The 60948-nt window shown below is 39.2% G+C and overlaps 2 protein-coding genes across 3 annotated transcripts; one reads left to right on the forward strand and one right to left on the reverse strand.

Annotated features, from left to right (window-relative positions):
* The first annotated feature begins 22706 nt into the window (after positions 1–22706).
* On the forward strand, positions 22707–28695 carry kcnj13 (potassium inwardly rectifying channel subfamily J member 13). Its single transcript, XM_067593763.1, has 2 exons — positions 22707–23245; positions 25285–28695. The coding sequence occupies exons 1-2, from the start codon at positions 22729–22731 to the stop codon at positions 25857–25859; spliced, it is 1092 nt and encodes a 363-aa protein (XP_067449864.1). The 5' UTR covers positions 22707–22728; the 3' UTR covers positions 25860–28695.
* Positions 28696–29002: 307 nt separating this feature from the next.
* Positions 29003–60722, reverse strand: efhd1 (EF-hand domain family, member D1). 2 transcript variants are annotated; one of them, XM_067593760.1, is made up of 4 exons: positions 60266–60722; positions 42510–42657; positions 38606–38740; positions 29003–35098 (listed from the first exon to the last, which is right to left on the reverse strand). In XM_067593760.1, the coding sequence occupies exons 1-4, from the start codon at positions 60547–60549 to the stop codon at positions 34964–34966; spliced, it is 702 nt and encodes a 233-aa protein (XP_067449861.1). In that variant the 5' UTR covers positions 60550–60722; the 3' UTR covers positions 29003–34963. The 2 variants fall into 2 exon arrangements, with proteins under 2 accessions (XP_067449861.1, XP_067449863.1); XM_067593762.1 differs by lacking the exon at positions 60266–60722 and adding an exon at positions 42986–43084.
* Positions 60723–60948: the final 226 nt, after the last annotated feature.

Consider the following 60948-nt stretch of genomic DNA (forward strand, 5'->3'; position numbering starts at 1 on the left):
ATTGTTTTATAAGGCACTGAATGGTTTAGGTACATAATACATTTCTGGTCTGTTGCTACATTACTAACCATCCATACCTCTCAGGTCATCTAGGACAGGTCTGCTTTCTGTCCCCTGGGTCAAAACGTAAGATGGAGAAGCAGTATTCAGTTTTTATACTCCACATATCTGGAACAAACTCCCAGAAAATCTGAGGTCTGCTTCAACTCTCAGTTCTTTTAAATCAAAGCTGAAGACTTTTCTGTTTGCTGCTGCCTTTTATTAAATAAAATTTGAGGCTTTTCATATCTTGCACTGCATTGTAATTTTTATTCTCCTGTTTTATCACTTATTCTATTTTAACTCATTTTATTTTACATGTAATTCTTAAATTGTATTCACTTATTTCAGCAATTAGCACACCCACCGAGTGCACCTTTCAACATCATGGACAGCGCCTCAGCCAACGAAAAATTATGTTTTGTCTCCCAAAGTCCACCTAGGTATTTGTCAATATGCACAAGCGCAGGCTGTCGGCTAAATGGCCAACTGTGACACATTCTCTGCCGGCTTTTTTTTTCTAGTCTATGAATAACTTTATAGGCTAAAACATAAAAATAATTTTAACTTACATCTTCAGAACGCTATGCCACAGTAGTAACATACTTAACATAGTTAGAGTTTTCTATCTTTTATATTGGCATTTCTGCCGGTTGCAACCAAAAACATACTCTTGCACAGTGTGCAAAATCAGCATTTTTGTTGCCCGGTACTTTACAAAGGAAGGAGTAAGCCTCCTGGAGCTCTTTAGAAAAGACCAACTCTCTCTTCGGCATGATAGCTGAGCATCAGCATGATTACTGTTAGTGTCATAGGCTAGCAAACATCATAGGCTAGCAACAACCTTGACAATGACACATTAATCATTACAGTTAAATCAGTGTTGAATTCAGACACATTATTTATGTTTCTATTTTGAGTTAGGTAATAATGAGGACAGAACATGATATCATACTCAGTGCTGAAAACAAGTATAATGTTATAGTAATTATTTTAATTGTGGTGAAAACCGGGACAAGACACCGGGACACATTCTAAAAGTATATGTTCATATACTTTTAGAATTTGCGTGCGCACGTGCCTGCAGTAGTGCCACTTGAAACAGCCCTACCTCAAGCATGTATATATGTTCGCAGTAGGGCTTGGGAATATTTTTTGATCTGATGGCACTGTTACTGTAACTTATGAGTCACAAAAAGTAACTTGTTTTGTGGAATGTAGGCAATCTGGTATGCTTAGGTGTGGAGTCATGGCTTGGGTTGAGCAAGGGAAGAAAAAAAAATCCCTCTTTAAGGACACCTACAGTACTTAATCAAAAAAGGCAGCATACAGCAAACCAAAAATTAACTACAAGCCTGTCCCCAACCTCATAAGCTACACTGTACAGACTGGAGATGTTTACTTTGTGAATAAAATATGATTTGTGTTGCAGATGAGCATAGAAAAAGGATATGGTTACTGTAGCTTAGTGGCTCAGGGTCCAATGGGATATGGTGAAAATGGAAAAAGCCACATTCTGACACCCCACAAGATTAATATCATATGCCAAAAACATATTGACTCGGGGCATTTGTTATAAATATGAACAATCTTATCTGTACTGCACTATGGTGATATTATTTCTATGCATACTCCATCATCTACACTTCACCCTTTAGATGTTCTGCACAGCACTCATAAGAGCAATGAATGTGCCTAAACTGCAGACCAGATAGATATAGATATGAATCCTCTAACTAAAGGAGGTGAGAGGAGTCATCACACATGGATATATACATACTTGTGTATTAAATAGTGGTGTATAGAAGTGTATAGTTTTTGCATTTTTACTTAGGCCTAAATACTTTTAATGCCTCCAGTTAATTTCTTACTTCTGCTACTGTCATGATACAACATACATACAAGTTAGTAGATTGTTGTTTAATTACTGTAAAAATAATACACATGTAGGATCAGCACAATAATCATTAAGATAATATGATACTTTTTTTCATAAGTTATCAGCTTCATGTAATAATGTAAAAATAAAATACTCGAAAGCTTGAAGTACTCAAAATACTCAATACATTTAGAGGTCTGGGCCTGATTATAACGAGGAAACACAACACTCAAATTTCCCAGCACTAACAAAGTGGCCCTCTGAAGTGGAGTCAGGTGCATTCCTTACATGCTGCATTCAGATCCGATCAATAAAGAACAGAAATACCATTTGAAAGTAGCATTCACTCAGTATTGTGTTGATGAAATTATGAAAACAGGAGAACCACTTTGAGAAAAAAAAGGTTTGAATATACTTTTGGAGGAAAACTATTTGTCTAAGGGAAAAAAGTCAAACTTTAAAATTGTTACGTCCCGCTCTGCTTCCTAGGTTATGTTTCATTACTTTTTGTCATCCATTTATCATTTTCTGTTTTATTTTGTAATACTCACCTCTCCTCTTGTTTCACATACTTCACTTCCTGCTCTTGTGTGATTGTCTTCCCTGCCCTGATTAGTTTCACCTGTTACTCATCATCCCTCCTTCCCAAGTGCATTTAGTCTGTATGTTCACCTTTCTCTGCGCCAGTTCATCTTAGTACCTCTGTGTCTAGTATTCCAGCCTTCTAGCGGGTTACTTACTTGGTATTTTTTATCCCTGCTCTGTTCTTCCCATGGATGTATAAAGAGTTAATTTCTGTGAAAGTTGCTCAGAGCGCACTAGCGGCTCTTCTAGACTGTCGAAATGTGATTGGACCGAACAGATCAAATTCTGATAGTGAGACGAGTCATTTCGCGGGGGTTATGATGCTAAAAAAATATTATCCACTGATTTACAGACATCTCTTTCACAATGTAAGTCTATGGGGGAAAGTCATTTTGGGCCCAATAGCATCACATGATGTAATTAACTAAATACACACGTGTAATTACATGGTTTGTCCGCTATGTCAAATTGGCTTCAGAGCCTGGCGCTGTTCCTAGGGGCTTGGTTCCTCCCTGGCCCCTGCCTTTGCCTTGTCCCTGTCAGATTTGTTCACCTTATCCTGACTGATTTCCTGTGTACCAAGTTTCGCAAGTGAAGACAGAGTCATGCTATTTAGTCCTATTGCCTGGTTCTGCTCCAGTCATTACATAAAAGTCAAAATAAAGCCTGAGAAAAAATAATCTTACACAATCTTTGCATCAACATGAGCGATGTTCTGGAAGGGATAAGACATAAAGAATAAATTACAGAATCATAAAATATTAAAAATATTCATGAGTATTCCTTGCAAGTCATCAACATCAGGGATCAAACAGGGGCAATATGAGTCAGTCAAAATATCTGAAGCCAGTTGTGCCTCCAAGTCATTTAGAATTACTTCAAATGCATCCAGTGAGACCAGCTACCAAAGATTCAGGTAATTTTGGTACTGATTCCAAGCAGTGGGAGCAGCATACTTAAACAGGTCTTTTTCCAGTTCAGTACAGGCTTTAGGGACAGATAGTAGGAATAAGTCCTGGGAGCAAAGACAATAACTTCCCATACTTTTCTGAAGGATATAGATCTGTAGGTAAGATGGCCTTATAAATAAGAATGTACCAGTGGTTAAGTCTACGGGTAGACAAGGGAGACCGTTCAACCTGAGCAGACAAAGAACAATGGGCAAATAGGCATTGCGAAGATGCATGCATGTTTATAACATTGCCATAGTCCCGCACAAACATAAAGGTGGCAGCAACAAGTTTTCTTTTGGCCTTGCAGGAAAAGCAAGACTTATATCTAAAATGAAAACCCCATTTCAACTTCAAGTCGTTCACCAATTGCTGAATGTGTCGCTTAAGACAGAGAATCATCTGTTACAATTCCTGGATATTTATATTGAGGTTCAATGGCTATTGATTTAAACAATATTACACTTGAGGATGTGCTTTACCATCAATGTTGGCACGACAGCCATGCGGACAGGAACTCGGCGCTTGCGTAAGCATCACTGAAGCATCACTCAAGTGTAATATTGTGATTATACAACAAGTACCAACAAAATAAAAGATATAAACAAAATGTATTCATATTGTGAGGCAGATTGTTCTAAAAATAATAAACTTCTTGCTTGTGTTGTCGCCGTTTCCATGGAAATACATGGGGTATGACTAATACCTGGAAAACAATCACTCACGTCAGTAGACTCCCATGTAATGAAACCTAGTTTACTACTCCAGCAAGTAGGCCGACCCTTAGTAACCTAGCAACAGAAACGATTTCTAGTCCCTGTTGAGTCAGCCAGTCAACTTCAGCTAATGCTTTCTGGAGATCAAGCATTTCCCAAACTGAATACCTCACATGTAAACACAGAACTGCTTTACTAGCTCAATCTCGTTGTAACTAAGATATCCACTGAGAATTTTTTTTTCCATGGACAGATTTAGCTACTACATCCGCAAACTTCAGACATTTTTAAGCTAGTACCACTGTGTCACCGACTCACCGGCACAGCTGATGGAGGATGCCAGAGTGGTAGCTCAGATAGACTGTCAACTGAAGGGAAAATGGCTAAGTTTTGCTGTGTATGGCAATGCCGGGTAACGATAAAGAATGGAAAAGGGTTTGGGTTTTTCAATGTGTGTGCATGTGTAACTTGTCTCACAGTCTCAGAGTTCAGTCCACTCGGTAAAGGGTCCATTTTGTTTTCCCCACAACCCCTAATCAGTTCAGTTCAATCCAGTTTCACAAACATAAAAGACAGATAATTCAAAACTCTGCTCCGGGTTTTTCACCGCAAATCCCCCCACAAAACAAAACAAACCAAAGACGCTAGTGTGACCTGCCCAACTGGAGGCTAAGGCACTGCTAACCACACCTAACCCAGCCCCCCCCCAAGACCACCTACTCTATACAGGTCAACACACAGATAAGCGTAAAGAAAATTAAACAGAGACGTGGCTTCAAGTACAATTGTCAAAATTTATTTTAAAAGATCAATTTAAAAAAAAAAAAAAAAAAAAAAGAGTAATGTTGTAATACAACCAGAGACTAATTAATTAATATAATAAACAGGATAATATCTGCCAAGTAGGTATTTAAGAATTTAAAATACCTAACACACCCTCACGTGTCATGCTATTTCTGAGTGAATAAAAAATATTCTAATTACTCCTCACTCTAAAAGAAAAAAAAAAAAAAGAACATATGATTAACAAGCCTGGCTGACTGGTACAGGATAGCCTCTTCTTCCCATGACTATTTCACCATGATTTTGCACAGCACTGCAAACACACACACACACACACACACACAGAGCAAACTAACATCCCTTAGTGCCGCCGTGTAATATTTATCTGCATGCAGGTGCACAGCAAACCATATGGCTAGAGCCCCCCCACAGTACAGCCCGGATACCTAAGGCTATATAAGGGAGCGCAGAGACAGCATTAATACACTAAACAAGATCATACAGGCGCAGTGGGTTCGTCTCACAACACAAGTCAACCAATACCACAAATCAATTAAAAATATACTGAACCAAAGGAGGCAAAAACAACACTAAATACCACTAAGCAAAAGAAACAAAGAAAAAAAATGAAAAACAAAAAGGCAAAACAAACTATAGGCAAAACAGTAGCAAACTATCCAAAAAAAAAAAAAAAAAAGGAAAGAAAATATTTTTGTCCGCTAACCATTTCTTCACCACTTTTGCTGTGTGTTTTGGGTCGTTGTTGTGCTGAAATGGCCACTGGTGCCCAAGGCCAAGTTTCTCTGCAGACTGCCTGGTGTTGTTGTTGAGAATCTTGATGTATTGCTCTTTTTTCATGGTGCTGTTTACTGTGATTAGGTTCCCTGGTCCATTGGCTGAAAAACACCTCCAAAGCATTAGGTTCCCAGCACCATGTTTGACAGTGGGAATGGTGTTCTTAGGGTTGAAGGCGTCTCCTTTTTTACGCCAAATGAAGGATACATCATAGTGGCCAAACAATTCAATTTTTGTTTCATCTGACCATAAAACAGAAGACCAGAAGTCTTCTTCTTTGTCCAGATGAGCATTTGCAAAGTCCTAGCGTGCTTTTGTGTGCCTTATCTGGAGAAGTGGCGTCCTCCTTGGTCTGCGTCCATGAAACCCAGCAGTGTGCAGGGTCTGTTGGACTGCCTGCCTTGAGATGTTGCCACCAGCAGAGCACATATTCACCAGGATGGCCTTGGTGGTGATCCTTGTTGATTATTTTTCATGTCTCTCACTATCCTCCTGGCCAGCACAGGTGTCATTTTTGGCTTCTGACCATGTCCTCTGAGATTTTCCACAGTAAGGAATGTCTTGTATTTTTCAATAAACATTTAGATATGGCCTTATAGCCCTTTCCTGACTTGTGAGCAGCCACAATGTGCAGCCGCAGGTCCTCAGTCAGCTCCTTTATCTTAGCCATGACTGTCCACAAACCAACTGCAGAGAGTTGCTGTTTTTCACCTGTTGAGTTAATTAAAACAGCTGTTCCCAATGAATATGTATATCATCTTATTATCTTTTGGAAGAAGCCTATGTCATTTCCGGTCAAAAAAAAAAAACTTGCTGGTTGAATAAAAGTAACTTTAAGTCAAAATTTGCCAAGGGTATGAATAATTTCGGGCCTGATTGTATGCTTAATTGTTTCATCCTACCTCTACCATAGTAACCCCGGCAAATTATGGCACAGCTCAAATGCTCCTCCGCACTGGACCCCTAAATCACAAAGAACTCGTCATTTTTGATAAGACTCAATACAACACTACACGGGCAAACAACAACTATTAGCACCTACCTCTACAGGTGAAATCTACTGTCTCTCACGGATCTGGATGTTCAAAAGCTGGGGTTGCCTGCACCTGGTATTTACAATTGTTGCCATTAATACCGTGAAGAAAGCCTGGCAGTTTAACTTGCAAATTACTATACATACCTCGAACAGGTAGACAGAACTCCCTGTCTGCCGGCTGACCACCGTGTAGGGGAAACTATAGCAATCTGCCATACACTACGGGAAAACACTTTTCTCTGTGTGTATGTCCTATGAGTATTTATAGTGTGCCCGGATGGCAATTGAATGGAATCTGATTGCACTGTTGGCATTTCCCTTATATGGAAAGTGACATGCTAACAAAAAAGGAAGTGACATAAGTGGCTGTGACCAGCCAAGTAACAGTGACTATGCGGGGCTAGGCAGGTAAAAGTGAGGTGAGGGAGAGACTAACCCTTCTACACTAGCAAAGCAACACAGTACATAAAATAAATCCTGCAGAAATGTCAGATAAGTTGGAAGACTGTGTTTAACTGTATATCTTCAAATATTACAGTTACGGCTGAAAATGACAACAGAAAAAAACAAGTTTGCCAAGTTCACATATCTTCACAATACAAATCAACCACCAGTTGTCTACCCAGAAGTGACTGTTGCTGTTAGCGCAACATCACGGTCTGCAGTTCTAATGAATGGTGGAGTAATATTTTTAGTGATGAGGCTTTTTTCATTTGAGCACAGCAAGGTGTGCTGTCATGCTGATTTGAGCATGTTCTAAATGTCTAGTTGACCAATCAGATCGCCCAGTCGGAACTACGTGTTGTATAATTTGCATTTGAAAACATCATGAGTTTGTTTTGTCAGCATTTTAAAAAAGTTTTAAGAATATGTTGTAAAGTATTAAAAGCAAGTTGTTGCTGACAAAGAGCCTGGTATGGTGTAAACGCAGAGTGATAAGCATAAAAGTGGACAATTCCATTGGATTTGATTGAGACTGTTGATATACAGATGGGTGACAAATTAAAGGAAAAACTGGTACAGGTCTGAATGCTTGACCCCTACAGTGAGGAGATCTGGTGGCTCTGTTATGCTGTTGAGGGCATTTTGCTGGTATGATTCAGGTCCACTTGTCCCCTTAGTGGGAGGGGTCACTGCAAATAAATACAAAGTTGTTCTGAGTGATCACCTTTATCCTATGATGAAACATTTCTATCCTGATGGCAGTGGTCTCTTCCAGGATGGCAATGCCTCCAAAAGGCATGAGGGGTCACTGAATGGTTTGAGTGTGAAAATTATGTGAATCATATGCTATGGCCTTCACAGTCACCAGATCTAAACCCAATTGAACACGTATGGGAGATTGTGGACAGACATGTTAAACAGCACTCTCCACCACCATCATCAAAACACCAAATGAGGGAATATCTTTTGGAAGAATGGTGTTCATCCCTCCAGAAGAGGGATTTGTAGAATCAATGCCAAGGTGCTCTGAAGCACGGGGCAGCACATGGTGGCCCAACACCTTGCTAAGACACTTGATGTTGGTTTTTCCTTTAATTTGTCCCGTCTGTATATACAGTGCTGCTTGAAAGTTTGTGAGCCCTTTAGAATTTTCTGTATTTCTGCATAAATATGACCTAAAACGTGATCAGATATTTACACAAGTCCTAAAACTAGATAAAGCGAACCCAATTAAACAAATGAGACAATAAAATTAACTTTTTCATTTATTCATTGAGGAAAATTATCCATTCTTACATATTTGTGGGAGGCAAAAGTATGTGAACCCTTGCTTTCAGTAACTGGTGTGACCTCCTTTTGCAGCAATAACCTCAACCAAACGTTCCTGGTAACTGTTTACCAGCCCTGCACATCAGTTTGGAGGAATTTTAGCCCACTCCTCCTTACAGAACAGTCTCAACTCAGGGATTTTGGTGGGCTTCTTTGCATGAACTGCCTGCTTCAGGTCCTTCCACAGCATCTCTATAGAATTAAGGTCAGGGCTTTGACTCGGCCATTCCAAAACATTATCTTTCTTCTGCTCTAACCATTCTTTGGTAGAGCGACTTGTGTGTTTAGGGTCGTTGTCTTACTGCATGACCTACTTTCTGTTGAGCTTCAGTTCACAGACGGATACCTTGACATTTTCCTATAGAATGTGCTGGTACAGCTCAGTACTTCAATGATTGCAAGCTGTCCTGGTTCAGAGGCAGTAAAGCAGCCCAAACCATGATACTACCACCACTATGTTTCACAGATGGGTTAAGGTTCTTATGCTGGAATGCAATGTTTGCTCATCGCCGAACATAATGCTTCTCATTCAAGCCAAAAAGTTTGATTGTGATGCGATTCAAAACGTTTTTCCAATCACCTTCTGGCTTATCCACATGGTCTTGAGCAAACTGTCTTTTTGGAGAGAAGTGGCTTTTTTCCTTGCAACTCTGCCGTGCACACCATTGATGTTCATTGTTCTCCTGATGGTGAACTCATGAACATTGACTGTAGCCACTGCAAGAGCGGCCTTTAGTTTCCTAGACGTTACCCTGGGGTCCCTTGCGGCCTCCTGGAGTAGTACACTTCTGCTCTTGGTGTAATTTTTGTTGTTTGACCACTCTTGGGGGTAACAATGCTGTTGGATGTCTTCAATTTGTTCATGATCTGCCTGACAGTTGACTGGTGGAGTCCAAACTCCTTAGAAATGGTTTTGTAACCCTTTCCAGCTTTTTGAGCATCAACAGCTCTTCTTCTAAGGTGCTCAGAAATATCCTTTGTTTGAGCCATGACCCACTTCCCTTCCACAAAACTGAGTTGTGAAGCCAGACTTTGATAGTGAAGACCCAGATTTCTCTTCTTTAAATAAGGCAGGGCCTCCCAAACTCACACCTGATTGTCATCTCATTGATTGAAACACCCAAGTCTAACTTCCCCCTTCAAATAAATTGATAATCCTAGAGGTTCACAGACTTTTGCCATACACAACTATGTAACATTGGATAATTTTCTTCAATAATTAAACAAAAAAGTGTAAGGTTTTTGTCTCATTTCTTTAACTGATGTCTCTTTATCTAGTTTTAGGACTTGAATGGAAAACTGATCATGTTTTAGGTCATATTTATGCAGAAATAGAGCAAATTCTAAAGGGTTCACAAACTTTTAAGCAGCATTGTATAATGAATAGGAGTGGTCCCAGGACCAATCACTGGGGCACACCCTTGGATACACTAAGGGAGCTAGAAGTGATACCTTCTGCTTGCACGCACTGAAATCTGTCTGATAGATCATTTTCAAACCAACAGACAATTTGTTCTGACAGTCCTACACTGATATGTCCTTGCTTCAATATTGCATGATCCACAGTGTCAAGAGCCTAATGAAAAGGGCTATACAGTGATGCATGTTGTCTAAGGATTCAATAAAATCTTTAACTACTTTTAAGCCCACTGTGCAGCTGTGCTGTGTTTTTTCCTAAAACCTGATTAAAAATCAGATTAGATATTATTTGCAGAAAATGGAAAATGACTATTATTTTAGGACACTCAGGTCACAATTTAATGTTAAAAAGGAAATGGAAACTGAAAAAGGAAATTGGATATTGAAATAACAAATTGGGAAATTAAAATGTGTTTTGGAAAGAGAAAATAGACAAGAGACATGCACATGCTAGATATTAATCAATCAATCAATTTTTATTTAAATAGAGCCAAATCACAACAAAAGTCATCTCAGGACACTTTTACATAGAGCAGATCCAGACCATACTCTTTGATTGACAGACCCAACAATTCCCCCATGAGCAAGCACTTGGCGACAGCGGTAAGGAAAAACTCCCCTTTAACAGATAGAAACCTCAAGGAGAACCTGGCTCTTGGTGGGTGACCATCTGCTTTGACCAGTTGGGTTGAGAGAGAGAAAGAAAGAGGGGAGAGGGAGGGGGAGCAGAGTAAAGATATAGATGACATCTGTAGCGCAAGTGTTTCCTGTTGGCATACATTAGCTATGGAGTTTAAAACCAAGCTAACTTAGTCTGAGCTACATTAAAGATGCAACAAGATATACTGGACCATTGAAGCAAAACAAAAAAACACTTGAGCTTCAATTAAGTGCTCATAACTAGCTACTAACAACATGATCCTTTGTTTGACAGATTACCCGTTGAAGGGGAGTTTTTCCTTACCGCTGTCGCCAAGTGCTTGCTCATGGGGAAATTGTTGGGTCTCTGTAAATTAAAGAGTACGGTCTGGATCTGCTCTATGTGAAAAGTGTCCTGAGATGACTTTTGTTGTGATTTGGCGCAATTTACAAGAGAAACTGCAAGGGGGAGTCTAGTCTTAGCCGACTAACAGGGGTAAAGTATGTGGAAGCTATTTCAGAATGTGAGAGGTGGGTAAACTGCATTTATATGTATGTGTATATATATTAGGGTTGTGCCCAATTACAAATACATTATTCAGCAAAGCACAAATAGTGGGTTTTTTTATGAATATTTATTTCACATAAATATTTTAAAAATTGTTTGTCTTCGAGAAGAAAAAAACCCATGTCAAATACCAGCACGCAGGTCAGTTACATTTCTATCTCAGTCTCTCTCCTCTGTGCCGCTGTTCCGTCTATCAGCAGGTCTCCACGAGGGAGTCACATCCACCTGCTATATGATGCACATTTCCTAATTTGGACTTTACTCCCGGAGTTGAGGGTGTTCCCCAGAGATAAAGCTGAGCTACTGACACACGCAAAGTGCTCCCAAGGGACTCTCCATAACCTTTTGTCTGCCTTCTCCTTTCCACAAAGTTAAATGAAGTGCAAAGCAATAATCACCTTTGAAGTTCTTGCCTACACGTTACACAGTGGGCTCTCTGTGTTATGGGTATATAAATAGGTAGAGGTGTGTCTGCACTGAGGTGATCAGTAAAGTTTTAGCTCAGTAGTCAGTGCAGTCATCTATTATCTGGGAGACTCCAGTTCAAGACCCGGTGTGGGTACCATCTTCGTAAAGTAGTTTATTCAAGAACACTTATTGTAACACTTTAATTTTCTAAAAAGCGTAACCCCCCCCCCCCCCCCCCCCCCCCCCCCCAAAAAAAAACAGGATTTTTAAGCCTCTTTCCACTTTTATTCGAATACAAATACAAATACAAATAATTCTGCTGCCTCAACAAATATAGATACAAATACAATACTGGGCTCTCCGCACATCCCTAATATATATATATATATATATACACACATATATACATATATATAATATGTTGTGTTTTTAGCTTGTTCCCCTGCCCTGAGATGTCCAAAAATATTGCTTAATCCAGCTTTAATATTTTGCTCTAAAAACTTTAGTCTTGCTCCACTGAATATGTGTGACATAATGTCTCTGTAGATGCGTGTCTGAGAAGGAAAGAGACAGAAAAAGAAAGGCAGTCTTGTGCTCTCACATGTGCATAAAACTCTTTCAGCCCTCTAATTTGCCCCCAAAGAGAAAAACTACATAAGAGAGAGAAAAGAGCATAGTGAGCGAGTGAGAGGGAGAGAGTAGAACAATGGAAAAGTGAAGGGTGACACATTTCCCAGCAGTAGGTGAATGACCCATCTCTCACTCTTCAGACTAATGAGAGAGAATGAAGGAAAAGCTACAGCAGCTACAAAAACGTCAAGTGAATGCCTCACATTTCTGATGTTGTCATCTTCCACCTCCATGGTCAGACTGCTGCAGGACAACAGAGGGGGAGACAGTCACAGTACTGTCCCACACAACAATGATCCACTCTATCAAACTGTCTGGCTGCTGTCTGATTCTTCATGGTTATCATGATCACCATACACTTCTTTTAAGGAGCAACGGTGTACAAATATATTAAAAATCTAAAGCCTGTAGCAGCAACATTGTTCTTTAGAGTATAAACATATTCATGATTTCATTATTCTCAGAGTCTAATAATGTAAAGTTAGTCCTGAGGGTGGCACTAGAGGAGGGTCATGGGGTCATTAGAATCAAAGGAGTTTATTTCCTTGGTAACATGAGCCTATTTGTTAAATGATGAGATATTGTGCATGCAAAGATGACATTATGGCCTTATGCACTTGAAGAAGGCTCATGGTGTTCTTAAATGGAAAGGATTTGTGCTCTGGGGAACACTGACATGCTCAATAAATCTCATGTCAATCTGTCATTTAGAGTTTTTTATTTAGTGGAATTTTTGATTGGCAGAGCTACAGGAAAAGTCAGGAGGTCACAACTTGGGTCGTATTTTCAGTTTTGTCCATCATTTCTATCAGTTATGTTGACATTGTACTCACCAAAGTAATAGCTGAGATGTGGGATAACAACAACCAAGAGTCTGTCCCAACACCCACACGCAATCTACAGTGCCTACAGTACCTGCGTGACCAGCTAACTGAAACTGCAGTAACAGTAACAACTATAACTGCCACAGTACCCGATAAACTGCAAGCATCTTGAGGGTTATCAGAACTCAATGGAACATGATTGGTCTAAATATATATATATATATATATATATATATATATATATATATATATTATGTTGACAATGTGATATATGTGATATTAGTCTTGTCATTCTCATCAAGTAGCATAGATTTTCTTTATTAAGATTACCTTGTGTGGCCTCTGGAGGCTCTGTCATAACTTCAAAGTGTTTGGACATGAATAATAGGTTACTAGTCAGGTTGGATTTAACGTGTCATACACTTTAGTTTCTTTATGTTTGTTGATTATTGTCTCTGCTAAAACCAGATTATAGCTGTATTAACATCAATAACTGGATGGTGGTGAATTGTGGGAAACACAGGTCTGAATATTGCTCCGAAGCTGTATTTGGAGAAGTGTGTGTTAAAGGCATACTACAGCCATTTAGTATTTCAGTTCCATAAAGCTGGTGGTCTCACAAGAGACAGATTAAAAATAGAAGGTCAAAATTAAAGCAGCAGAGGCTGCGATGTCCTGACTTTTAGTCTTTAATATAGTCAAGCTCCAAAAACACTGGATCCTACATTTCCCATAATGCAACTCAATTGGAACATGACCATTGGTTCCCTGTCTGCGTTGGTCCTCTGTCCATAACAAGCCATTGTTGTTGTTTTTTTTTTACCTGAAAAGGGTCTGCAGGTGATAAATCTTGTGGATAGACTGTAAAAGTAAAGTGAAGAAGACAACTTCCTGTCACCTCTAATTGTCACCATGACAACTCACTATAGATGATTTACTTTGTCTGATGAATATATGATCATAAAAACAGTGATTTAATCATCACGGGGTCTAGTCCTATCTACCATGTTCCCAGATCTCAGCTGATACAATGTTTTATTACTGATGATAATGATGACCAAAAACACAGGAATAAGACCCTATTTGTGATAAAACTGGAGTTATCCTTAAAGAATCATCTAGAAAATCCACGAATATCCACAATAGATTTCCTGTCAATCATGCTATAGACCAAATTGTAAGACAGAGTGACAGACCAACCAACACTGCTGTCCTACTGCTCAAGGGTCAGAATACAGTGTTGACATTTAACCTTCAGTCATATGGCTCTATTATTGTGTAGTCACCAGCAAAGAAGCTCTCTGTGAATCTTTAGTTAATATGTTAACTATTGTAAGGTCACACAGTAATGGAATAACAGTGTCAATTGTTGAGGTAGGTGTGAAAATGAAAACCAGTACCACCTATTTTCAACCATGTTGCATTGCTAAGCATTGCTCAAAAAAGTGTATTTGTAATTCCAGTGGAGATGCCAAGTTTCCAAAGACACCATATTAGGCTCATCTTGAGGAAAATGTGTATGAAATTATCCATTAATATCTCCAAAATTACCATTTAATGTTCATGCAATAGGGAATAAGATGTTTGATGTGTAATTATTTTACATGACAGGTCACCTCAGAAAACATGCATAATATAAAGAATAATAAAGAAAAAAATTGAGGGACAAAACATTTGGATGCATGCAAATACATATATGTATGCACACATTTACACACACAAGTTACGGATGCACCACCTTATCAGCAAATCCAGTTTCTCCCAGCAGCAGCTGCGGGACACCAACCAGCAACAAGCAGCTCTTTGAATGAACTGTGACAAGGTGTTGTTCTTTTCCCCCCTCCCTCTGTCTTCTGTCTTCCGGGAACACTAATAGGCTCCATGCAGAGTAATGTGACCAATTGAATCATCCTCGGCCTGGAGCTGGAAGCTGCAGATCGGAGGAGCAGAGAGCGCCGCGCTCAGTCCGGCTCCCACACTGAGAAAACCTCTCTGGGGTGACACTTTATCAGTTTCTGCTTTGGACTCCTCTGGGATTTTACACACCGTCCTCCCAAAGGAACTAGTGGCATTTTTTCCATTTGCCTCGGCCCTTTTGCTCCTTTGGCAGACCTCAGACCAGATTGTAGGTGAAAAGGTCAGAGGGCCCCTCTTTAGCCCTGACTGCAGTTATAGGTGAGTAAAAACTCCAGCGTGATGCTGGACACAGCTGAGGCACTCATACAAGGACAATGAGTGAGCGATCAGCTGTGATTTGATCATTTTGGTGACCTGTTACAGCAATGAAGGATGTAAGTCAAAGTAACTTGTTGACACCATATGAAACAGGATTTATAAGATGACATTAGTTCTACGCACTTTATAAACTTTGTTAATTACATTAAACACAGAAAAGAAATTATTTCTTAACTGTTTTAAGCAAAATAATGTTATCAGCTAAAACCTTTTCCTGCAGCACAGAGGTGGTAAACTGACTGTGGTTGATCCTAGTTGTAGATAACTAGCATGGACACAAGGGCATCTGAAAGTCAAGTCAACCAACTATTTTTATGTTTACCATTACAATGCCACAGATAATCAAACATATTAGTTTTTGTATTTCACACATCGTTTTTGTGGGCGAAAGTGGCGTAAACAGGGAATGGATAAACTTTACAGCCACAGATTGAATATTGCATTAACCCTTCTGCACCCCTCCAAGTTGGTGATAAAGAGACATGTCCACTAACTTCTTCACTTAGCTTGTACATTAGCATAGGTTAGAGACAGGGAAAATGGCTGACTAGGCACCGTCACGCGTAGCCGTCATTACTAGGAGATGATTACAGTAAAGTCTAAATATTCCACCAGCCTCAGGGACTTCACTCTCCTCAATGGAGTTACACAAAGTGCTGTTTGTTTGCATCGTCATACATCTGAACAACTCACAGGAAGGAGAAAGCTGTTAATTTAACTTAAGTTAATTACCATAACTGAATTATACTCTAGGTTGAAGTTATGGATTCAAAGTTTTGCTTAAATAAAAGTAAGGAATTTGCTAAAATGTACACTTGTAAAAGTTAAGAACAGTAAAGGCAATAATTTCCTCCAAGCATCCCATGATCAAGACTTGTACAAGATAAGTACAATAATTGAGATTTTCTGCCATTGTAATGATTTATAAACTTCATGATATGGGTTGAAAAAACAACTTTCTAAAAACTCGTTAACGTTCACTGCATTTGCATTAACTCTGCAGACTCTTACTTCTAGTTCGTATACCAAAACAGGATGCAACAGATGTTTTGCATCAAAGGTGTGTGATAGTGTCTGTTTCTGACCACAGGACTTAAAATAAATCTTTAAGGTGAGGCACCAAACACATGCTGCAGACTGATATGCCTTCTTGTCACTACCCCGTCTCCTAAAAATGTATTACTAATTTTCATGAGCAAATTCATTTTGAAGGAAACATAATGCTCCCCAAATTACACTAAATGAGTAAACAAATATTTTTTCTGGACAGATCGGCAAAGTCGCATTCATCTTTAAATTTATATTCCAAATTATGTCATATTTGGCATATAATTTTTATTTTCTTTATTGTTAAACTAAATAGGTTGATACAATTTCATCTGTTTCCCTACAACATACTTGTGGCAGCTAAAGCTGGATTAAGGTTTTAACGAGCCAACTCAAAGCACTTGGATACGGTTATGGAAAGATGTGGAAAGAAGTGGTCTTGGTTAAACACTGAAGTCAACTCAGACTTGAAGCATGAAATAAATTTACTTAAACAAAGGTGATTTTAGTGGCATAAAGCTAACCACACACAGGACATGAACCCGGGGTTAAAGTGCTGTGTCATCAGTTTGTGACATCAAAGCAACTGATAGTGAAACTATTCTTATGCAGTGAAAATGTACATATATCTAACTACTCCTCAGCAGTGGTGGAAAGTAACTAAGTACATTTACTCAAGTACTGTACTTAAGTACAATTTTGAGGTACTTGTACTTTACTAGTATTTCCATGTGATGCTACTTTATACTTCCACTCCACTTCATTTCAGAGGGAAATATTGTACTTTCTACTCCACTACATTTATTTGACAGCTTTAGTTACTTTTCAGATGAAGGTTTGACACAATGGATAATATAACAAGCTTTTAAAATACAACACATAGTTAAAGATGAAACCAGTGGTTTCCAACCTTTTTGGCTTTTGACATCTTACAAAAAGCAGTGTGTAGTCGGGGTCACATTTCAGATGTCTATGAGTTGTTAACAGCTTCACCAGACAGTGACTTTTCCCTCTGAACGTCTCACATGGTTTCATTTCAATAAATGTTCAAATGATCCAATATTTCACCAAAAATCAAAGATTAGAGAAAAAGTCCAAAACCTTTCCTCTCCCATTAATCATCTCACGACGCCTCAGATTTATCTGGTGACCCTTTGGAGGGGCCCAACCCCTAGGTTGGGAACCACTGGACTAAACTAGCTGACTATATATAAAGTAGTTCAAATTAGCATCACTTCTAGCAGCTACAACAATAACATGCTACTTACACACTGATGCTTCAGTATTAACAATCTAATGATGTCATATATAATAATATATCAGTCAGAGGGACCAAACCACTACTTTTACTGCAATACTTTAACTACATCAAGCTCATAATACTTATGTACTTTTACTGTGGTAGGATATTTAATGCAGGACTTCTACTTGTAATGGAGTATTTTTACGTTGCTGTATTGGTACTTTTACTTAAGTAAAGAATCTGAATACTTCTTCAACCACTGCTCCTCAGTATGACTTAAACTGAGTTGTCTTAAGCTCACTTTGTGCCTTGTACTATATTAGAACAATTAATGAACTTTACCCTAAAAATACAGTACCAGTCAAAAGTTTGGACACATCTTCCAGTTCCCTTGAATGAGAAAGTGTGTTCAAACTTTCAACTGGTACTGTATTTCATTATTATAATCACAATTTTAACCCATACAAATATTTAAAGAAAGACTGTGTTACTTTTTAAAGAACAAATAGGTCATTCTTTCTCTTACAAATGAAAAATGATAGAGTCTTACTTTGGTCTGGTGTGACCAGTGGATTATGGTGGCTTAGTGTTAGCTAATGTTAGTAAACTTACAAACCCATAGAGAATTTTCACTTGATTCTGCAGTTCCCCTCAATTCTCCCCTGTGAGTTTTATAGCTTCTCTCAGTTGATTGTTTTGGTTTTCTGGATGCAACTTTACTGTTTTGATTCACTCTCAGCTGTTTTCTGTGAGACCTCAAAAAAAGAGCTAAAAAGGTGGAGAGGAGGAGAGTAAATAATGGACTAACATTCATCAGGTGGACACAATAAACACAACTGCAAAAGGAATGCTAATGTTGCTCTGTATCTGCTGGATGTTTAAAGCAACACATTTGCTATATTAACTTAAAAGCTGATACTGTATCAGTGTTGTGTTTACAGCTTGTTTACACTGAGCCAAACATGTAGATAGAGAGAGACCAATGCGTTTACTGTACTTTTTATTTTAAAAATAAATCTTAAATTTGAATTAACTTAACTTACTAATTTAAAATGTAATTTCATTTTCAAATAGACTAATGTTAGTGCCCTACAGTTTTACATTTTTACTCTGGAATTGAATGTATAAAACTTACAAAGGACCTTATTAGAAACCAAGGGAAAAAAAGGGGGAAAAAAGTATGGGTACCTTAATGATTAGTGTTTTTAAAATGACTGAATATCTGAAAAAATGAAAAAACATGTGCAGGCATATGTTACATTTGAATATTGTCCATTTTAATCCGCACATGTGTAACTTTCCAACAATCCCAAGAAGCACTGATTTTCATGTATTTATTAGATGCTCTAATGGCCGGTGAGGTCACTGGCTGATGCAGTGACAGCTCTGACAGACTGAGCACTGAGAGTCAGTATAATGAAGTCTTAGCCAGCACATGGCTCTCATGTGACAACCTTGCTGACTGTTATCAGGCTGGTGTTTCCCCCAGCCTCATTACAAAGACAAATGTCTTACTAAAATCAACTACACATTCACCCTACACACTCCTTTTTGACCTGCTATTATTTCACCCTATATCAAGCATAAGTCCTGGGTTGGATGCTGTTTGTTTCAAAGATGAGCAGAAAATGTTTTCTGATGTCTCAAGACTTATTACACTGTTCATATTTTATGAACTAAACTGACTACGGACTTGTCAACTTTTTAGTCACTGACAAACCAAGTAACTTTTACACTTGTCCTCTGAAGTTTAAAGTAGCTAGAAAAATGCTCTAGAAAACAATCAAGTGTTCAAATATACTTCATTTTTTGTTATTAATGTTTTATGTTAACAATGCTGTTGTATGAATTTATCAAACTTTATTAACATTATTCCTCATGACCTCACACTAGATTTATTGTTTTGTTTCAGTTTTAAGTGTCTCGCTCTCCCAGTTTGTTGTATTTGAAAGCTATGCAAAGTTCAAATCAAATGCATGAAAAGAATTTGCAAGTGCACATTACATACATGCATAAAATGATGTTAAATGTATATTGTAATTGGTGAACAAGACAAGTTGAGAGCCATGCAGTGCAGTAAGTTTAAAGCTCCCCGCAGATGAAAGACGCATTCCTACTCTGCATGTCGCTGTGTTCCTCAGACAGATACCCAGCTGGGACCTGCTCTAATCTCCTGGCAACAATATTGACATAGAAATAGAAACTCTGGAGAGGACAGGAGTCTAGCTGTCCGCCTGTCAGGACTGCCTTCACATACATCTGGTGGTCAGAGTTCCTCTACACACATGTGCAGTTTAAATTAGATACGATGGTGAAGCTGTAGACACAGCTTAACCTTGGAATTTAAAGAAACAGTCACGCATTTTGGCAAGTTTGATTTTTATTTAACTATTCTGAGAGTTAGATGACAAGATGCCTTGTTTTTCCAGGATATCTTATCCTACCTTAGATCAAACACTGTAAACAAACTGCTAGCTGAGCTCCATCAAAAATAAAACAAGTCTAAAAGTGATGCTAAAAATAGTTTGTCATTTTGTTGCAACTGTAATAGCCTAATTGTTAATAAAATTAAACAGTTTTATTTCCTTGGGAAAGAATGTGCTCAGGACAGTTTATAGCAGTTTATATCTTCCTAAAAGACCAGTAGGCTCATTATGTGAAAGATGTGTAAGTTTAGATTTTTACAAAGTCAAAGAAAAGATCATGGACTGTCCAAAGGTGAAAGGAAGGGTTCTTCCTGGGAAGCATAATTGTGTACAGTAAATAACATGGCAATCTGTCCATTAGATATTATTTTTCTGATTTACCAGTTGATATCTTGGCCTGACAGTGGCGTTAGAGGAAAGGTATGGGGTTAGGGTTGACAGTTTTAGGGTTAGAGTTGAAACAAGTTTATTTATTTAAAGGTGAAGTGTGTAGGACTTAGTGGCTACTGTAGAAACATGCAACATGGTGGCCTCTGTGGAAGAGAGCCTTTCACTATGGGATTTGAGTCAACCATGGATTTGAGTCATGCATGTGCAAGCGGATCCCCCATCTTGGACAGCTAGGTATGGCAACACCACTTGGACAAACCACATATTGTCACTACAGGATTTGAGTCTGTCACTACACAATATGTGTGTCAACCGTGGACTTTACCCACATTTTTCACAGCATATGAGTTATTACATAAAAATGTTTGGTTCATGTAGGGACAGAGTAATTCCCTCAGTAACCATCTCCATTACATTTCAAAAAGGGACATTTTGAGCATATTTGAGTTTATTGGCCATTCTGTATAGTTGTGGTAATGTAGGCAATAGCTTATATTTTTTTTCCTTTCAGGGCCAAAGAATTACATCTTGACCATGAACCAAACATTTTTATCAAAATAAACAATATAAAAAAACACACAGGATCTAAGTAAAAAGAAAAAAGTCCCAAATTGTATCAAATTAATGTCAAAGATGGAAGAAACAAAAGACAGAGCTCAGACAAACACATTCAGGTACATAACTGAATGAGTACAGTTTTGCATTTTGCCAAGAATTTAAATATGAATCAAATATTTTTTATGTAATAACTCATATGCTGTGAAAAATGCACGTAAAATCCACCGTTGACATTCAGTTCATGTAGTGACAGACTCAAATCTTGTAGTGACAATATGTGGTTTGTCCAAGATGGTGGATCCGCTTGCGCATGCATGACTCAAATCCACGGTTGACTCAAATCCTGTAGCGAAAGGTCTTCTTCCATAGAGCCCACCATGTTGCACTGCCATAGTTCTACAGTAGCCTAGATTGGACAAACCAAACATTAGCTGTAGAGAGGGCCTTTTGCGCATGTGCAATTCAAATCCACGGTTGACTCAAATCCTATAGTGACACGACCTGCTCCCTATGTAGATATAAAGGGCTCATTCTGAGGTAATGACAACACAGCAATTCCTATTTTCAGGTGATTATACACTAATTAAAATATACTTATGAATATTATATTATATTTCTGCCAAGTCCATTCCACTCGATGCCACTAAATTCTACACACTGCACCTTTTGTTTGCCAAGTTTGCCAAAGAGCAAAGAGCTTGTGAGGGGAACAGTGACCTGACAGAGGAATTATTTTGCAGTGGTATTTTTCCATTTCACTTTTATCCAAAGCATTTTCCAATTTGCCTCTGATTCACACACAAGTGGCAGCAAGCTACCATTCAAAGCACTTACCAACCATCAGTAGCAGCTTAGGGTTCACTTTCTTGCTTGAGGACACTTCAAATTGTGAAATTCTGGGGGATTGAACTGCCAACCCTGTGATCAACCCATTCTACCTGCACAGCCACCACATACTTTACAGCCATTTGGCAGAAAGTCCAAGAGGTCACCAAAATAAATAGATATAATTGGCATATTAACACAGTCATTATCAAATATCATTACCAAATGAAATGGCAAAATCTATGTAAATCTTTTTGATTTACCTAGACTAAAAGTGTTGGATGGACAGACCAACCAACCATCTGGCAGCCACAAGTGGGGCAAAAATAAGCCTTCCAACAATTTCATTTACAACAAGTTGTCTTGTTTAGTTAAGTGGATAGTTTACTCCAGGGGAACAATGTTGATCTTATAAAGAAAAATCAATGTGTATAATAGACCAGAGTTAGCCAAAAAAAAGCTAATTTAAGGTAGAAACCAAATTTTGGTTGCACATATCACTTGTTATATTATAAAGCAATTTCTTAACCACAACAGCTTGGGTACAGGGACTGCAAGCAGCATCTCAACACTCCTGTCCTCAGTAGGGTTGCCAGATTTAATCACAGTCATAACAAAACCCAGCTGATTCTCAGAGTAATTAGCAACTAGCTTTGAAGCTACATGACCAGATACAACATGTAAGTAAGCTATGGGATTGCCGGAAAGTGCTATTAAATGTTTCACTTTTGACAGAGCAAAGCTACCTTTTTTCCCTCCAGTCTTCATGCCAAAGATACCTCTGACTTTCTCATCTTACTCTGGGTTTGATGACAAACATGTTAATTTAAAAGCATGAAAGAATGAGTGTAATTGTATAAATGAGTATAATACTTCTGAAATATACTTGAGTGTCTTTTATAATTTTATTTCAGGATCATCCACACCTTGCCCTAACCTGCTTGAGATCCACCTGTAACCATGACAACCAAATCCAACAGCAGTGTTCTGGGTGGCAAGGCTTCCTCCTCTCCTCTCCTGTCTTCACCAACCCGCCAGCGCCTGGTCACCAAAGACGGACACTGTGCCCTCCGTCCCCCACTCTGCCCTACAGGCTCATGGCGTGGGGCCTCGAGCCGAGCCTGGCTGCTGGCCCTGCAGGACATGTGGGGACTGTTGGTGGGACTGCGCTGGAGATGGGTCCTGTTGGCCTTCTGTGCCTCCTTCCTGGCCCACTGGCTGCTGTTTGCCTGCTTGTGGTACTTGCTGGCCCACCTCAACGGAGACCTGGCTGTGCAGGATCATGATGCTCCCCCACAGGGGCATGTGGTTTGTGTGAAGCACATTACCAGCTTCACTGCTGCCTTTTCCTTCTCCCTGGAGACACAGCTGACCATCGGCTATGGCACCATGTTCCCCAGTGGGGACTGTCCCAGTGCCATAGCACTGCTGGCTGTGCAGATGCTGCTGGGGCTCATGCTAGAGGCATTCATCACAGGTACAACAGTCATAAACCCTTCTCTCCACAAATATCATCCCTCTTCTGATCACAGTTCTAATTGTCAGTTAAATGGACACATGTAATGGCCCAAATATAAGACAGTATTTTTTTCTGGATATTACATTTGAAAAGTTGGTGGTCAGATTATATTCAAGGACTTAACATATTCTCAACAGCAGTTTTTTTGAGTGTTGTGTCAAAGTGTCTTCCCCCATCATATTGTATTCCCCTTACATCAACCTCATCGCTAATCCCAACCAGTTGTCTTCTGCAATGCTTAATTAACCTCAACGCAAATTTACCTTATCCGAGACCCATCCGCAACCATGGAGGGTAGAGCTTTGGAAACACACAGGGAAACACTGTTCAAAGAGGAAACAGACTTTGACATAAAAGCAGGCCTTGTGTTACAGAGTGAGCTTCTTACATTAACAGAATGTGCCTTAATGCTTATTTCATGTTTAGCACTATAGTGTTTAATTGTGACTATTGTACTGGAATGAATTCATTGTTACAAAGCATCTGATACAAACAAAATGGCAACACCTGCTGGGCGACTCTTGAATTGCATTTACACTGAATAATTAAATTATAGTTTATGCTGGCATTCAGCACATTAAACTCTTAAACACAAGTCTATAGTGCTGCTTTTTAAGAGTGCTCAACAATCGACATAGGCGTGACACCTCTCTGATACAAGAGTTAAGTAATGACCCTCACAATGAATCTAGTAATTCTACAATCCTGGCTATGGCCTTGGTGATGAGAGTCCAATATGTAGTTCTGATCTGAATCAAGTATTCTCAACAGTATGTGTGCAGGCATGATAGGAACTAATGGTAATCTTTCCTGATCTCGCTTTGTGTTGTGGACTTTACAGTCTCTCAATTTGACATTTCTACCACATGCACAGTCATACAGTGTACACAGGCCGAACACAGATGTGTCTGCCCTGTAGGCTGTGAAATTGAGCAAAGACGGACTACAAGTTGGGCTAATGTAAGACTTCATCCTCAGGCACCACGTAGGCCGGTTTTATTGTGTGCTAATGACTGGGCCAATGTAGGCTACAAATAAGGCCGTCATGGGAAAAACTAGGCAAAAAAGAGGACAAAAACATGAAAAAATGCAAATTTAAAAACTACTGTTTAACTTACCGTAGCCTATGAAAAGTAACATGCACAATCTTTAAGGCCTATATGCACTCTCTCTGAGTTTGTGCCATGTGGCCGTGATTTGGACAGCTTTTGTTTATCTTTTGAAAGTACACCACCTCCATCGCTGTCAACACAGAGGAAATTGGTGCAATTTTCCAGTGTACATGAACAGTGATGCAAGGAGGAATTTATAAGCTTACTCATTTTCACACCTGACCAATCACTGTGGAAAGCAGACATGACTGTTGGATTGTCAACTTTTCAGAATTCTTTTTTTAAATGGGCAGTGTCAGTGTAGAGCTCTCTCTCTCTAAATGTTGAAGATTTTCAACACTATTGGACTGTCTGAACAGCACATCAGAGTTTTTTATTGGCCTTTAAGGGTTCAGTATGCCTAAGACTAACTAGGTCATACAAAGTGTCATGCAACCACATCTAAAGGCAAAAGTGAAAGTCGGTCAGTTACAAAAGTTGACAGCTCCACCAACTCTGATGTCAGAGAGGTGTCAGGGGAGGGGGTGAAGCTAGCCCTTCACTAACCCATGTGGACTTACATGGATATATACAGTTGGGTCACAAAGCAGACAACAAATCATACAGTATTGCTCAGTCTGTTGAATATGCATTAAAAAAAAAGACAGAGCCATATTATTAATTGGACTTCTGTGTTTTAACATTCTTTAGTTAAATTTACTTTTGGTACCCATTCATTTTGTGCTTCTAAAACATGAAGTTGTTTTACCTCTGCTGCTATTGACAGAACAAGATTTATTTTGCTGTGACTTACTGAAAAGCAGCATGACACAAACATATACATTAACAAGGCAAAGCATCTCATATTATCACATCACATTGAAGTCTCATTGTCTTAATCTTCAGGTGCATTTGTAGCCAAGATTGCGCGTCCTCAGAAGCGAGCAGGAGCCATTCAGTTCAGTCCCCAGGCAGTGGTGGGCCAACACCAGGGCCAGACGTGCCTCATGCTACGAGCCACCAACCTGCTACAGCGGCCTCTGGTAGATGTGAAGGTGAGTGCTGTGCTCTATGAGGAACATGAAGGTCAGGCTCTGCACCAGACCTCTCTGGACTTCCACTTGGATCATCTGGGCCAACAGCCCTGTCCTTTCTTCATCTTCCCACTCACCTTTTACCACCCACTGGACCGCCGGAGCCCCCTCTACCCTGCCCTGTGTGAGGGCATATCCAACCACTTTGAGTTGGTGGTGTTTCTGTCGGCCTTGCAGGAGGGAACTGGTGACACCTGCCAGAAGAGGACCTCCTACCTGCGTCAAGAAATCCAGTTTGACCGTCGCTTTGTGCCGGCCTTGGGGCTGGATGCTCGGGGGAGGTACATGGTGAGCACCCAGCACTTTGATACGGCCCACTCAAAGGAGCCCTTGGACAAGGACTGTGTGGTGCAGATCAACGGTGATGGCAGTGACAGGATGGAGTAAGGATGCTGTAAGGGAGGTTTCCTAGGGACAAAGGGGAGTTTCTGAGGCATAATTGGGTAGAGTAACATGAGGCAGATACTTTTGTCAGCAGGAACTTCTTTCAATTTGGTAAATCTGAATTTGTGTCATTTGCAATTAAAAAGTATATCAGTCTCCTCCTGCCAATCAGTTGAAGTCCCTAGAACAACAACCAGGGTATGATCCCCTAGTGGCTTCCCACCCATCGATATTGCCAGTTGTGTTAGTTGGAATGCCTGACCAACAGGGGGCACCAGCTTTGGGAACTGAGTGTGAAAAATTACACTACTGTTTATTACAAATTGGGTTTTATTTCTGTGACTCTGGCCATGGCTTCTGACAACTATGATAACATTGTAATCTCCAAATTAATTTCAGAGTTCTTCAAATATGTTGAATCACTAAAATAGATCCAATGAGCCAAAAAATATGAGCAGTCAGACTATCAGACAGGTTGAAAACTAACCTTCAGGCTAGCCAAATTTATATGGAAGAGAAAATGATTAAGTTAAAATTACCCAATAATTATAAAGAAACATCACAGTACACAAATCTGCAGCTGGATGAATCTTTTTTGCCTTTTTTAGCTCCTAGTTTTGGTTTTATGGCCCATCACATCTCTCGCCAACCTGGTTTCCAGCAACAGCAAGCAGCTGTTTTCAGTAAAAAAAATAAAGCTCTGGTTAACACACAGTACACTACCTGCCCAACACCAAACAGCAGACAAAGTTACAAATTAGCTGGTGAGCATAAAAAACTATTACTTTAAGATAAAGAAAACCATCATTGTAAAGCTGCAATGCAAAGGATTTAGAAACAATAATAAAAACAACAAAATAAAAGTTATCTGCTATAATCACTAACCAATTTTACACAAAGGGGCTTTGAGGAAACCAGATACACATGGATGAATCTGTGGTTGAATGGAAACAGCTCAAACGGTGGAATCTATGTATTTCTCAGTCTGTAGGTGTAATGTTTCAACAAGCTGAATCCAATTTGGGAGAACTGGATTTATGCCATTACGCCATTATGCCATCACAATTTGAGTTCTTTAATTTGAATTCATCGAAATTTAATCAGAATAATTCAACTGAATTTCACAAACATAACTTCATTAATTCTCTTAAGTTCACATATAAATGAAGAATACAAATAAAATTCAAAATTCAACTATGTATAGTGTACAACCAAAGTCTGAACTACAAATTCGGACGTACCACATTCAAATCTAAAACCTGCTGGCACAAATATCTGCCTATAGGTAACAGGTGGTGAGGCAGACCAATATGGAATGGGACCAGTAATGGTAGGCATAATGATAAGAGGATATTACAGGGTCGACGCTAGGTATGTGGAGTGGGAAGCAGTGATAAATTAAATACAGTTTTCCATTTATTCATTTTCATAAGTCAGTACTCAGCATGTCATGCACTTGCATGATTCTGACATCCTTCACCATCACCACTGCAGTCTTATTTAAAAGGACCATACCACCATATTATGGTGTTTCACATTGTTGAATGTGTTTTTCTGTCTTGCAGACAGCCACTACTTTCAGTTCATTTCACTACACTGTGAAAATCAACTTACAGACACTTGAAGCAGAGAATATCATGTCTCCTTTCATTGTCGTCAAAGTTATGCTACTGAGGCACTGTGTGGTAATACATCACTACACAGTATTTGTCATAGTATTCTGAAACAAACAGAACCAAGAGGCTGTCTGTTGCGGATTTCATTGAATTTAATATCTAAACCGGTGTAGTTAAACAATGCATTACACCAGTGGATTTAAATTTTCCACGAAACTGAAGTAAATATTTTCTACTTCAGAGAATTCTATTTGGCACAGAGGGACATTTTAAGTTGGCAAACCTCAGCGCCAACCCTGTAAAACTGAATATGGAATTAGGTGGTATGGCAGGTATAGTGTGTCATATAGTATATATACTTATAGGTATAAGTGTGTGAAGAGAGTGTGTAAAGTACCAATAAGGAAGGGACAGAATGCAATGACTCTACTGTCATCAATATAAAAGGGCATTCATGTTGCTGATCAGAGACTGGCAACACAACTGATGGATTAGACTATCAACATGAGCTGACAATCACAACAAACCTTCAGATGGTTGTAATTCCATCGCCAATATTAAGCTGCTGAGGTTATTCATCAGAGGCCTTAGGAACAAAAACATCCATGTCTTAAAGTGAGCTATCTAACATTAGACTGACCTGCATGAAATGAGGTATGGCTCAGTAGTGACTGATAGAATGATACTGACTGCTGATTGATTTGTAGATTAATGCCTTTACTTTGAAAAATCATTGCCTAAATCATAATGTGAAGCAAAGATTAAACATATTATGTTCAATTTGTACAATAATAAATGTTTCTAGATTGAGCAAAGAGTTAGGAAGTTAGGAAAAAAGTCTATATGTTGTAGTTAATGTGTGTTTGTATTTGGAGTATTTTCCCTTTAAAGGTTGTTGATATGAAGAGAATCACTGTGCTATCTATATGGTTTAAAAGAAATCATGTAACAACTTCAGACATAAGAGAGGAAATGTTCCACAAAATATGATTGTGAAGGATGAGATACTATTGTGTCTCACATGCTTCAGTGCCTTTGTACAGTGTACATGAAATAAATATTTTCTAAACAAGCTTGATAGTGAGAAGGACCATTATTACAATGAGCCTCTGAACTCCACAAATATGAACTACTACATCACCTCATCACAGTTATCATGGAGATAACAGACACTGTACAGCAATGTGTATCCGCTTGCTTTAACAATGCTGCTCCCTGGTGGTGATGGCTTGTACATTTTCATCAGACAGAATGAAATAATAATCATTAAATGTGTCACTAATACCCATTTCATTATTGTCTTAAAGTGATCAATAAATAGGTCCAACTGATAAGAGCTGTTTTGAAGAGGGTCCCTTCAGTATTGTATGTATATGTTCCAAATTAATTTATGTTTAAGAACCACACAGCAAACCTGGGTGCAGGCTGCATTCCAGCATAATGCAAGGCTTAATAGCGGCTACGACACAGGATTTTTAAGGTCAATGGCAATTTCATTATTTGAGGGTTTAAAAATGCAATGACAATATATTGGCTGATGTAAATGCTTTAATAGAAACATAAACATTTTTGATTAGGATTACTGTACCTTACATTTACTTACTAAAGGCTTCTGACCAAGATATGTACTGAGATGGACACTATGCAGTTGAACCGTTTAATATTTTGTGTTATTTGAAAGCACATACAGTGTTTCATTATGTGGTGTTGAATAGGTACTGTGTGTGTGTGTGTGTACCAGGAAATTACTTATGGTGTGGGGACGTAAATCTGTTTACACAGTCACATGTGGAGACTCACCTCTCTTTTGGGGAAAAAAGCAAGTCCCCATAACATCAATAATTCATTTTAGAATGAGGTTGAGGGCAGGTTAGGGTTAGGGTTAGGGTTAGGTTAAGGTTATGGTAAGGGTTAGGATTAGGGTGAGGCCGGTTGGTGGTTAGGGTTAGGGTAAGACTCCAGGAAATTAATGGAAGTCAATGTAATGTCCTCTGAAGTGACGGAAACATGACTGTGTGTGTGTGTCTGGAATTTCTTTGGTCAAAATAACATTCAACCAACATGCTATCAGTTGACTGGAGGGGTATAGTTGTTCTGTGCTCCTTGGAAAAATATTGCCCGGACTGAGCTTTCCATTTATATAATAACTAGATAACCTAAATAGATTTTAAATATATTAAAATGGTATATAAAAAAAGACAGTATAGTCTTCTGTACTCATGCCATTTTCTTCAGCCTCAGAAATCTGAGGCCCAGTGACCCTGAATAGGGATCATTTGGAGATTACATCAATACGGACAATGAATCATTTCCCAAGGATGCTTCCATAGATGCTTTATGAATAATGACACAGATTCAGTATTTTTCCATAACATTTTTTAAAATCCTTTACTGCAATCAAGTCAATTTTTTTTTCCATTCTGATATAACAACACAATATCTTTACAAGTCCCCAAAAATATATTTCACTGAGCATTTTTTATAATTGGCAACTTATATGTGTTTGCTAAAACGAATATCAATATATACTATTTTATTTATGAAAAAATACATTGTCAGTTTTCACAACAAATACCCAAGAAGGTATGTGATACGCACAGTAGTTTTGTTATATGACAACTAGTGCATGCTACAACTTAAATGTGTTAATAAAGAGTAAATAAAGGGCCAGATACATGAACTGCACTGAACAATAAGCTCTGCTAAAGTCAGGGTTTCTCAGCCTTTACTGAGCCGTAGCTTCACTTTTAGGTGATTCCAAGTTGTCAGTTATGTGGATGACATACATTTAACATTTAATAAAAATAAATATATTTCAGTTTTATTATACTGTAGATTTATTAAATTGATTACTTTTACTTTGAGAACATCTGCACATCAACCCCAAATAGGTTTTGGTTCCCAAGGCTGGGAAACTCTGACATAGACAGCTATCACATTTATGATAGAGCAGGTTCTGGACATAGAAATGTCATCTTTTAAGTTTGCCATATTGTGGATGTGGTGCATATTTGTGGCACTGTCCCTCTAAAAACAACACCCGGGTGATGTTTTCCCACTGAGGAGAGTGAAAACTAAGTAGAGTCTATTCTTGAAAGGAACAGTTCTGCTTATTCACTTTCTTTTTGATAGTTTTATGTTCAGATGGATATCAATGTCATGTCTGTGAGTTATGTATAGAGCTGGAGTCAGGACATGGTTAGCTTAGCTTAGCATAATCACTGGAAGCAGGGGGAAACAGCTAGCCTGGATCTGTCCAAAGTTCAAACATACAGCTACCAAAACCTCTAAAGCTCACTAATTGAAGTCCAGATGAAACAGCATTTTGAGAGTATCCAACTTCCGTATCGTGATGTATTTCAAAGTGAAACAGGATAGACAGGGGGGACATAATGGGAGGATTTTGATTTGAACATTGAATAGTGGGCATGTCATAATGAATTTTAGCTCTGTGGCCCTAAAAGTTGAAGATTGATTGATGGGTGGATGTAATGATCTTGTTGGTTGAAATTGGTTGGTTCAAGCCTACATAAGCACATCATATTGTTTTACAGGAAGAAAACATGATTAGATTTTGATATAAGAATACAAAGAAATTTGGGGGGGGGGGGGGGTTCTGACATATATTGTTAAATAGGTGCACAGTATGACTGGGGATGTGATCTAAAAGGCTTAAAAAGGCATTTTTCATTTCATCTCGACTTTAACATGTTGTATCTTGTTTGTTTCACTTGCACCCACTGAAATGTAAAAACTATTTGTGATTTAAGTGGGAGCCTCTGGCTATGATGGTCAGTAAAGTCTCTGTACAGGCATGATGATGATGGTACCAAACCTTACTGACCTTGCTGTGATGACAAGGCTCCAGGAAGCTACGCATAATCACTGCGACAATTGTTGTTCACTGAGAGATAGTTCCAATACATAAAAAATGGGATTGAACATCCTAATCAGTGAATTTTAGAGGACATGGGTAGGTAGGTGTAACTTTAGACAGAGCCAGGCTAGCTGCTTCCCCTGCTTCCAATCTTTATGCTAATCTCGGCTAACCATGTTCTGAATCCAGCTCTGTGCATCACAACCAAACATGAAACTGATATCCATCTGAACATCTCACTTTTGGAAAGAACACAAATAAGTGTCTTTTCCCAATCCTGTTTCTTAGCTAATGTTAATTATGTAGCTGCATGGCATAGACACTGATGTAACTCTCCCTGCACACTGAGATCTTGCTGCCTCTGTTACCAACCACACAGTTAAATTAGACTTCAAATGCAGTGGACTGAAGTGAAAGATCAGTGACAGGGTGGTTCAGTGTGCAGCCAGCAGCCACCTCTAACATACACCCACCATCTTCTGCTCACACTGTGCTTTTCATAATTATGCCACTATTAGAGATTCCTGAGACCACATCATATTTGTTTGCTTATTTTTATGACTGTGCTGAGTGGGCAGCTGGACTAAAGCTGAAGGGAGAAACTAACTGTTGTATTTTCAGTGTGTTCAGGAGACAGTGCAGCACTGAGGCTTTGTTATGCCACTAAAATATGAACAGCTCCTACCAGGAATTGCTACATGTGACACGTGAGAGACACTTCTACAAATGTAGACACTGTCTACATTGTAGACAAATGTAGACACTGTCTACATTTGTGGTGTGCTGTGACTGAGCGTTGCCATAGCAATGGAGACAGCTGTATCCCATTTCAAGGGAACTTCAAAGGACAAAGCCCATGAAGTCAGAGGACTGAAGGGAAATAGGGTGAACCTTTAAATCTACAGAGGATTACAATAGTGTCATGGTGAGTTCCTGCCCATAGCCCAGATCAGTAATGGACTTTAAGATACCAAAAACCACAAAGGTCACATCAGCTGAGTGCTCCAAATTAAGACAGAGGAGGCTTGAGAATGTAACTGCCATGTTGAGCCATTACGACGTAATCTTGAAATGTCAACTTTGAAGAACTGTGAAATGGGATACCTCTTACATAATCTCAGACAAAGGCTTAATCTCAGAAAAGTTTACAGTTATAGATGCAGATCTGAAATCGAAAAAGTACAAAGTATGCACATGGATGACTGAATAGTTCATTAAAAGAGCACTCCAGATCAGTTTACTAGTCATGGTTAGTTCTACTCAGCCTGTGAACACAGTTGTATGTCTTCTGGAGAACATAACCCTGATGATGTTAACAGAGAGCCTGCATCACAAACTGGTGCTGTGGAGTTTTAATGATGTGGCCTTTCCCAGGCAGGGAAGGCCTAATGACAGATATCAAGCATTGTATGATGGGAAATGTAGGATATAGTGATCCATCTCTGACATTCCCGTACTTTATAGAAGAGTAACACTAAGTCGTTGGAGTACCCTTTTCAAACTTACACTGCAAATGCTTTGAAAAACCATAATTACACTCTACAACCAAATATAAATTCTGACATCACAGTGTATGACACATCAAGGTGTCTATTTGAAATAAATTATTCAAACAATGCTGACCATTGATTTAGTGTTGTGGATAATCAACATTGAGTTTGGAACTCTGCTTCAGTCACTTGCTCTGCAGATGTGGTAGGAGATTTATAATAGTTATCTATTTTACATAAAAATAAGCTAATTTAAAATATATCAGAATCTCTACTGTATATAATGCATTTGTTCTGCATGCATTGCATGCTCTTAAAGATAGCATATTAAAGTACACCATACACAGATTCACATGACAACTTAGCATCTGTCTAATAGCTGGGTCATGAGAATTTGGGTCCTCAAAACAGGTTTACACACCAGGAAATGTTAAGAAACTCTTGTGTAACAGGTAAGCACACATACTTAAATGGAAGCTGCCCCTACATCTTTGATTTTTATGTGTGGTTTTATTAAATGGGCTTTAAATCCAGGCTGTTGTTGTTGATCATGAGTTAGCATGGCCTCATAGATTGAGAGAAATGGTTCAACATAAACTTTTCTTCAGAGACTGAGATGAGATGATCAACTTCAGTCTCATGTCTGTGCATTACATATGGAGACATGTTTAGCCAAGCTTAGCATAGAGATTGAAAAAATAATACACCTACCAACATCTCTAAAGCTCACTTATTAACACGTCATTGTTTAGTACAAACGCCAGTTTGTGATTTTTGAGGGAGTTATGAGATGTAATTATTTCTTGATAACAGTTAATCCACCTGGTACCTCTGTGCAGCTTCATCAGCTAATTTGCAGTTTTGTGCACAGGTCTTGGTTTTTACATTTACAGTTTGTGTATGGATTAAACAAATGAGATACAAAGTGTTAATTTGTGATATTTAGAAGTGGTGGTAATTATATTTTGAACTTTGGACAGAGCTAGACTAGCCATTTCCCCCTGCTTCCAGTCTTTATGCTAAACTAGGCTAACCACATCATGACTCCAGCACCATACACACAGACAATCTTGGAGGTATCAATCTTCTCACTTTCAGAAAGAAATATTTTAACTATATCTCTAAAGATAACGTTCCTGATTTTGAGTTCACAGTTGAGTTTCAGTGGACATTTCAGGATTTCAGACACAATTAAAAAATGGGGAGTGTACCTTTAAGCTTCTGGTTAGTCCTACAGTAGTAGCTAAAATCATTGTTAAAAGCTATCTCAGACTGTTTCAATCTAAGACTATATTGTATGATGTTCATGAAAACCAATTTGAGTATGAGCGATTTAGTCTTGGACCAGTCAACTGATCCAAGAGTCAAAGTCAGTGGTCAAACTCGCATAAGGCTTAATTTGCCAACAACAAATGTCTCCACACTATGTGATGAATTACTTATATTATACTATTATCATACTGTTATTTATACTAGTTTCTATTATTCTATTTATATTATGTTGCAGGCTGTAGAATAGATCTTCATTTAATTACACCAAGTTTAATAGTGTTAACAAAGTGAGGATGAAACAAGACTATCTGACATAAACCATGATGGTAACATGACATTAAAAACGCTTCACAAACCCAATACACAAACATACAGTAAACCCAGAATAGTGATCTAACACAACATATACAGCAGGTATTGAATCAGAATATACTGAATACAGCTTCACTTTGGCTGAACAAGCTAAAATTCCTTTGAGGTGAAGTTCCGGTACTGTACAGAGGGACACATGAAGAAAAAATCCACAGATAAGCACAATAAACTAATGATATTTCCATGAATTTGGACAGTTCACCAAATATTTCCTTATGTGTCTGAAGTAGTGGTTTTGCCTTGTGTTTCTATGGAACAGCTCCAGAAAATGTGGTATTAATAAACCTCACCTGTGATGTGTTTGGAAGTATTTTCAAGTATTTACGTGAGTATTTACTTTAATGCATCTTTCTATCTTTGTTATAAAGTGCCAAATTCTGAGTGATAACATTAGTTCAAGTATGAGTAGTGTGAAGATATTTCTGCAATTAGTAACACTGAATGTGCACTTCAGGATTTTTATCTACTTCCTGTACAGGGTCAGGAGCAGAAGGTTGACTGCAGCTGCTTGAAGGCGGCTTGCCTCTGTTTTTTCTCCACTTCCTGTCTTTTGCGTTCTTCTTTTTCCTCTCGAATCTCAGCCTCAAACTTGCTGCCCACAGACAGAGCCTGCATCTGGTAACACACAAAAATGACAGTGTTCCTTTCCATAAACACAGATTGTCCTTAAATTCCAAACAGCCCCGCATGACTGCTTCCATTTGCTTTACGCTTTTTAATTCTAGGGTCAGTTCTCATTTGCCATGTGCTAGCTCAATCTTTTATTTTGGAGGTCTATGGAGGTTCTTTGGAATGGCTTTTGGTTTTTGGGAGCCTTAGGTCACCGTTGATAAAAAAGGAAATTCTGAGATTTTGAGAATTAAGTCGAAATATTTTGAGTTGAAAATTGTAATGGTAATGTTATGAAAATTAAGTGGTGATTTTGTGAAAAGTCAGAAAGTTAGAAGAAAAAAGTATATATATAAATAAATATATACATACATACATATATATAAATACATATATATATATAAAAATATAAATATATGTGTATATATATATATATATATATATATATATATATATATATATATATATATATATATATATATATATATATATACATATACATATACATATATATATATATGTGTGTGTGTGTGTGTGTGTGTGTGTGTGTATACGTATATGTATGTATATATGTGTGTGTGTGTGTATATATGTGTATATATATATATATATATATATATATATATATATATATATGTGTGTGTGTGTGTGTGTGTGTGTGTGTGTGTGTGTGTGTGTGTGTGCATATATATATATGTATATATATACATATATATATATACATACATACATACAGTACAGACCAAAAGTTTGGACACACCTTCTCATTCAATGAGTTTCCTTTCTTTTCATGACTATTGACATTGTAGACTCACACTGAAGGCATCAAAACTATGAATTAACACATGTGGAAATATGTACTTAACAAAAAAGTGTAAAACAACTGAAAATACGCCTTATATTCTAGTTTCTTCAAAGTAGCCACCTTTTGCTCTGATTACTGCTTTGCACACACTCTGCATTCTCTTGATGAGCTTCAAGAGGTAGTCACCTGAAATGGTTTTCACTTCACAGGTGTGCCCTGTCAGGTTTAATAAGTGGGATTTCTTGCCTTATAAATGGGGTTGGGACCATCAGTTGTGTTGTGCAGAAGTCAGGTGGATACACAGCTGATAGTCCTACTGAATAGACTGTTAGAATTTGTATTATGGCAAGAAAAAAGCAGCTAAGTAAAGAAAAACGAGTGGCCATCATTACTTTAAGAACTGAAGGTCAGTCAGTCCGAAAAATTGGGAAAACTTTGAAAGTGTCCCCAAGTGCCGTCGCAAAAACCATCAAGCGCTACAGAGAAACTGGCTCACATGAGGACCGCCCCAGGAAAGGAAGACCAAGAGTCACCTCTGCTGCGGAGGATAAGTTCATCCGAGTCACCAGCCTCAGACATCGCAGGTTAACAGCAGCTCAGATTAGAGACCAGGTCAATGCCACACAGAGTTCTAGCAGCAGACACATCTCTAGAACAACTGTTAAGAGGAGACTGTGTGAATCAGGCCTTCATGGTAGAATAGCTGCTAGGAAACCACTGCTAAGGACAGGCAACAAGCAGAAGAGACTTGTTTGGGCTAAAGAACACAAGGAATGGACATTAAACCAGTGGAAATCTGTGCTTTGGTCTGATGAGTCCAAATTTGAGATCTTTGGTTCCAACCACCGTGTCTTTGTGCGACGCAGAAAAGGTGAACGGATGGACTCTACATGCCTGGTTCCCACCGTGAAGCATGGAGGAGGAGGTGTGATGGTGTGGGGGTGCTTTGCTGGTGACACTGTTGGGGATTTATTCCAAATTGAAGGCATACTGAACCAGCATGGCTACCACAGCATCTTGTAGCGGCATGCTATTCCATTAGGTTTGCGTTTAGTTGGACCATCATTTATTTTTCAACAGGACAATGACCCCAAACACACCTCCAGGCTGTGTAAGGGCTATTTGACCAAGAAGGAGAGTGATGGGGTGCTGCGCCAGATGACCTGGCCTCCACAGTCACCGGACCTGAACCCAATCGAGATGGTTTGGGGTGAGCTGGACCGCAGAGTGAAGGCAAAAGGGCCAACAAGTGCTAAGCATCTCTGGGAACTCCTTCAAGACTGTTGGAAGACCATTTCAGGTGACTACCTCTTGAAGCTCATCAAGAGAATGCCAAGAGTGTGCGAAGCAGTAATCAAAGCAAAAGGTGGCTACTTTGAAGAAACTAGAATATAAGACATATTTTCAGTTGTTTCACACTTTTTTGTTAAGTATATAATTCCACATGTGTTAATTCATAGTTTTGATGCCTTCAGTGTGAATCTACAATTTTCATAGTCATGAAAATAAAGAAAACTCTTTGAATGAGAAGGTGTGTCCAAACTTTTGGTCTGTACTGTACATACACACACACACACACATGTGTATATATATATATATATATATATATATATATATATATATATATATATATATACACACACACATATACATATACATATATATACATATACATATATATATATATATACAAGGTTCGGGTGTAATGGTACACAAAATCCACGGTTTGGTGTGTACTTCAGTTTTGGTATGTACTTCGATTTTGAGGTCATGATTCGGTACAGCAGAAAAAAAGAAAGGTAGAGAATAACGTTTTGGTCTTTTATTTTGAAAAATGTTGACATCCAATAATGGTTAATTGGCCAAAATTATTACTGAAACAGTTTAGTTGTGCTGCAGTGAAAAAGGAAAACAACCTTTCTGTTTCTTGCAAAGAGTCAGGACACCTGCTGACAGTTGTTTTATGATGATTTATGGTCTGTCTAACTGTATATAAAGTAGTTCAAACTAACTCCACCTCCAGCAGCCACAACAGTAATATGCTGCTTACACACTGATGCTTCAGTATTAATAATCTACTGATGTCATATATAATAATATATCAGTCAGATGGACCAAACCACTACTTTTACAATACTTGCAATACTTTTTAACTACATTTTCCTCTCTGAACTGGTTCTTACAACATGCTGTCTGACCACGTCAAAAATCTAATGTTTTTATCGTTGTTCTGAACGGCTTCACTCAAAGGCGGGGTGAAAAAACAACCGTCACAGAGGAGGAGGGGGCAACTGTCACAAAGAGGGGAACAGGGAGACACAATATCATTTCACTACGGCGATAACGGAGCATATTTTGATAATAGTTTTGCACTCAGTCAGTGTTTTAGGTCTCTCGTTAGTCATTCTGACAGCAGCGACACTGCAGGGTAACAGCTAACCAAGCTAACTTGGCTAAGCCGGCTAGCATACATCCATGAGCATGCTACAGCTAAGTGGTGCACTCCCAAAATGTTCCAGGTGGAACTCCAGAATTATTGTTCCGCACATCAGAGTAAGTGGATTATTAAACTATTTTGACAGTAATTGTTTGGTCACAGAGCATACCAAACCAAGGAAAGTCACGTACCAAACTGAACGTCCTGTACCGGTAACGGTTCAGGATGAATATATGTACCGTTACACCCCTAGTACAAAGTGTCATCATACCTTGGCTTCAAAGAAGTCTTTGGCCCCCATCACTCCCTCAGTGGAGACGTTGATCTCAGACAACCTGGCCAACGCCATCAAACCGCTCTCCTCCTGCAGCTCTCCAGCTGCTGCCCTTCGGAAGATCAGCAGGAACTGCAGTAAAATTAGTAGATATTCAGCCAGTTATGCATGTTACATCTCCAGTCATTCTGCAGATTTGACTTTGCTGTGTTCATGTGACAAACATGTTACCTAAGTTTGCGCTTCACCATGCTTGTACATCACATGAGGCAAAACTCCAATCATCCCCTTCTAGCTTTTCCCACCTCTGTTCTAATCTACAAAACCTGCAGGCCAGTTTGCTCTTTGACGCACATGCAATACATGAATCACCTCAGAAGGAGAAGCTCACTGAGGTCCACTGAGCGATGAGTGAGAACCAGAAGTCATGCCTCAATTCAGCTTTTTGTTCTAACTAGGGCTGTAACAATTAGTCAATTGGCAGAAAATTAATCTGCAACTATTTCGATAATTGAATAATCATTTATATCATTTTCGAGCAAAAATGTCAAACATTTCTGGTTCCAGGTTTGCTCGTCTTACATGACAATAAACTGAATGTCTTCGGACAAAACAAATATTTGATGATATCACCTTGGGCTCCAGGAATTTGTGATGCATATTCTAAAATATCTTCTGAGATTTTATAGACAAACAATTCATTGATTATCTAATAAATAATTGGAAGATTAAATCGACGATGAAATTAAACATTAGTAGCAATAGCACACAAACCAAATCAGTTGAAACTAACACCTAGCTTGAACACTGGCAAACTGTAAGTGCAAACTGTTGAGAAACACAGTAAGCAAAGTAATCAACAGTGACAAGAACAGGGCTGAATTAACCCACAAGGGTTAAAGGGACAGGTTCATAATTTTTCAAATCTGTCTTAAAACAACAGTCAGGTGCCCATATGAACACTGAAAGAGGTTTTTCTTGCTGCTGCTGACCAGTGTGTAAGATTTAGTGGCATCTAGCGGGACAGACTTAGCAGAGATTGAATATAATATTCATAAGTATGTTTTAATTAGTATATAATCCCATGAAAATAAGAATTGTTGTGTTTTCGTTACCTTTGAATGAGCCCTTTATATCTACATAGGGAGCGGGTCCTCTTCTACGGAGCCCATCATGTTGCACCGCCATGTTTCTACAGTAGCCCAGAACGGACAAATCAAACACTGGCTGTAGAGAGAGCTTTTCGTGTTTTTTGCAAGTTTTGCTGCCTTATTCATTTGGTTGCAATCTGCAACCTCACTGATAGATGCCACTAAATTTTACACACTGGTCCTTTAAAAGATGCCCTTCAAATGTGCTTTCAATGTAATTGATGGGGGCCAAAATCCCCAGTGTGACCACACAGTCATTTTATGCAAAAATGCATTTAAAAGTTGATGTGAAGCTTATATGAGTCTTCAGCAGTCTGAGTTAGTCATATCAAGTGGATATCTGACACATTTACAGTCTTTTTAGCGTCAAATTCCTTCTTTGTGTTTCCTCAGACAGTGTTTCCCTGTTGAGCTGCGGTGGAAGTAAAGTAACAAAAAGAGGAACTTTGGCACTAAAAAGACTGTAACGTTGAAAGATATCTACTTGATTTGACTCATTTAGACGCTGAAGCTTCATATTAGCTTCAGATAAATTTAAATACATTTTTGTACAGGAGGACTGTGGATTTCATCCCCCATCACTTACATTGTAAGTGCATTATGAAGGGATCTTCTAATGGTCAGTATCAACAGGAGGAATGATTACAGCAAGTAAAACCTGTTTCAGTGTTCATTTGGGCTCCTGACTGTTGTTTTAACACAGACTTGTTGTGAACCTCACCTTTAATAAAAAAAAAAAAACTGATCTGTGGACCCCAGTTCAGGCTGCAGTCACTCCCAACCTCCACCCCACCATCTCCAAGTTGTTTGAGTACATTTGATTCCATGCAAATGTACTTGAATATGTGCACTACGTACACATGTCATCAACTGAATTATTAGAAGTATCAGAATTAGGTTTGGACTCAAGGCCATTTTATTCGACAGGGCTGTCAAGATGCAGGAACTACCCTGAAGCTCTTATCAGTTCAGTTTAAAATAAGCCTTTGAGGGCCCTAAAGGCCAGAGGCAGTTGCTCCCTTTGCCTGGTTGGTAAGCCAGCCCTGGATAAGACTTCTTTTAATCTTACAAACTGCTCCTGTCCAGTGTGCAGGTTGTAACAGATGCCAAGTATGTTGTTAAATTAGTATTGTAACATACATGGATCAGTTCATCGATCATTTAAAGCATGATGTGCACCTCTATAGCCATCTGCGGTTAACTTCTACTGTATTTATGCATACATACTGTAGATACTGTGTGCCATTCATGCCTCTTTTTACAGTCCTAATGATTCTAGTATTCATAACACAATCATTACACAGCTGCACACATTAAAATTTGAACTTTACCTGTTACATAAAAGTCTAAAAAGGAGCTACCATTATCTTAAATGAGTGTTTCCCATATACAGGGTTTAGTAGGGTTGCATATGTGGGTATATTATATGGGTGATTGTCTTTGTATTTAAAGCTGATGATTAATGATAATATTAAGCAACCTCAACATGTATTTTGATAAAACTTTATTTCAAAACACGAATAAAAACAAAAAACAAATAATAATAACCAATTGAATTTAACATAAGCATCAAACTCTCAGTAAACAAACCAAAGAATACCACATGTCCGAAAAAGAGCAGGAGGAAGTTAATACTTATAATTTCCTGACCCCTCTATAATGCTCATTTCATAAACCTATATGTACTTACTGTTTATCACACATCCGAATACATTTATCTGATGATCAACAACAACAACAACAATAACAGCATCCACCACGAGTGTCACAGTCATGTCCTCATCCCTGTACCTCTCAAAAACAATTTTTTTGTACCTCTTTTTGAAATGATTTATACTTCTGCTTTCTTTAAGTTCTTCCTCTAACCCCTTCCACAAATTCAACCCCACAATTTAAAATACACATACTTTTGTGTGAGGTGGGATGTTTTTTAAAATTAAATTTTACTTTTAAATTGCAGCAACCCTCTCTGTCTGAGAACAGTTTTTATATGTTGCCAGGAAGTAGATTATTTCTTGCTTTGTAGAATATTTGTGCAGTCTTAAATTCTGCCAGGTCCATGAACTTCATAGCCTGTGATTTTGAACAGTTTATTTTGTTCATGATATACTATTCTTATGGCTCTTTTTGTAGTATGCATAATGATTGTAGGGTGCTTTTGTAGGTGTTTTTCCCCATATACCTTCACACAGTAATTCAATACAGCAATACAAGTGAACAATACAGAATGTACAATGCTTTATGATCCAGAATGTGCCTTGCCTTTCCCTGAACTCCAACGCTTCTTGCCAACTATGTTCTCATGTATCTTATATGAAGTTTCCAGCACATTTTGTGGTCACACCCAGAAATGTATTTTTATATATTCTTTCAATGTTGATATTGTTTATCATTACTTGTACTTTTGTGTCTGTTTTACAATTTCCGAAAAAAAATGTTTGTTTTTGTTCAGATTTAATGATAATTTGTTACTGTCAAACCACATTTTTTTCTTTTTCATTTCTGCTGTGATCAACTTAAAAAGCTGCTGTAAATTCTCCCCAGAACAAAAAAATATTCATGTTGTCTTTGAATAAAATGAATTTCAATAGACTTGATACCTTACATATGTCATTAATATACAGAACAAACAGTTTAACGCCTAATTGTTGTCTGTTTCCCATATAACTTTCAGCCAATTCTATTATATATGAATAAAATCACTTCCACTATCACTAAAAGCCACACACACAGTAATATGACACACTCACCTCTCTGAAGCTCAGTTTGCCATCAAAGTCTTCATCCACCTCTTTGATCATGTTCTTGAGGCCCAGGTGGGTCTGTGGAGCTCCGAGCTTCTCCATCATCAGCTTCAGCTCCATCAGGTCAATGAAGCCGTCTTTACCAGTGTCATACCTACAAAACACAAAGCCCACTCAGCGTTAGGTCCAACCAAGTACCCACTCTGGTAGCCTATTAAATACACAGATTGACAGACTTGAAACCCATAGCAATACAGGACTAGGAAACAAGCAGAGTCTTGGCATCTTGGTGCCAATACCAAAATGATTGGCCCAAGATGCCAACTCTCAGTGCTCAACAGTTTTCAGCTGGTACTTAAAAAGTATTGAGCCATTTACTCCCAGTTATTTTGTTATTTTTTTGTTGCAATTCATAGACTTTTCCTCAGTCTACGAATTCTGTTTATTTGGTATTTCTCTAAATGCCTGAACAACCATCTTACATCTGCATTTTGAGCTAATGAGGCTTCTGCAAGACTAGCAATTACTATCTCCTTTTCTGCCATGAATTTCACCCCGGATCATTGCATCCGAGCAAAATAGCTCTAGAACGTAGAAGGATTTTTGTCCCCACAAAGCTCTCACCTCTGTCACGACTGCACGTGACTGTGAGAGATTCAAGCAGCCAAGTCAGACAGCTGTTATCACCAACTGGATGAGCCAATGGCAAAGCCCACAGAGGCTTATGTCTGATAGGAAGCTTATTTATAGAAGCTTTCAGCAGCTGTGTGTGTGTGAGTAATACATAATGAAGTATCAGGCCTGCTGACCCCAGAGTGAGACTAATCTTTTCAGGCCAGAAACCAAGCCATTGTTTCATTACAGCTCTTCAAAAGGCCATGAGGGCCCTTCTCCCTCTGTGCTCTGTGTTTGAAAAGAGCTTTCATTTAGCAACTGTTAACTGGGAAACAATCAGCCTGACATTACATCATCCCATCCAAGATTAAGAGTCTCTGGGAAACCTTAAACCTCCCCCAAAGACTACATGCAGAGTAAGAAGAATACACTCCCACCAGCACCCAGCATTATTTGTAGCATTTTGGCTATTTTTTTTTTAACAACTATTGACGTATATCCTCAATAAGGATACTTTTGTTTGACCAAGACAGTAGCTGGGAATTCACACTCAGGTGGCATCATAACACACCTGAAAATGCTGGTCCTAGGAACTGAGAACAAGGGATGCACCAATCCAACCGACTGGATCAATACTATCCCTGATACTGACATTAATAAGCGAATCAGATATCGGCCAAATTAAAAACTGTTTTCTGCTCTGCAGCTATCTTTGATGTGCAATGTTATTGCCTATGTTATGACACTTCCTGCATGTTTTTCACAATAAATGCATTTTAATGTGAAAGCAGTGGTAAGCCTTTACAGTGAAACAGAGGTGCTAATGCCATTTGAGGTAACACTCCCAAAGATTTACCATATATAGTTTTTCTGTACTTTTTGTCATGAGGTTGTTTTTATATGACATGATTAACAAAGCTTGCTAAATGAGAGCGACTCAGAAAATAATGATTCATCATATTAATGACAAACTTTTAACCAAATGGAGGAGCTACATTGTTTAGCAGGACAGTTTTGGTTTGTGAGACATGGGATGGATTGCATGCATGCACAATGTTAGTGTTTTAGTGAAGAGATGCAGAAACATGTAATTATGCTGAGAGAAGCCTTTTCCTTTACCTGCCCCGGGGACACAGAGGACAGTGAGTGCAGCTTTGTTTATCACAGCGGCTCGGTGTGTTTGTCAGGCCTATATTCGTACACAACAGCAGTAACCAACAGCAGGAACTGTGTGTGTTACACTGAGCTGCAACTAAAAATGACTTTCATAAACGATTCATCTGTTGATTATTTTCTCGATTAATTAGTTGTTTGGTCTATAAAATATCAGAAAATGGTGAAAAATGTCGATCATTGTTTCCCAAAGCCCAAGATGATGTCTTCAAATGTCTTGTTTTTTCCTGACCAACAGTCCACAACCCAAAGATATTTGGTTTACTGTCATAGAGGACTAAAGAAACCAGAAAATATTCACATTTGAGAAGCTGGAATCAGCCTTGGCATTGATTCTACTAGTCTCTGGAACTCTTCTGGAGGGATGAAAACCATTCTTCAAAAAGATATTCCCTCATTTGGTGTTTTGATGATGGTGGTGGAGAGCACTGTCTAACACATCAGTCCAAAATCTCCCATAAGTGTTCGATTGGGTTGAGATCTGGTGACTGTGAAGGCCATATGATTCACATCATTTTCATACTCATTAAACCATTCAGTGACCCCTCGTGCCCTGTGAATTGGGATATTGTCATCCTGGAAGAGACCACTCCTATCAGGATAGAAATGTTTCATCATTTGATAGAGGTGATGACTCAGAACAACTTTTATTGATTTCCTCTATGGGGACAAGTGGACCCAAACCATGCCAGCAAAATGCCCCCCCCCCCCCCCCACAGCATAACAGAGCCACCAGATCCCATCAGTGTAGGGGTCAAGCATTCAGACCTGGACCAATTTTTCCTTTAATTTGTCATCAGTCTGTATATGATGGGATGTGAACTCTGGTCTCCAATGTAAAAGACACATATGCTGTATTTTTCACTGTGGTACACTGAGCAAACAACTTCCTGTGTTATCAGAGAAGATACTGTGGCAAACAGCGATGTACGCCATAGATTGCAGAAAAACATGGCAGCATTACATCACTCTTAGGCTTATGAAGGGACTTCCTGTGGCAACCATCTTCACATGCACAAACACACAATGCAATGTTCATTTAATTAGTCTGTATTTGACAACTGCTGTGTATATTGGTATGTGACAGCCGCTCCAACAACTGATCATCTGCCGAATATAGCCATGATTACTGAGCATTTGATGGACAAACTTATTCAAATGAAAAGACCAATGGCTGAGTGTAGAATATCATCATTGCATTTAACTAACTGTGACTGAAATGACTGTAACTAATTCTAAGGGACTGATTACAGCCAGAGGGAGGGCCTCTTCTCTTAGCATAGCATTCCTGTACTGTGAACACAAAGGCATGGACTTGTTTGGCTCTTCTTTCTGGGAGCACTGGAATGCCAGAGGCACACAAAGCAGGGTGTTCCCCTGCTGCCATCTGCCAATGAGCAGAGTGGGCATCAGTGCCATGGGCACACAGGAATGTCCTTTACCAGAGACAGTCTCTCATCTACAGTGCTTTTTCTTGTTTGTCCTTCATAGTTTTCTATGACTTACTACAGTACACAGAAAATAAAGTGGCTGGTGAAAGACACACTCTTCTTGATGGTTAACTGTGTCTTTGCCATTGTGTGTGAGCCTGGTTGTTAGCTTGCCAGCAGTTTTAGTTACACTTCTGTCTGTACGAAATATTTAAAAGCTAATATTAAACTGTTGCTAACATTTTAGCATGCTAACAAAACAAACAGGAAAACAAAGGTACTATAGCATTAGAATATTAATAAACAAACATTTTCATGTAATGATTAGCAAGGTAATGTAAAATACTGCACGCATGCATGTTAGCTTGCCAACTGCTAGCTATGCAGTGTTTCCCACAGGCTGAGAATTTAATTGTGGTGGTGACTAATGTACATGCTGAAACTCATGCAGTTTAGGGGGAAAGAGTGTAATGAGGTTATTTTCTGTAACTACAATTTTCAGATGTTCCCTAAACACCTCACTTGCATTCTATCGGTAGATACTACTCCAATGTTCCCTAAACTTCTCACATGTAGACGATGGGTAGACACTACAATTTACAGATGTCCCCTAAAAGCCTCACATGCAGACTATTGGTGGACGCTACAATTTACCAATGTTCCCAAAACACTTGACATGCAGACTATGGGTAGATGGTAGCCAGGCATCTGCACACAGAGGAGCCTCTAGTCCCTACTCAGTTACTGCAGCACACGCAACTCAGACAGGTGTGTGGCCAAAAATTAGTTCGTTTGGAAAGAGTGAAATAAGGCATTCTAAGATATACCTGCAAGGCAGTCCTTCTTCTCTGACATCATTGCCAAAAACAACAATAATGCATGTGCCTTATTTGCTACTGTCGACAGGCTAACAAGCCTTCCTGTGTCCACAGCCCCTGAACATCTATCCATCAAGGCTTGCAATGAATTTGCTTCCTTCTTCACTGACAAAATTCAGACAATTAGACAAGCAGTCAGTGCCTCCATATCAGGTGCAGGACATGTGTTGTCCCTGTGTCCACTTAAAATCAATTTGAGTAGTATGACACAATTCTATCTGATCAACCACAAAAACCTGGAGGACATTATACATCTGCAATCCTCCTCTTGCTGCCTTGATATTCTGCCTACAGGCTTTTTCAAAATTGTTTCAAACTGCATGGCCTCAGATGTACAGATTGTCAACACATCTCTTCTCTCCGGTGTCTACCCACAGGCCCTGAAGACTGCCGTCATCAAGTCACTCTTAAAAAAGAACAATCTAGACACTTCACTAATGAGCAACTATAGACCCATATGAAACCTCCTGTTTTTAAGAAAAATCATTGAAAAAGCTGTTTTTCAACAGCTGAACAACTTTGTGGCACTAAACAATCGTTTTGATGTCTTTCAGTCAGGATTTCGACCACACCACAGCACTGAGACTGCTCTTGTTAAGGTCTTCAATGACATACACTTAAACACTGACAGTGGCAGAATTACAGTATTAGTATTACTGGATCTCAGTGCCACATTTGACACGGTTGACCACTACATATTACTAGACAGACTAGAAAACTGGGTGCGATTTTCTGGCACAGTATTTAGCCTAACTGGTTTGAATCCTACTTAAAAGGGCAGGGACTGTTTTATGATTATAGGTAATTACACATCTGAGCGGACAAAAATGACATGCAGGGTTCCCCAAGGCTCCATTCTGGGGCCTCTTCTGTTCAACGTCTACATGCTCCCACTAGCTCAGATTATGGAAAACAACAAAATATGTTACCACAGTTATGCAGATGACACACAAATTTACATAACCATATCACCAGGGGACTATGGTCCAATACAAGCACTGAGTAAGTGCATTGAACAAATCAATGATTGGATGTGCCAGAATTTTCTTCAGTTAAACAAAGACAAAACTGAAGTAATTGTTTTTGGAGCCAAGGAAGATCATGTAAAAGTAAGCACTCAGCTTCAATCGATAATGTTAAAAACTACAAACCAAGCCAGAAATCTTGGTGTAGTCATGGAGTCAGACCTGAATTTCAACAGCCAAATTAAGACAATTACAAAGTCAGCCTACTATCATCTGAAGAATATATCAAGAATTAAAGGACTTAGGTCTCAGCAGGATTTGGAAAAACCTGTCCATGCATTTATCTTCAGTAGACTTGACTACTGTAACGCTGTCTTCACAGGTCTCCCTAAAAAAATAAATCAGCTGCAGCTGATTCAGAATGCTGCTGCTCGAGTCCTCACTAAGACCAAGAAAGTGGATCATATCACTCTAGTTCTCAGATCCTTACACTGGCTTCCTGTCTGTCAAAGAATTGATTTTAAAATACTGCTGTTAATTCATAAAGCACTGAATGGTTTAGGGCCAAGATACATTTATGATCTGCTGCTACATTACGAATCGTCTAGACCTCAGGTTGTCTGGGACAGGTCTGCTTTCTGTCCCGAGAGTCAAAAATAAACCTGGAGAAGCAGTGTTCAGTTTTTGTGCTCCACATATCTGGAACAAACTCCCAGAAAACTGCAGGTCTGCTGCAACTCTCAGTTCTTTTAAATCACAGTTTGCCGCTGCCTTTTATTAAACCAAATTTGGAGGTTAATATTTTATACTGTACTGTAACTTTTATTCTCCTGTTTTATCTGTCTTATTCTGTTTTAGCTTCTTTTTATTTCCACATTTAACACTTTCAAATTGCATTTAAATGTCTTTTTACTTGTGTTGCTTTTATATTCTGTCTTGATGCCTTTTATGCTCTATATAAAGCACTTTGAATTGCCTTGTTGTTGAAATGTGCTATACAAATAAACTTGCCTTGCCTTGCCTTGCCTTGCCTTGCCTTGCCTTGCCTTGCCTTGCCTTGCCTTGCCTTGCCTTGCCCTGCCCTAACCTAAATTGAAACAGTTATTTTATTTATCTGGGCATGTCTTAATCTACCTGGGCATGCTGCCTAATTAGAGCCTATGTATGGAAAATACTGAGCTGGCTATTTCCCTTTTTCACCTCACCTTTTTTTTGTACGAAACTTTGTCCAAGTGCAGAAGAGGAATACTTTTCTTTATTTATTCTTTGATAAAACACATATTTCGGTCTTGTTTATTAATTGGTAAAATTATATATAAAACAGCATAAAAAACTTGCAGCTGAAAACATCCTATAGCAGGCTAATTTTCTTATCTGGATAATGAGACATCGAAGTATTCCCTTGTTGGAATTAGTTATTTATGGTGACACAACACTATCTTAAGATGTATTTATTTATTGTCCTTATTTAATAAGGAACACTGTCAAAATGAACAGCCCTTAGCTTTGGTAACTTGCAACCATTAGCCTACCAGTGGACAGCTCAAGATGGCTGTGTGACTGCAAAGTTGGTTGTGTGAAAAATACTGTGCATTGATTGACATTTGACGTGATATCCATTAAATTTGGCTTCAATTACTCTTAACTATGCATTGTTGGCTGACGAGGGGGCATCCATATTTGTTGGGTTTTCAGGCACTTCTGCATTATTGAGTGCCAAGTTGTATCAGAGCTTTCGTCATCAACGACTTGGATGTCAACAGCATTTACAAGTCAGAAACTGGTCATTATGATAACTATATAACATGAAAGTAGCATTAGACAGGTTCCACTGTTCAACAAATACATGTTTAATGTAAAGCATCACCATTGGTGGGATTGGACACTTTTGGAGACCAATTCTCTAATCTGGGTTGGAAAGACTTTCACAATAAAAAACCCCACTACTCCAAGGTAATGGACAGCAAAGAACTAAAGCAGAGTTTACACACTGAGAGCTACAAGGCTTAACATTTTTTATATCTTACAAAATTGTTTTTACTCTAAATCCAAAGTGTGTTTCATTCATATCAGTGAAGAGTGTGAGTACTTCATTTGAGAGAGAACTTGTGCCACGTTGCTTGTGACAGTCTGGACTGAGCCTCATTGTTCTGCAGCTTCCATTTTAATTATAGATGCCTGAGCTTTTGGAATGAAGGAACTCACTTTCTCTGCTAGTATACATCTCCATCTTCCCCATTATGACCCATTCAGTTCAGCTCAGCTCTAGGGGCTCTCTTGTGTTGCAGCACAAAAAAAATTACAATGCAAAAGTAGCACACTGTAGATAAAATACAGAGTTCAAGATGACCAACATAAATCCATCAAAAACAAAATTTCACTTTGGTACATCAGCAAGGATACAGGAGCAAATCTGGAAATACTCAAACCTTGCTCTAAAGTATTTATATATAATCATGACAATGTCTATTACAGCTTGATGAAATGCTGAAAACTGAAATATGCCTTTAAGCCAAAAGCTCCCTGAGGAAGAAAACTGGGTCACCAGGCGGTGGTTGCCCCATGGGAATGTGGACTGTGTGAATAGGATCAGTGCAGCGAAAGGAGTGAGACTAAAGAGATTTGAGACAGGGGAAACTGAATCTCCTACATCACAAACAAGTTTTGAGGTTAAAAACGTGATTGTGTTGAAATGCAGCTGGTGGACTATGAAACTTCCCTGCTTCAGCCTGCTACAGGCCCAGCTTATCCATACTAACAGCACTTTGTGGGTGCTCCAATTCTTATGTGGGGGAAATTCAGTGGAAAACAAAACAATAAGGGCAGTCAGCATCATCTGACTAACCACCGGCACAAAACTAATAGGACAAAGGTCAAAGGAGAAGAAGCCTGGAGGCCTGAGATATCTCAAATCTAGAGAATGAGCTGTATCTGTGGATTCTCTGTCACCACATGAGCCAATCATATCTTTTGTGACAAACTAACTACTAACTACTAACTACTATGGAGTTGAAGATGCTCCTGTGCAGATAGCAGACAGTAATCGCAAATCTTACATGCCAAATCATCCCAGTGTGACTCAAGTTTCATTCAAATCCAATGAAGGGGGGACAAATGGCGGAACGCTTAGTGCGCAATTACTGAAATGCTGCAGGTTTTGTGATGATGAAACAAGTGTGTGATTGGTCTCACTCCTATAAACAGAATTAAACTAGCTAAAGTGACTTTGCTCACCTTTGTTGAGCCTGAAACCCACTCGTTGCTGCTCGCGGTTTTAATTTTGGCCGATAGCGCTGCTTCCCTCTGCGCAAAAAGGTGTAAATCTGCTAATTGCCACTTGAAGCTATATTTTTGCTGTATATTGGTTCAGCGGTCAAACTCACAAGTAACGTAAGGCAAAAATTCACTTTGCATTCTGTCTGAATGCGCCATTATACATGTAGCGTTAGTTGTGTTTTCTTTCATTTTGCTACAATTAGCCCAGCATGTCAACCTGCCCACTAGACAGTACAGTACAGTACAGTACAGTATAGTACGGGCATGATCAAAGGTCATTTGTAAGGGGAAAAAAGATCACTCTGTAACACTTACAATGAGAGCAGCAGTCATAAGATTTTCACAGTTCCAGCAATCAAGCGTACGTCATGTATGCTGGTTTAGTTCAGGCAAATATCCACATTCTCTGGTAAAATGATGACAAATAAGTCCTTATCCTCCTTCTAAACATAGAAAATCAGCCATGATAACTCATGTTGCGGTGACTCTGCTGTTGTTGTGTGGTGTCAGTGAGAAATCGAGACAGCTCTTAGAATGAAGAAACTCAAGCTGCCATAGGACACCTTTATGAATTGATACTTCGAAGTAAAGAAGAAGAAACCGTGACCATCACTTTTCTCTGCTGTATGTGTTTGAAGTGGGCATTTCCAAATTAGCTCCAGTCAGTCAAATGTAGCATTCCTTTGATTCTATCTGTTCATTGTTGTATATAATGATTAATGTTCATATCTAGGTATTTGAGTTTTGTGAGAAGACAAATAAAGCCTTTAGACACAGGGCAGTGCAGTGTTACTTCATGTCAGTCACCAGAATAAAACAATTTTCCTCTGTGGGTTCATGTGGCTCAGATGACACAGAAGTCTCCAAAACTGTCCAACGTGACTTCATGTTTACAACTGTTGGTTCATTTGAAGTTAAACTTGAATGGACCAAAACTTCAAGACAAATAGGGACAGAGGACATGAAGTATACTAGGAGTGTAACTGTGTGTGTATTCATGCTGAACTATTCAGTTCAGTGTGACTAACTTCACCTTATGAACCAAATATTCACTATTACAGCTTGATTCCACCGGGCACGTCTGCATCGCGTTCTGGCTATCCGCTCCGCTAAACATACACACCTAGTCTATTTTTGACGCGTCAAACTGCACAGAGCAGATCAAGCCGGGAAGGAAGTCAGACACAGGAACAGCATAGAGTATTGAGTCAATTTTCAAAATAAAACACGCTTTGCAGACTCCCGATTGTATATCACATCACTACATCAACATTACATTATAACCGGTGGCACCAGGCCAGAAGTCAACCGGTCAGAGGATATTGGTCACCATGGACACCTACAGGTTCATCTTGGAAAATCACTAGTTTTTATGACACCACTGTCGCCATGACTGCCCTGGTCCTTGGCTTCCTCTCCAGGTCGAGGGGTGGCTCTCTTCTCTCTGGCACTGCCAGAGCAAAACGCTCCGCTTCACAAAAGCTCCCAGTGGGGTATGATGCCGTGTGGAAGACGGAACAAAACTGGGTCGCAGCTGGAACGTGATGCAGCCATGCCTGGTGGAGTCAAGGCGTAAGTATTCCACCCAGAGAGCTTTGGCAGTGGGACAGCTGTTAACTGTGCTATGTGTGATATCATCAACACAAACTCTGATATCGTTTACATCTATTATTTGGAACTGTTATTTCCCACTAAGTTACAGTGAAACTGAACTAAAAGAGGTGGATCAAGTGAAATATATATATATCTATGCTTTGGGTCATTGCAGGGAATGTTGCAATATTTCCATGTTTTTGTTTTGCATCAAATGATTAAGTACCTAATGTAGATTTGTCAGGTAATTTAATTCACTGGATTAACCAAAAGCAGTCTGAGCCATCTGGGTATTTTATTTATAAACAGCTCCTTGAGTGAATTTCTAAAAAAAATTAATATATTCATATTATAAAATTACATATGCTGTGATTTTATCCATATTGCACACCTAATGGTAACAATAATTTTTTGGAGGGTTGCAACAAATTATTATTTTCATTATCAAGTAACTTTTTTTATTACTTTGTTAGTCTCTTTTAGTCTATCAAATGTTAGAAATCACAATCACAAATCAAAATTTCTCAGAGCCCAAAGCATCCAAAACACAAACATATTCAAAAGATAATTATATTAATCAGGAAAAAACGACAAATCATCCCATTTTAGAGGCTGGAACCAGCAACTCTTCTGCACTTCATTATTTATTTTTTTAATGATTAAGAAATTAACTGATTATAATACACACGATGACTGTGATAAGTTTCAAAATGTCATGAGTGAGCTTGCAGGAAACTTTGGGGTTTGGAGGTGCTACAACAAAATCAGGTCAATTTTTGTAAATCTGATTATAGGTCAACTAATTCTGAGTATGCATGCAATATTTCAGGTCTGAGTGTAAACTGTGACTCACTGCACCAAAAAGTGCTCCAAATCAACTTAACAAAGAACTTTGATGGTAAATTTGGAGTAATGATGAATTGTCAGCAGTTGAAATGAAACCAAGTCAGTTCATGTAGAAACAAGTGTTGATGTGCGATTACAGCAGCGAACAAAGATGTTATTGTCAAATCATGAAGGGTCTGCCCCTGAGGAAATTGCCAAAGACAATAGTTGCCCTTATCCTCCAGTTGAAAAGTACACCAACACACAATGACTGTGAACTATGGAGTCCTGTAATCAGTAAATGTCATCAACATCTGATAAGTCAACAAACTGTATATAAATTACAAAGTTCAGGTGAAAAAAACTCAAACCCTGTTTTTGATACTGTTCATGTTCTGCATTTTTCAGCAATAGCCATGCAATGTACTTACACTCTGTAATTACCTCTCTATAGTAGTTTTCATTGTTAGCGGTGGAGTCCGCCACTCCTGCACTGGATTCAAATTACCTACCCACACGAGGGATTCACAGGAAAAAAACTTCAGTGTAACACCACTAAACTGTAATGTCACCTCATTGATAAATTCCATATCAGCCTCATTGTCTACTGATCGCTGTCCTACAGTGGTGTTACAGCTGTATGAAGTCACACAAACCGAACATTTCCTACTGCTGCTGCTTCACTTTAAAAGCACTAAACCATATGAACCAAAGGGTGGCTTTTATTGTTGCGTAACTACAGGAAATGGACTGATCGTAGCACTAATGTGTCTCCGTGACACGACTTTTCTGAAATTTTTGTCATTGCATAATTATTGATTATTGCAAGGGAGGAATGGAACAAGAAGAAACAACCACTGGCACTGTGCACACAGCATTAGGTTGCATCTCAGTTGCTTATAGCATTATGGAAAAAGGTAAATTACTGACTCCTTCTTTATTGAAACAACGAGACCTGAAGAATCGCATCTTTCCCTGACTGACTGACTGACTGACTGACTGACAAAGTGATGAAGTTACACCATTGATTGGCTGAAGGCAGCAAAAGCTTGGGACAGCCAAGTATCCCAAAATGCATTTTGCACCAACCAGCAGTGATCAACAATGGCAGAGATTTTGAGCCAGGCTAAAAGCTGTTGTAAACACAATCACACCACTGAGTGTTTGCTGCACTCAGTGGTGGATACATGTGATTTAGAACTGAACTCTGATATATCTTATTCCTCTGTGCCATAGACCTAGTTTGCTTAGAAATGGCTCCAAAGACTAACAACAGCGATCACATTTTCAGTTTCCACAGAGTAGTTTTGAGTAAGGCAAATGCTACTGAGCATGTGCAGGGACACATTTCCGTTTACACAGCTTCTACAGCTTGTTGTGCTATATATCAGGACCTCTTGACTTTATACTAAAATTATTTACAATGTACAAAGTAGTACCAGGGGTGGGAATCACAGATGAACTTATGATACTATCACAATATTCTTCCCACGATAACAATATATCACAACAAAAGGTGATTCTGCGATACAGAATATGACAAATAAAGAAACGTTTATTTCAAAAAGCAAGAAATAGGTAATGTACAATGTTTATTAACAGTACATTAGTTTCACAGACAAGAAATGCCACCAAGTATAAATATCAGCACACTGCAAATTGTAGCCTCATTTTGTTTCAGTATCACAACATTGATAACTGTAGCCTCAGTTTGCATCTCTCACAGAGCTGCTGGTAGAGTTAGTAAGCCTGATAAGAGACAACAGAGAGGCAACATTGTACTAATAACCAAAGATTTATTCCTTTTCTGTTGCAGTAAACACAACACACGATGCATCAAAAACTAACTGTGCTATATTCAGAGCTTTGCAAAATATTCAGGGCTGACGAGTCACGCCGGAAAGTTAAACATTAATATGATAAATAGCAAGGCTACATACTGACACTCCCACACAGACACATACACATAGCCTCTCATAGAGTCGCGAGCTCAGCTACAACACAGGTACCAAACAGAAACTTGTGTTTCTAGTGACTGTCAAAGCTCCAACAGACTTTCTGTGTTTCCAGCGCGTACACAGAGAGTCTGACAACAGCTGCTCATGGCCGATTATTTTGCTTGCATTTCTTCTTTGCTGTTACCTACAACTGCCATCCATCTGACCATCACCAGTCTGTTCGTTGCCGCCATAAGGAGGCGGAGGGTAGTGGCACTCCTTTAGTGGTAAGTCAAAGTAGCTGAATCTATTCTGAGTAGAACCCAACCAATATGGGATTTTTGAGACCGATACTGATACCGATTTTAGGGGGGAAAAATTCACTGAATACCGATATAGCTGCCAATAGAGTGAATTTTGAGCTGGAATGAAAATGAGATTGGAATGAGATTGTGCACCGATTTTTGCACCAATATGACTACACAAAGGTACTCAGAAGGCTGCTTTCTTAAACAAATAACTTTATTAAAGAATATTTAACATTCTTATATATTGTCAACCAATTTGAGAAATGAACACTGAGAAAATAAAGTATAAATAAAAATAAAATAGTTAAATAAACATCAGTACTGTTCAGTATCAGTCAATTGCTGATCACTTCAATAAAGAATGCTGCTAGGGCTCCCTCAATCAAAAACAATAACAAAAGACAGAGTTTGATGAAGTAGCGTGGGATCATGGGAGTTGTTGTTTTCATTGTTAAACAACCACCATTGATATCATTGCAGTCAGCTTCTCCCGGTTAGGTTCTTCTTTCTCAATAAAACTATCTTTGGCTATGTGTAGATGCTACAGAGAGCACACACAAAAACCAAGAATTTCATTTTGTTGTTTGTCTCACAGAATTAACGTTAATTTACTACAGCTGACTGCATTTCCTGGGTACAGTTGTCTTTATAGCCAGCATTATTTTTATTTTTACTTAAAGAGGACATAATATGCTTTTTTGATTTTCTGTTCTGTATGGTGTTGGATATGTTAAACATTTGAACAGTTCATTTGAACAGTTTAAAAACTTTCAAGAATTCAAGATTTAGTTTATTGTCATTTTCTTGTGTACTTGTATACACAAAAAAATGAAATGCTGTTCCTCCCAGCCCACAGCAGTGCAACAACAACAGGAAGGATAAAGATATATATCTAAAAACCCCTTTTAAAAAAAACAATTAAAACATGTAAATCCCAAAGAGAAAAATTTAAAAAACAAACAAAAAAAGAACGAACAGTTAGCAGCACAGTGCATTAAAGTGCATTTGGAGAGAAAGTACATGTCTCAGTTTGATGTAGACAGCTGATGCATGATCCCGACTGCTTGCAGGTAAAAGCTATTTAGCATTCTGCTGAATTTGGCACAGATGCCCCCGTACCTCCTCCCACACGGCAGAAGGGAAAACAGACTATGAGAAGGGTGGTGGCGATCCTTGATGATGCTGGAGGCTCTGCAAACACAGCGTTGATGGTAAATCTCCAGCAGGAAGGGGAGTGGGGCATAAATGATCTTGCTAGCTTATCTTCACTATAGTGTTTGGATGATGTTGTTCGGATGCTTTACAGTTACCGTACCAGGAAGTGAGGCCGTAGGTTACAATGCTTCCAATGGTGCCTCTGTAGAGGGTGAAGAGGGCTGGATTGGGGAGACTTGACTTTTTAAGTCTCCAAAGGAGATGGAGCCGCTTTTGTACCTTTGAAGGATGGCCAAAGTGTTATTGGTTGAGGTCAGGTCATCTGCTAGGTGCACTCCTAGGAACTTGATGTTACTGACCCTCTCCACAGCGGCGCCATATGATGTTGCCTGCTGTCCCTCCTGAAGTCAATCACCATCTCCTTTGTTTTGCTGACATTGACGGAGATATTGTGGTATTCACACCAGGCCATTAGCTGCTCCAACTCCATCCTGTATGCAGATCCATCATTATTGCTGAGAGGACCCACTACTGTTGTATCATCGGCAAACTTGATGATTTGGTTGGTGTTGAATCTGGCAGTACAATCATATGTAAGAAAGGTGAACAGCAGGAGGCTCAGGATGCAGCCCTGGGGTGAACCTATTCTCATTGAGATGGATTTTGATGTGTGGGTGCCAACTTGACTGTCTGCTGCCTCTGGAAGTGGAGGACCCAGTTGCAGGTGCCAGTGTCCACATCCAGCAACCTAAGCTTCTCCACCAGCTGTTTTGGTATGATGGTATTAAATGCTGAGCTGAAATCGATGAAGAGGATCCTGGCATGGGTGTTCTTCCCTTCCAGATGTGACAGACTGAGGTGGAGTGTGGTAGCTATTGCATCTTCTGTGGATCTGTTGGCTCTGTATGCAAACTATAAGGGATATAGGTTTGCAGTGAGGCGGGCCTTGATGTGCTGCATGACAAGCTGCTCAAAGCACTTCATAACTATGGGGGTGAGGGCAACGAGGCGGAAGTTGTTCATACAGCGTGGGTTTGACTTTTTGGGCATGGGAGTGATGGTCACACTTTTGAGGCAAGTGGGCACCACTGCTTGACTGAGGGAGATGTTGAAGATGTCTGCAAAAACATCTTTCAGCTGTTCTTCAAAGTCCTTAAGAACACAACCAGGTATGTTGTCCGGCCCCGCAGCTTTGCATGGGTTGACGCTGGCGAAGGCCCTCTATAACCCAGCTGTGGACAGTTGGAGTATGTGGTCGCTGGGTGGTGGTGGGAGTATCTGTGCCCGGTTGTTGTTGGTTACCTCAAAACGTGCACAGAAGTCATCGAGTATGTCAGGTAGGGAGGGGTCTTTATGGCATGCCTGCGGGGGAAGGGGCTTGTAGTCAATTATTGTTTTGAAACCTTGCCACAAGCACTGTGTGTCTTTATTGTCAGTGAAGTGGCTGTCAAGTTTCTGTCCATACAGCCCCTTCGCCTCCCCAGAGCTTACCAGATCGCAAGGCTACTCTATCTGCTCTGTGGAGTGTTAACCCATCCAGTTGAATCACAATGTCAACGATGTTTTTATTTAGCCATGTCTCTGTAAACACAGAGACACAGCAGTCCCTCTCGCTGCACTAGGAAGCTCTCAAAAGTCTGATATAATCATTTTTGCTGTCCAGAGAACAAATATTAACCAGCATGATTGTTGGAACTGCCGGTTTGTATGGGTTTGCAGTTAGCCTAGCTTGCACTCCTCCACACTTACCCTGCTTCTGCATGCCGTCACACCGCTTCTGATGTTTCCTCTCCTGTGCAGCTCCAAGCAAGACCATGGTCCCCTTTGGGCCCACTGGGTGTAGCAGACCAAGCTCACTCAGCTGATTAAGCTCTCTCAACCAATAATTCTTGTAGCAAAAATCTTTTTTTACAAATGTCCAAAAGAAACTGACGATCATAGACATATTTCCTTCGCATTCCACACGATGACACAGACGTAGACATGGACAAAGACACTACATAGTTGGAAATAGGAGAGGCTGCTGAAAATGTTGATCACGCTGCCATCACACTAGCTCATGGAGAGAGATAGAATGCCATCAACAAGGAACCCTTCATTTCTCTTTACAAAATAACTCTTCAGTTAACCTCCCCAGTGCAGTTTCTCTTTTGGAAATGTATGTAGAAATGCTACTTGCAAATCAAAAGTCAGGGCCTCAACCTGCTCTGTTCACTTTGTTTGAGACAGCCATAAACAGCCATCCGTTCTGTAGCCTTGGTTACTAAGGTTTTTCCATGTGTTGTTGAAGTTGTCCACTCTCATATTTCTGATCTGATTTTGGCTCGAACATGTTCAGATAGATTTGAGAAGCTAACAATTTGACTGAAGAACAAGAAAAAGTAGTAATCCTGCTACAATAGTTTGTTCAATGGTTTGTTGACGTAGCCTCCAGAGCTGGTGAGGTGCAGCTTCCAAGGGCTGGCCAATCAGAACAGAGCGGGTTCATTAAGAGGGGGGCCTTAAAGAGACAGGAACTAAAATGACCTGAAGGACTGCATGAAGGGCCAGAATAAGATAAATAAGGAGTTTTTAACTGTAAATCATGCAAATATATTCTAGTAGATTAAAAATATGTACCTGTAAATGTGCATAAAATGTCCCCTTTAAACCCACCATCGTCAACATACAGTTATAGAAAACTCACTAAGTGGGGTTAGAAAATGTGCCTGTTGCCTGTTTGATGCAGTACATGTTCATCTCTATTTTTGCTCCATGTGTAAATGATGATCATTTGCGTACTGTGTTTGTTTCCATGTGTTGTTGGATTCCATTGTTTCTACAGGTCCTGCCTCACTGTTAGTCTACTTTGGTAGGAGGAGATTTCACTCTGAGTCTCCTAACAAACCCCTCGGTATGGAGGGAAATGTTTGCATCTTGGGAATGTCATAATAACACTGTCATGAAGTGTTTGAATAATTTCTCCAAACTATAAAAATGCTTCTTTCAATGCCCCTCACGTTATTAGACGAGCAACAAGGAAAAAAATATTTAACAGAAAATGTAAAATGGTGCAATTGTAAACTCTAAAATAAATATAAATACAATACAAGAAGAACTGAAAAATAAGGAGGTCGGCTGTAAACCATTTCAATAAAATTGTTTACTTCAGCAATTAGATTAGCTATTTAGAGCCATATCACTTCTAGGAGTCCATTATACATTTCAGTTATGTGTCAATAAAACCCCTCAATATTACTGGAGATTGTTAGCATGCCAAACCGTGACGAGTCAACCTAATCTGCCTCAGTAATAGAGCAGCTCAGAGCTCTCTCCTCTGATCACGACACAGGGCCACATGAAAGATATGTACAAAGAAGAAGGAAAAATGCCAGTTAATTGCGAGGAGGCCTGCAGTGATCAGAGAGTGAGTCAGTTTTAATCAGTGAGCGGAGTGACAGCCAGGGCTTTCACCTGGAGGCTTCACGTCAGCAACTCCGTTAATCTCATCATGAGCTTCCAGCCTACATGCTCATTCAGTCCCAATCCGCAGGACTGCCAATAAACACGACGGATCACATGAACAAACAATTGAGACCTCAGCTATTGTTTAACAGTCTCTGCTTACCGTTTGAACATCGTCTCCATGTCCTTAATCTGTTTGCGGGAGAACTCCTTGAACTCTGTGTAGGGGTTGAAGACGCGGGTCGGTCGAGGAGCAGCGTTGCCCTCATTTATGTCCAGCCTGCGGGTCAGTTTGGCGGACAGCTCGGAGGACGAGTCGCCGCAAGCTGCCTCAGGCTCCTGCGGTTTGGGTCTGACCGGGCTCTGCTCGGGCTCCGGCCTCGGCTCAGCCTCCTGCGTAGCGGCCAGCCGCGACTGCAGCTTCCTAGCCAGCTCGTCAGATGCCATGCTGAGGATGCGAGACTGCTCACTGCGGCTGTCAGAGAGAATAGAGCCTGGCAACCGCTTCAAGTACCACTATCAAGCTGCCACAAGCCCCGCGACAACAGAAACAGAGAACAGTGCTTCCGGTTTGTCAGAATAAAGCGAACTCCTTTTTCACAGAAACCAAACAATTTGACGAAACATGTACACGCAGATAAAGCTACCAATAAAAAATAATAAAAAGAAAATCGTTACGAATCAATTACTGTAATTTTTAGAATAAAGTGAACAGTATAGTTCCTCTTTTAGTGCTGCAGTGTACGTTGAACTATCATTGAAATAATAATAGTAATAATAAAGAGAAGAAGAAAAACATTTTATTAATGTTTTCAGCCAAAAAAGAGTTAAGATCATGTATAGATT

Source organism: Thunnus thynnus, chromosome 7 (genome assembly GCF_963924715.1).
Source record: "Thunnus thynnus chromosome 7, fThuThy2.1, whole genome shotgun sequence".
Lineage (NCBI taxonomy): Eukaryota > Metazoa > Chordata > Actinopteri > Scombriformes > Scombridae > Thunnus > Thunnus thynnus.

Coding starts and splice junctions, on each gene's coding strand:
- kcnj13 (XM_067593763.1), top strand. CDS start 22,729: ATGACAACCAAATCCAACAGCAGTGTTCTGGGTGGCAAGGCTTCCTCC. Junction 23,246..25,284: donor GCTAGAGGCATTCATCACAG/GTACAACAGTCA, acceptor CTTAATCTTCAG/GTGCATTTGTAGCCAAGATT.
- efhd1 (XM_067593760.1), bottom strand. CDS start 60,549: ATGGCATCTGACGAGCTGGCTAGGAAGCTGCAGTCGCGGCTGGCCGCT. Junction 38,741..42,509: donor GCAAACTGAGCTTCAGAGAG/GTGAGTGTGTCA, acceptor ATTTTACTGCAG/TTCCTGCTGATCTTCCGAAG. Junction 35,099..38,605: donor AAGACTTCTTTGAAGCCAAG/GTATGATGACAC, acceptor GTGTGTTACCAG/ATGCAGGCTCTGTCTGTGGG.